Here is a 67,245-nt window from a genome sequence, read left to right on the forward strand (position 1 = left end):
CCAGAGCATTTGAGATCTTGCTCCCTGGCATATATCATCAGTTTGGCTCAAATAAACTCATAAAAATTCTCTACAGGTTTGGATGTTTCTTACGTTGACAATCATGTTTGGCTTCTGTGTCCTTTTAATGTGTTCCTGTCATTCTTTGGGTACTTGTTACTTTGTGCCATAACAAGGTGTTCCAGGCTCACCGGGGAATTTCTCTGTAAAGTCGTCGAATCAGTCATCTCCTCTGGTTCATCTCTGCAGAGAAAGGAATGACACTTCAGGTTTTGGAAGGCTCCTGTCCTTTCCCTCCGTACCCTCCTTAGGGGACACAGATTCCTCCAGAAGGCAGCCGATGGGAGGGTGAGGGGACCCACTGAGCCCAATAACTGGGTTGGAATCGTACAGGCTGTGGTGCTCTGGACAACTCCTTTTGGCTTGCCTATCTGAAATGTGGTTGCAGTAGGAGGGGAAAATGGCCCCCAGGGATATACACATTCTAATTCCTGAAACCTGGTAGTATTACCTTATAAGGATAAAGGATCTTAGCAATTGTACTTAAAGATCTGGAAATGGGGAAATTACCCGTGAATTATTTGAATTCACATACATCCTTATTGGAGGAGCAAGGCAGAGGGAAACTTGACAACTGCCTTAGTCTGCCAGGCTGCCATAACCAAATACCATAGACTGGGTGACATAAACCACTGAAAATTTACTTCTGATGGCTCTGGAGGCCGGGAAGTCCACGATCAAGGTGCTGCCATGAGAGGTTTCATTCTGAGGCCTCTTCTCTGGGCTTGTAGGAGGCTACTATATTGCTGTGTGCTCACATGACCTCTGATGGTGACCACAGCAAACTTGCCCTCTGGTGTCTCTTCTTAATAGGACACCAATCCCATCATGAGGGCCCCACCCTCTTGACCCCCACCTAACATTAATTACATCACCAAGTCCTCATCTCCAAATACTGTCACATTGTTAGAGCTTCAATATGTGTATTTTGGAGCAGACACAATTCAGTCCACAGCAAGGGCACACAGAAGAAAAGGCAATAGGAAGGTGTTGATCTCGAAGACTAACATGGTCCAAGGGACCCCTGGAGCCACCAGAAACTAGAAGAGGCTGTCGACAAAAAAAAAATCCAGCCTAAGAGAAAGTATGTAAGTTTATCTGAGACAAACTGATGAGAATTGCTGGGAAGTAAAGTCTCAATAGATTGAGAAAATGCTCCGGAAAATGGCCAACTTATTTTATACGTTAGAATCAAGGGAGGAGGGTTACATGAAATCCATTGGTTATAGATTAAGGGGGTGGGAGAAAGCAAAGCAGGGAAATCTCTGGGATTGGCTAAAAAGTAAAATGGAGAGACACACACTTTTTTTTTACATTGGTGGGTACAGGATAGTTAATAGCATTTTACAGCACATAGAGATAATATTTGGGGAACAAGATAACAATGAGGGATTTTGTAGTTTACTGCTCTGGTGTGGTGGGTTGTGCCCCCTGGGGGGTCTGGAAAGGAATTACTCTGACATTCCAAAGCTATATTATCTTGGATGCAAAAAGACAACAGATAGGCTCACTTAAGGTAAAGATTGACCTTTGTTAAGGAAGCTACAGGCCAAGCATATGACTTCCCTGCCATGGCCCACCTTAGTTAGGAATTTTTATGTTCACACTGTCCTATGTGGTCATTTTCAGTCTCCTGAGCTTGTCAGGTTTAACATGTGGTCCCTTTTCTGTCCACAAGGCAAAGAAGGATTCTTTCTCCCCTAGAATCTTCGGAGGGATTGTGACCTGGCCCTCCCTGTATCTGAACCTCAGAATTCTGGCCTCTAGGACTGTGAATTAAATTTTTGTTTTAAGCCATCAAGTTTGTGGTAATGTGTTACAGTAGCCACAGGAAACTAATGGAGGAACAATCATGATTTTAAAGGGTGATTTAGAGGGTCTAGTGCCTTCTCTGCCTTACCTGCATGAGTGTTTTTATCTCTTGTTTTCTGTCTCCAACCCATCTACTCCCCACCTGGAACCCTTAAAATGGGAATCAGATCATGTCATTCCTAACAATTAAAGAACAGCCCAATCAGAAACCATATGTGGGACAGCGGTTGTGTGCATTACAGCACAAGCAGGAGGGAGGCCCAAATGCGATCAAGAGGAGGATGCACAAACTAACTAGGGTATTTGTGTGATGAGGCCCACATACAGTCACACGGATGTACACTCAGGGAAGGAAACCAGACAGACGTGCAAACTCGGCGTGTTTCAATAAGCAGACCAGTGAAGCTTCTCTGTGTTGAGAGAAGTCAGGATGGCAGCGGCTATGAGGGTCATGGAGGGCTCCTGGGAGCCAGAGACGTTCCATTTTTTTTTTTGCTCTCAGAGCTGATTCTGTAGGGTGCTTGCTGTATGTAAGATGTGTGTGCTTTCCTCTACTTATTAAAGCCTCCATCAAAAAGTTAAAAAGTTCATAGAAACAGAAAGATGATCAGTGGTTGCCAGGGGCTGGTGGGAGAGGGAAAGGAGAGTGCTGATGGATACAGGGTTTCCTTTTGGGGTGTTGAGGTGGTGATTGCACAACATAGTGAATGTATAAATTGCCACTCACTGACTGCATGCTGTAAAATAGCTAACATGATGAATCTGATGTCATGTGAATTTTCACCACATTTTAAAAACAGCTTTAAAAGTAGTAGAATCCAAAACTCATCTTGTAGCCTACAAAATTGGCAGACTCCAGACAGTCATCATCTCCATGCGTCTGTTTGCCCTTTTATACATGTACTGAGTGCCTATGGTGGACTGGGCCCTGGGCTAGGCATGGCAGATACTGCAGTGAGCACAAACAACTTGGAGCGCCTGTCTTTGTGATTCTCTGTAGTTGAAATGTGTAGGAAGAGAGGAACCAGCCACGACCCCAAAGCTCTTATCAAAATCTGATTTTTATGTGTGTGGTAAAATATACACAACATGAACTGTCCAGTTTTACTATTGTAAAACATACAATTCAGTGGCATTAAGTATATTCATGTTGTCCTACAACTACAACTGTCTAGTTCCCAGATGAAATCTGTGCAGATGGAGTAAGAGATTGGAGTGATGCAGTCACTAGACCTCCCAGAGAAATAGCTTTGGGGGTGACACCTGAAGGTTGGAAGGAGAGCCAGGTGCAGGTGTGGAGTGTGGGGAAGGGAGAAGGTGGCTGCCCGCAGGCCTTGGCTGCCCTTGGTGCCGTATGAGTGATTCCTATAGTTTCCACCCTTGAGACCTGTCTGCAAAGCCAGGATGTAGACAATTTCTAATGAACAAGGACTGGAAAGGGTGAGATACTGTAAAGGGTGGACGGGGAGCACAGGGGATGAGAGCAGAAATGACACTGACTGCTCTGTCTGACCTAATGGCCGGGGGTGGGGGTGGGGGGCAGAGCCAAGATGTACCTGTCTTCTGGATCTCTGGATAGGCTGCATCTTCAGAGAGGACCTTTTTGCAAGGGTTCTGCCCTGGCCTTGCTTGCTTGTATGCCCACTCTAGCTCAGCTAGTCCTGGGATGCCCCTTTTGCCCGAGTCCGCCTGAACCTGGTTTCCAGTTGATCCCCCTGTCCCAATGCCATCTTGGCACTTCCAGAAGCCTTGGTTTCCCTATTTGGACAAGGGGGCTGGCAGTGGCCCAGCAGTGGGTGGTAAGGCCACTCTCCAAGGCCTGCTGCTGGCACCCTGCCTGTGTGGCCATGTACTGGGAAGGTCCAGGGCCCAGGAGGAAGGGGAGACTGTTTAGAGAGAACAGGATAGGCCTTGGCAGGCCGTTGAAACCACAGGACCAGTTACCAGAGTCTAGTGAAGGGCAGCTGTCTGGCAACTTCTAGGTATGATGCACCCTGCTCACTTCCCAGCTCCGTATGTGCCCAGTCAGCTTCAGGGCCTTTGCACTTGCTTCTGCCTTAACTGTCTTTCCTGCAGGTGTTTGGGGACAGCACCTACGGAAGCCCACTCCCACACTCTTTACCATCAACTACTTATTTTGACTCTCTGGTCCCTGACCCACGTGCCCCCCTCCCTCCTTCGTCTGCCCCAGGGGCCAGGGTAGGTATGGGTTACACCCCCTTTGGGGCCCAGCGCAGGACGGGGTCGCCCAAAGTATCCAGCAAATACTACTAAAGGACGTCACATCTCACCCTATGGGCGGCCAGCTACCAACTTTCCTTCCCAATTACCAGAGAAAGGAAAAAAGAAAACAAGGGCCCGCGGCCAGGGCCTCGGAGGGGGTGGGTGGGTGGGTAGGGGGGGGGTTGGGTGGGTAGGGGGCGTGGCCCCACCCGACGCAGCTGAGGGGGCAGCGTCAGGCTTGGAACAAAGGCAGGCGCCGAAACAAAGCCCCAAGGCCCCCAGTACCCTTCGGGAACAAAGGCTACGCCTATCTCTCCTGGACCAGGCACGCCTCCGCCGCCAAGGGTGGCGCCTGAGGAGCTAGGTGAGGGAGGCTGCAACTGCTCCCCCTGCAGCCTCGGCGTGTGCGAGCCAGGGAGACTCCGAGCAGTGTCTTGCGGCTCTGCATCCTCTCAAGAGCTGACCCCGGCAGACAGGATTCACTTCTCCAACCCTGCTTCCCTCCCTAGAAGTCCACCTCCGTTGAAGTTCGGTTCGGCCACCTGGAAAAGCATCCAAGTCAACACAGATGCTGGCTGGAGACGGGAAGGGGCGCTTGGTGGGCCAGGCGTGATCTCAAGACTCGCCGCTCTGTAGCCCCTTGGGACCTATTCGATTCGGGCAGGTTTCAGTGTTTCTCACGTTAAACAATGAAAAGGTTAAAACCGAAAAGTCAGCCTGCCAGATCAGAACGCAACTTCTTTCTGGGATGGGAACACTCTGCCCCTTTCTCGGGCCCGCCGTCTCCTCCAGGTCTTGGCCCCGCCCCCTCTCCCGAACGCCTATTGCAATGACTGGAGACGTCTCCCGGCCGCCAAAGGGGCGGGGATTGAGGTGGAGGCCTGGGCTGACAATCCGCGTGCGCAGCACAGCGGCCAGACTGTGGGGCCAGAGGGGAGGTGGAGCACTCTCTAAAAACCGTGAGCGCGTTCTACGTTGCGGCTATAACGTCAATGATGCTCCGCCCTGCCTCACAGGCGGCGCCGGGGTGGTGCCGGCGAAGGTAGGAGGATCCAACTCAGGCGCGTGCGTACTCGCTGCCTCTTCTATAGCGATCGGCCCGGGCCCCGCCCCCAAGCTCAAGGCGCCCAGCGCGCCTGCGCAACGGCGTCGGCGCCAGTTATTTCTGTCCCGCCCCCGAGCCGCGGCTCTTTCTGCGAGTGGGCGCACGGGCGAGCGGTTGTTCGCGTTGCGTGTCTTGGGTCTCCGAGGCCACCGAGAGGGAAGCGCGGGCGTCGGCGTCGGCGGGAGGCGAGCAGGCAGCGGCTGGCCGTGCCTCGGCAGCGCCCTGCGCGCAGCGGGCGGAGGCCCAGGCGGCGCGTGGCGGCGCTCGGCCTCGCGGCGGCGGCGGCATCGGCAGCTACCCAGCCGTTGGCGGCGAGTGCATCTGCGCCTGCGCGGCGGGCCCCGCGCCCCTCCTCCCCCTGGGCGCCCGCGGCGGCGTGTGAATGGCGGCCTCGGCAGCAGCGGCCTCGGCCTCGGCGGCGGCGGCGGCAGCCGCTTCGGGCAGTCCGGGCCCGGGTGAAGGCTCGGCGGGCGGCGAAAAACGTTCCCCTGCCGCGGCCGCGGCCTCGGCGTCGGCTTCCGCCTCGGCATCGTCGCCTGCGGGGGGCGGCGGCGAGGCGCTGGAGCTGCTGGAACACTGCGGCGTCTGCCGGGAGCGTCTGCGGCCTGAGAGGGAGCCGCGCTTGCTGCCCTGCCTGCACTCGGCCTGCAGCGCCTGCCTTGGGACCCCGGCGCCTTCCGTCGCCAACAGCTCGGGGGACAGCGGCGCGGCGGGGGACGGAGCCGGTGGGTACAGTCTGACCCCGCCCTCCACCCGGCAGCTTTCGATCCCGACCTGGCGCGCAGATGGGGAGTTTGTGCTTAGTGTGTGGCGGGTGAATCGGCTAGGCGAGAGGATAGGGTCCCGGAGAGTGCTCTGCCGGGCGCTGAGATGGGGCGTGTGCTTCAAGTTCGATGAAAGAAGGGTTTGTTTGGCTTCTGTTCTGGGAGGGCAGGTCCGGCCCAGCATGGGATGCCTGAGATGGAAACTGGGGTCCAGTGGGACGATGGGGTTATATATAGTCTGGATGTGATCATGGAATGGTTTCAATTCCTTTTATTCTCAGCAGTCGTGGATTGTCCTGTGTGCAAGCAGCAGTGCTTCTCCAAAGATATTGTGGAGAATTATTTTATGCGTGACAGTGGCAGCAAGGCTGCCGCTGACTCCCAGGATGCGAATCAGGTATGTTCCGTTCTAGCAACATTTAGGAGGCTTTGGGCCTTGGGGAGGGGTCATCAGCTCAGGGGCATGGTTATATTTCCAGTTTATTCTTCCTACACTGTGAGCATTTGGGCAAATTGTTCAGGCTAGGTAAAGGCACCACTTAACGTTTCTTGGATTGCAAATGCCAGCATTTCTGGTGGTTGTGTTTCCTGACTCTACCTTTGCCTGGCAGTGCTGCACTAGCTGTGAGGATAATGCCCCCGCCACCAGCTACTGTGTGGAGTGCTCTGAGCCACTGTGTGAGACATGTGTGGAGGCACACCAGCGGGTGAAGTACACCAAGGACCACACCGTGCGCTCCACTGGTACACAAGGCGGATGGAGGGGGGCCTGGGTTCCCCTTCTACATAAGTCTTCAGCTGCTTAAGTGGGTTGCAGATGGTGGATTTGTCCCAGGACCTTCACTAGGGGGCACTACCTGAAAGGCCTGGTGGCAGAACTCAAAATCAGAAGATTGGGGCTCTGGTATGCGGTCTTATGGTCCAGGTGGGGGAGGGGGAGAAAGGCCCCCGGTGCTGCGGAGGGCGGGGGGTGTGCACAGGAGACTGAAGAAGCTCACAGGGACCTACCTCATTGTGCCTCAGAGTGTACAGAGGGTTCAAGGAAGCTCATCAGGGGAGGCTCCCCGCTATCCCCCCTGTGCAGACAGGGAAATGCCTGTCTGTGGTGGAGGAACTGCCCTGTGCAGACAGGGAAATGCAGGGTATTTGGAGAGAGATGTGAGGGGCCTTCTTGACTTGGGGTTCCTTGGCACCTGCCTTAAGGCTCTGTAGGAGAAAGGCCCTCCAGCCACAGCGTCTTGACAAGCTGTGAGGGCTGGCCTTCGGGCCATTACTGCCAGTCGTTTTATCTTTGGGGTGTGGGTGTCTTAAAGCGCAGCTGGGTATTTCCAGACTTTCTGTGAATGCTGGCAGTGGTATGGCAACTGACTTGTTAGCTTTCTGAGTCTAGCCTGGTTTTTCATGTACAAGTTCTGAGTGGCCTTTTGGTAGTTACACTGGCAGCTTCAGCACAGAGGACAGTACTGGTGGGAAGATGAGGATGGCAGTGGTGGCTGTGCAGCATGAGGAGCGAGGAGGGACAGGCAGAGGATCCTGGATTTTAGGCAAAGGTCAGGGTGTAGGATGAAGTAACATTGAAGGAGCTGATGCCTGGTTTGTATCTCAGTATCGCATAACTCAGGCTGGGTTGGTATTGCCGGGATGTTTTTGGGATTGAGGAAGAAAGCGGAACAGACTCCCAAACAGCTTTCTAATGGTGACAGACACTGGGTGGGGAGGGGGTTGTAAATGTGGTATACTGGTCTTTGGGTGGTATAACAGTACCGGGACCTGTCGCCCCCAGGGGGCCTGACACCTTTTTGAGAGTCCTGGTCTGACACCTCATTTCTGCCAGCCTGAGGAGGCTCTGCAATGCCGCCTGAGGGCCTATGGCTTGTAAGGTACACGGCCTTCTCTGAGCAAAGAAGAGGGGAGGTCAGCAGGCATGGCTCCTGAGGAAGCTGCCTGAGTGGTGCCTCTAGGCCCTGATTCGCTTTCTGTCTGTGCCAGAAAGCAAATGTTCTTCGTGCCCGGGATGCCTCAGTAGCCAGAAAGCCCCCCTGCTGGACAGAGCCTGCTGTGAGTGGAAGAGAAAGGGAACCCAGTGGGGGGTTCGGAGGCGGAGGAACTCTTTTGAGTGTCCACCTGGAGAAGGTTCCAGTAGAGGGACCAGCAGCGGGGAGGTATCCTGTCAAAGGCCATCATCCTCACACTGCCAGAAGCTGGAGGGGGTGGTCTCTTGGTCAGGCTTGGGACAGGAAGCTTTGAGAGGAAGGGTCTGGGCTCTGGGGCCTGTGCTCTTCCTGGGCCCTGGTTGCAGGGCCCCTGGGTTTTCCCAGTAGGTAGCCCAGGGCTGCAGGACAGGCAGGAAGTTAGGCCCCGAGTTGGACATGCTGAGGTTGGGCTCCCTCCTTAAGATACCCATTTCCCAGGGCCAGCCAAGTCCCGAGATGGCGAGCGCACAGTGTACTGCAACGTTCACAAGCACGAGCCCCTCGTGTTGTTCTGTGAGAGCTGTGACACCCTCACCTGCCGGGACTGCCAGCTCAACGCCCACAAGGACCACCAGTGAGTCCTGCGATAGGGCCGGGGTGGGGGCTCTTCTGTGTCCAGCACCCAAGCCCATCTCTGTCTGCCCTTAGGTACCAATTCCTGGAGGACGCAGTGAGGAACCAGCGCAAGCTCCTGGCCTCTCTGGTGAAGCGGCTTGGGGATAAGCATGCCACCCTGCAGAAGAACACCAAGGAGGTTCGCAGCTCGTAAGTGGATACCAGGGCCAGGGGGTGTCCCCAGGTGAGGCCTGCCCAGCTCGTCCTGACCCAAACTGCCCCCCAGGATTCGCCAGGTGTCTGACGTGCAGAAGCGTGTGCAGGTAGATGTCAAGATGGCCATCCTGCAGATCATGAAGGAGCTGAACAAGCGGGGCCGTGTGCTGGTCAACGATGCCCAGGTGATCTGTGTGGGGGCAAGGGTCCTGGGCACTGGTCCCCTCTGCTGGTCACTGGCCCCATGTTTGGCGGGAGGGTCCTGTGGACTGGCTGCTGATATTCCCCTTTCCCCCTGCCCCTGCAGAAGGTGACTGAGGGGCAGCAGGAGCGCCTGGAGCGGCAGCACTGGACCATGACTAAGATCCAGAAGCACCAGGAACACATCCTGCGCTTCGCCTCCTGGGCCCTGGAGAGTGACAACAACACAGCCTTGTTGCTCTCCAAGAAGCTGGTGTGTGCTGGGGCAGCAGGCGGGGTGCAGGCAGGTGCCCCTAGTCCCCTGTGGTGGCCTCTCACTGCTGTGCTTACATGCGCCCCGCCCCCAGATTTACTTCCAGCTGCACCGTGCCCTCAAAATGATCGTGGACCCTGTGGAGCCACATGGCGAGATGAAGTTCCAGTGGGACCTCAATGCCTGGACCAAGAGCGCGGAGGCCTTTGGTTGGTCCTTGTCTGTCCCCGCGCTGCTCCTTGCCAGCACCTAGGCACTGTGCCTCATGTCTTTTCCTCCTTGCAGGCAAGATTGTGGCAGAGCGTCCTGGCCCCAACTCCACAGGCCCTACGCCCATGGCCCCCCCACGGGCTCCAGGGCCCCTGAGCAAGCAGGGCTCTGGCAGCAGCCAGGTGAGCAAGGGAGGGTCCTGGGTGGTGGGGGGATGGTGTGGTCCTCTGGGATGCCTGCCCACTGAGGCCCAACCTGCTTTGTCCACAGCCCATGGAAGTACAAGAAGGCTATGGCTTTGGGTCAGGTGAGTGGGTGTGCTGGTAGGTGGGAGACCCCAGAGCACTGGACCACCCCAGCCCACTGTCCCTTTTCTGTCTTTGAGCAGATGATCCCTATTCAAGTGCAGAACCCCACGTGTCAGGCGTGAAGCGGTGAGTGTGGCTGTTCTGGGACAGCGGGTGGATGTAGGGATAGGGGTGTTGACACCAAGCTGTATCCACAGGTCCCGCTCAGGTGAGGGTGAGGTGAGTGGCCTCATGCGCAAGGTGCCACGGGTGAGCCTGGAGCGCTTGGATCTTGACCTCACGGCTGACAGCCAGCCACCAGTCTTCAAGGTCTTCCCAGGCAGCACCACAGAGGACTACAACCTGATCGTCATTGAGCGCGGGGCTGCGGCCGCTGCTGCCGGACAGCCAGGGACTGCGGCCCCTGGGGCCGCTGGTACCCAGCCTCTGCCTGGCATGGCCATTGTCAAGGTAAGCTTGCCCCCAAGGGATCACAGCTGGGAAATGACTACTGTTTAGGCCTGCACCATGCTGAACACCTATCATTTTTCTTTTAGGAGGAAGAGACAGAGGCTGCTATTGGAGCCCCATCTGCTGCCACTGAGGGCCCCGAGACCAAGCCTGTGCTGATGGCCTTGGCGGAGGGCCCTGGTGCTGAGGGCCCACGCCTGGCCTCACCCAGTGGCAGCACCAGCTCAGGCCTGGAGGTGGTGGCTCCAGAGGGCACCTCAGCCCCGGCTGGTGGCCCAGGTGCCCTGGATGACAGTGCCACCATCTGCCGCGTCTGTCAGAAGCCAGGCGACCTGGTCATGTGCAACCAGTGCGAATTCTGCTTCCACCTGGACTGCCACCTGCCCACTCTGCAAGATGTGCCAGGGTGCGGGGCTGTGGGCACTGGGGTAATGGGCTGGCCAGGGTGGGGGCAGCTCCTTATTCTTTGTCCCATCTAGGGAGGAGTGGAGCTGCTCACTCTGCCATGTGCTACCTGATCTGAAGGAGGAGGATGGCAACCCGAGCCTGGACACTGGTGACAGCACTGGAGTGGTGGCCAAGCTGTCACCAGCCAACCAGCAGGTGAGGGTGGGACTTTTCCCTTGATGGTTCAGCAGCTCTATGCCCCATCCCCACTAACGTTCTCCATACTGCGTTCCTCTATAGAAGTGTGAGCGTGTCCTGCTGGCCTTGTTCTGCCATGAGCCTTGCCGGCCCCTGCACCAGCTGGCCACCGACTCGAGCTTCTCCCTGGTGAGTCCTCGGACTTGTGGGGAGTTCCGGGCAGGACTGGGCACCCTGCCTCACCTTCTACCTGTGGCCTTTTACTGTAGGATCAGCCTGGTGGCACCTTGGACCTTACCCTGATCCGGGCCCGCCTCCAGGAGAAGTTGTCACCCCCCTACAGCTCCCCCCAGGAGTTTGCCCAGGATGTGGGCCGAATGTTCAAGCAGTTCAACAAGCTGACAGAGGTGAGCCTCTGGAGAAGGGCAAGGTGGGGGATGGCTGGGGGGAGGGGAGGGGAAGGGGAAGGGCTGGGAGGGCCGGAACCCACCCTGCCATGCCATCCATCTTTCTCAGGACAAGGCGGACGTGCAGTCCATTATTGGCCTGCAGCGCTTCTTCGAGACGCGCATGAACGAGGCCTTCGGGGACACAAAGTTCTCTGCTGTGCTGGTGGAGCCCCCGCCCCTGAGCCTGCCTGGTTCTGGCCTGAGTGCCCAGGAGTTGTCCAGTGGCTCTGGTGATGGCCCCTGAAGCTGGTCCCCCTGCGCCAGCTCAGCCTATCGGTCCTGCAGCCCTGCCCATCCCCCTCCGGTGGCCTGGCTCCCACTCCTTGGTACCCCATTCCCCAGCCCTTCACAATATGGTTTTTACTTCTGTGGATTTAATAAAAACTTCACAAGTTCCTCAGCCTTGGTTGGTGGGGGCAGTGTTCTGGGGCTTGGTGTCTTTCTGCAGCTATCTCACCAAGCCCTGGGGGGCCCTGCAGGGGTAGGGCGTCCCTCCTGGACTCCCTGATGGCGTGAGTCTCAGCTGAATGGGAGGGGTGCTCTGTGGGTAGGCAGGGGGAAGCCTGTTACCTGCTTAGTGGTGGCCCCTTTTCCCGAACACCTCCTGGACTTGGCACGACTAGATGATGCACTAGTGAGCTGGGTGGGCTGAGGCTGCAGAATTCTACCCTAGTATTGGGAGCCTGCTGTCCTGGGAGTGATAGTGCAGTGTTGAGGCAGGGTGCTGGAGCCCGGGAAGGGCTGCTGCAACTGGACCCAGAGCCCCAAGTGTGAACATGGGTGGGCTTGGCCTGTGTACCCGCCACACCCCAAGTAATCTGGCACTTGTCCTCTTGACAGCCATGCCCTGAGTGATTCAGGCCCCAAGAGACCTATGTGTGAGGCCAGTCACAGGCCCAGGAATAAGTGTCCAATATCTTTTATTACAGACAGGGTAAAGTGAAAGTGGGTGTCACTGGCCTGGGGTGGCATGGGGCAGTCAGTCCCTCCGCAGGTTCTTGAGCCGTTCCTCCAGGTCCGCATCTGCGTCCACAAGGGCTGAGGCCGAGGCTGCAGCCTCTGCCTTCTTCCCACTGGCAGCCACACTCAGTGAGCCTCCAGTGGATGGGAGGTCTGTAGAGAGGGGGGGGTTAGAGCCCCTTGTGGGAGACAGTGTTGGGAGGGAAAACCGAGCCCAAGCTGTGGACACTCACTTGACAGCTCGTCCGTCAGGCTCAGTCCCAGCTCATCCAGGACCTGGGACACAACTGCGTCACTAGAGGAGAAAAGACAGAAACTGAGGGTTAAGCACAAGTGGGGCAGTACCCACTCCCACCCCTACTGGTGTCCGTACCTCTCCTCTTCATCTTCTTCGTCGCCCATGGCATCGTCAATGGCATCATTCATCATCTCCTCTTTCATGTCCATTATCTCTGCCTGCCGCTCAAACTCCATCATGATTTTCTGGATCTGGGGCAGCTTGAGCTATGGGAGGAGGGGTGTGTGTGTGTGCGTGCGCGCGAGAGAGCCTGGTGCCTGAAGGGTATTGGGAGGAGGGGCCCAGGGCAGGAACAGGCTTACCTACCTGTCTGTTCATGGTGCCCATGGCCTTGGTGACACCCTTCATGGCTTGTGCCATGGAGTTGTTGGACTTGAGCGTCTGAATCTTGAGGGACACAGCCTGGATGTTGGCCCGCATCAACACAAACTTGCGCACGTAGCGCCGTGTGCGCACCAGATCCTTGGCCATGATGCGCACGGCATCCTGAGGAGACGGGACAGGTGGCAGGCAGAGGCCCTGTGGCTAACTAACCCCAGCAGCCACTGCTCCCTCCTTCCAGCCTGGTCCACAGGCTCCTCTGTGAGCTCACATGCTGGGAGGGAGGCTGGGCCACTCAGTCACTGTTCACTGTCTTGGCCATCTCGCCTGGCAGTTGCAAGCCTGCCCAAAGCCAGCTTTTTACTTCTTCCCCAAACCTCTTCCTTGCCTTGCCCATCCCAGAAAACGCACCTCCTCAACCCAGCTGCTCAGGCCCAAACTGTCACCCATCAGGCTTTGCTCACTCCTGGTTCAAGCAGGCTGTCTCCTCATGGCCCAAAGGTCCGAGTACCCCAGGCCCTTTGGCTCAGCTTCTACTGTGGCCCGTGCTTCTGAGTGGTCTGAGCTCACCCATCACTTCATCTCACACTTGCTGCCTGGATCTTCACAGGCACGCTGCATTACTCATGGTTCAGCTCTGATCACTTCCTGGGAAGCCCTTTTTCTCAAAGCACCTATCTGTTGGTGTCCTGTCCCACTTGCTGCAGTCACAGCAGTGCCTGGCCCTGTGTCCCAGCTCATGCCCAAACGAACTCACCATCTGGCCCTGCTTGGCCATCTTCTTGATGTCTGCAATGATTTTCTTCTCCTGGGTCTCCAGCTTCTGTCGTTCACGGTCTAACTCTCTCATGGCCCGGTTCAGGGCCCGTTGGTTCTGCCGCAGTAGCTCCTCCGGTGTCTTCCGGCGCCCAAACAACAGGTCCATGGTAGCAGGACCCCGCTGGGGGGCCTGGGACAAGGGCAATCCCTAGCTGCAGGATGGCAAGAGGCCCAGAAAGGTGGCCAGAGGCAGAGTCAGGGTCACAGGGTGTATTGGGGAGGGATAAGGGAGCCAGCAGGGAGAGGAGTTGGGGATGGAAGACCAAAACAGTGCGGCCTGAAATATCCGGGTAGCCCCAGGAACAGGAATGGTAACAGGCAAACCTGAAAGTCATCCACCACAGCGTACCCACACCAGCCCCATCTCCATCACAGAGCCCCAACAGAGGCTCGAGGTTTCAGTCTCCCTCTCCAGACAGGGAGGTGAGGTCCTGTTGTCTCTGATGTAATGAGACTGGAGGTGGATGTGTGTGGGTGCACTGGGGGCATTTGGGACCCTGAGAGACAAGGGTAAGGCAGTTGTGGGGGCTTGTGATGGCAGGGCAGGGTAAGTGGAGGCCCTCGGTGCCAAGTTGACAGCATATGGATGTTATTCGTACCGGGAGGTCCTTGAATGCTGAGGGAACCTGGTTTTGGAGAATACGGTTGGGGGCGGTCGGAGACCCCTGTATCCCAGAGGATGGTATGGATGTTGGGGCGCCCTGTAAACCCAGGCCAGGTCCTGGAGTCTTCGGGGACCCCTGAACATCGAGGACGGGATGGTGGGCATTGGGGCGCTCTGCACATCCAGGACAGAGTCTCGCGGTGTTAGGGGTCCTGCGCTCCAAAAGCAAGGCGGCGTAGGGCGCCCCGATGGTGAGGCCAGGGTCCTCGACGCCTGGGCGAAGAGGCCCTCGTACTTGGCCGCCCACGAGCCGCCCTCGGACCCAAGGCCCAGCAGGGGCCACTCACCGGAGCTGGGACAGGGACCCGCTTCCGCTTCCGGGCCTCTCGTTCGGATCTCGGGCGCGCCCACCGACAGCCCCTCCGTTCTATCGCCTCCGCCGTCGCCGTTTCCGGATTAAACGACCTGACGTCACACACCCCGCCCGCACCCGGAATGCTGGGAGGCGGTAAGAACGCGCGTGCGCACGCGCCCTGGAGCAGGCCGGCGTGCACGCGCATGCGCACTACCTCCCGTTTCTCCGTGTCAGGCCTGAGGGTGTGTCACACGTTTGTGTCCCGCCTCAGGAAGCCGGGCCACACCCGAAGTCCCGGTGCCCGCGGGGTTGGTGCACCTTCCGACACCTTCCCCCAAGCCACCCCAGAGGTCTTGCATTCCATCACGTCACACACTAGAGGGCTCAGCTCATCCGAGGGCCCCTGAAGTCTCCCTGATGTTTTTGGACCTCAGGCACCTGGTAGCACCAGGCAGGGTCCTCCCCTGTGGGTCCACCACGGCAGGAGGGGTCTGAGGTGGACATGGCGCACTTTCCCCTAAGCTAATCTGCCGGCCAGATAGCCTGTGGTTACTGGATCCCACCCCTGCCTCATCCCAAAGTGGGAATCGTCCCACACAGCCCAAGGCTTGGGGCTTGATCGCCCCACTGCCCCCGGTAATGGACATCCTGCTGAGCGGTACCCCAATGCCACCTGAGACCACACACCTCCCAGCACTCTTGTCCAAGGAGCCCTGCTGGACATCAGCTGCCCCTCCCAGTCCACAGAAGGAAGAGGCGGAGACCATGCAGTAACATTCCCCTTTAATAGCCTGGAGGAACCTCCAGTGGTGGAGGGATGGGGTGGCAGGGCCCAGGCCACCCAGTCCCCTTGGCTACCCACCCCAGAGCCCAGAGTGGGGGGTTGGACGGCACCCAGCGGGGGGCTAGACAAGCCAATTCATTTCCCATCGCTGAGCAGGTCGGGGGAAGACAGAACCGACCTTAATCACACGGTGGTTAAAAAAAAAAAATAATAACTAGGAGTGGGTGGTAGAGAGAGGAGGCAAGGCCAGGGCACAGGATCTCCCCCCACTTGCTGCCCCATGCTCCCCACCTGTGGGCCCCAATAAATATTTGCAGGGGATGCCGGGGCTGTTGGCCCTGGCAGGGGTGGGTACGCGCCAACCCTATTTCAGGCAGCGCTCGAAGTAGGTGGAGCCGATGTAACCACCTCGCATGGAGCGCTGCACATTCTGCTCAAACAGCCGCCGGTTGTTCTGCAGGACCTCAGCGGCCTCCTTGTTCAGTGGGTCTTCGGGGTTGGGCTCCTGTGGCCAGTATGGGCAGGGGTCAACATGCCCAAGGGGCAGACAACCAACCTCCCCAAAGCCTACCCATCCAGCCCTACTCACCAAGAAGAGATACTGCAGGCCATAAATTATGGAGTTTATCGTAAGGACTGGCTTCCAGTCCTCTCTGTGGACAGAGAGCATCAGGTTCAGGGACTGGTGAGTGTGTGGCTGCCACACGCCCTGCTGGAACTGGTCATGTCAGGCCCATGGTGTGGGACAGTGCGGATGTGAGAGGCTAGGGGGAGGGTGCAGAGTAGGCCAGGCCAGGGAGAAAGCCAAGGTCTAGCCATGAGGAAGAAAACATGGAGATGAAGAGATAGAGGGACACAGACCACAGGAGGAGGGAAGGGCCACTGGTTCAGTGCAAAGCAATGAGGGGGGCCTGATAGGGCTGGGTAGAGCAGTGGAGGGCCAGCGCCCTCACCTGAGGATGTTGAGGCAGACGTTGCCCTCGAGGTCAATGTTGGGATGATAGACCATCGTCTCACACTTCACCTTGGGGGGGTCATGCGGGTAACCCTGGCCCACCTGGCTCCAGGAAAAGAGAGGGGGAAGTGGATAGGTACCCAGGCAGTGCTTGGTTGGGGCTTCATCTGTTGCCTCCTCAGCCCAGGGAGCCATCCCTACCCACCTGGAACTCACCTTAAAACTGAACACAAACTTCCCACTCTTGTAGAAGCCCTGTGAGGAAAGAGAAAAAGGTGTTAGGGCCCCATCCTGCAGGGCCTGACAGGTGAACCAGGTCTCCCTACTTGGGAACCAGCCCCTGGACTGTGCCTGGGTGTCCAGCTGAGTGTATCCTCACCTCATCAGGACAGATAACCAGCTTGAAGTTGAGGAGATCGTCGGGATCTGAAAAGCTGATGTCACACGTTTTGGGCAGGTTTAGCTCGTTTATGTCTGGATTTGCACAGCAGAGAAAGGGAACAAAGAGGGAAGAGTGAGAGAGGAGCGTGCTCAGAACAGGTACAGGTGCCAGCAGAGCCCCTATGGCTTCATCCAAGACTCCCAGGGCTGTCCTGGGCTGTGCCCCACATCCCCAACTCTCTCCTTGCTCTTTCTGCTCCCCAGTCTCCAAGCAGGATCTTCTGGGTCCAAAACAACACCCCAAATATGCATCTTCAGTTGTGGCTGTGCCCTAGCTCTCGGCCCAGAATAAACTCTAGACTCTTCTGAATACACCGCTCCCAAGTGGCCCCCAAGAGTCTCTGATAACCCCAAACCCCAGGATACCCAGCCATGACCTCCAACTTTCTAGTGGACCCTGCTTGTCCCCACCTGTCCACCCAAACTCAAGCACCCTGGCACCTCCATACTCTAAATCATCCCCTCACCAGTCCCAGGTCTCCAGCATCTCTCCTCTGCCTGTCATCCCAAACCCATGTTCCTATCTGACCCCCAGACCTGTGAGTCCCCAGCCTCACTCTCCCTGGCACCCACTATCCCTCCCTCCTCTACCTGTCACCCCAAACCCCAAATTGCCATATGATGACCCCCAGTCCGTCTCTACCCCATCTGACTCCCAGATTCCCAGTGACTCCAGCATAATATACGAAATCCTCTCCCACTCTTATCCCCAATCGGTGGCTCCCACTATCCCCATCTCCTTTGCTTGTCATTCAGGTTCCTGTTTGACCCCCCCCCGACTCTCAGTCCCCCGCCCCCTACCACCCCCCCCCACCGCCTGACCCTCAGATTCCCGGTCCCCAATACCAGACGCCTGCCTGGCTTTCCAACTATCCTAACTGCCCCATCCTGTGCCCCGCTTCTCTGATCCCTTTTACCCCGGTGACTGCATTACCCCACGCGATTCCCCCATCACCCCACCTCAGGGCCTGACCACCGACCCCCCACATCCATGGCCTCCAATCTGACATCGCTGACCCTGGGGGGAACATTATCCAACTCCTCGTTCCCTCATAACCCGACCCCAGGCTCTGACCCCCGACCCCTACCCTTCTGGATCCGCAGCTGCGCCGCCGACGCCTTCTTGCTGCTGCCCTTGGTGCCGCCCGCCGACTCCTCCTCCTTCTTCTGCTGCTTCAGCGAGAACAGCTTGATCATCCTGCCGCCGCCGCCGCCGCCGCCGCCGCCGCCGCGGGGCCCGGGACCCCGGCCACACGGCCGCCCGCCGCTGCCCGCGCCACTCGGACCCGCCGCCGCGGCCTTCTCCGCTGCTGCCGCGGCCCGTCCGGCCTGCCGCGCCGCTCCGCGCCCACCGCGCGTCCCGCGTCGGCTCCCGTAGTCCAGCTCCGGCCTGCCCCGGCGCCTCGGGCTCGCTCGGCGGTGCTCGAGCAGACTCGGCTCTCCTCCGAACTGTTCGGCCCCGCCCCCACCCGGCCGCTCCCTCCGCCTCCTCGCCCGCTCAGGTCTCGGGCCCAGCTGCGTCTGCGGCTGCGGGCTGTCTGGGACGCGCCGCCGGCTCGCTCACTCGCTCCTTCGCGAAGGGGTTGCGGCAAGGGGTGGAAGGAGGCGGAGGCGGTGTATAGGAGTCTCGGCAGCAGCGGCTTTGGCGCGGAAGTCCGCAACTGCCTCGGGCGCCCTACCACTTCGGCTATTTCCGCCGCCTTCCCGCTTCGGCTCTTCGAGCCCGGCCTGCCCTGTGCGCCTGCGCAACCACCGCCGCCGTCCCCGCCTCACGTTGCTCAGCGATGGGGCATAGGGTTCGGGCTTTTTCGGCTGGGCTCGAGTATTTTCGCTTGTCTAGGCGTCTCGTGGTCACTTCCGGAGACGCTCGCGGATACAGGCCAGGGGCGGTGTCGCCGCCATCTTTAAGTGGGGCAGATGCGGGCTGCTTCGCTCGCTCTCGGCCCATTCCCACTTGCACTAGTGCGGACCGCGGCGGGGGTGGGTCAAATGGGGTTTTTTCCCGGAGGTCACAGACAGGGGCATGGTGATCGCTGCGGGCCAGATCCCAGGGCGAGGCCAGGGGAGTTTCCCAGCGAGTGCGGAGTCTAGTACCCTCGTGTTCTATCTTAAATCCAATCAAAGAACCCGCTCGGGGAGATTCTAGTCGAGGTAAACTAACAAAATGTATTGTGCCAGAGTGGTCAGCACCCTGGAGGGTAATGCGGGTGGACACTCGGGTGGGGGTCGTTCTCGGCGCCTGTCATGAGCTCCGGCGGGGGCGCAGGAGGAACTTAAGCCGCCTGCAGGGGCGCTGTGGGCGGGGCCAGCCTCCCCTCAATCACAGCTCAGCCTGTCCCAAGGGTTCTGCAACTTCCGGCTGTCACCGCGGAAACCGTGAGGTGGGTCAGGATTGGCGTCACGAGGGTTGGCCAGCACCCGGGTGGACCAGTGGGGGCAGCCAGGGCTCTGCAGCTCAGCCCTTCCGGGTCCGAAGGCGGCTTCCGCGGCACGTTCCCGTCTGTCTCTGAAACAACTTGCCGTCCCCTCCCGGAGTATTGTGGGAGACATGGTCCCGGCGGTCCAGTTGGGGCCACGCTACGGTCGGCCAAGTTCCTCTCGGCCGCCTGCCCTGGCCCAGGCCCGTGGCCCTCACCTTGGCCCCATCCCCCATCCTCACCTCAAGGAGTCGCCTCCACCTCATCGCACCTTGGTCTGACGTCTATCCCGGTCCCAGCCTCCGCGGAGGCTCTGCCGTGAGTGTCGGTCACCCTTAGCGTCCTTGGTCTCCGTGGACTGATCCCAGCTGTATTTCTGTAATCGCTCCCCCTTTCGGCCCTTCCATTCTCAATGCCACCAACCCAGATGCCCCCTTCAACCCCCTGGTTGTACCAGCCTCACACTCCCAGCATCGTTTCTTGACTCCCGTGACAACTGAGTGCTGGAGGGGAGCCAGGGGCTAAGGATGGGGGCTCAAACCTCAAACAGCTCAGGTTTGGGGCTAATTGCAACCGTCCCAGCGTTCTCAAGGTTCAGACATAGTTGGTCCTGAGACTCAGAGGTCCCCTCCAGACTCGAGCTCTCCCTTTAACCCTTCCTCTCTGTTGTTCTTAGCTGTTCTGCTCTTGATTATTTTCATAAACGCTATTTCCACATTAGGGTTGATGACCATCACGCTGTTTCCAGCCAAAGTTTCAAGGGGGAAGTTTCTATTGGCCAACCTGACCCAGGTGTTCATCCTCAGGCCAGTTGCTGAGGCCCATCAGCTGATGGCCCATCTGGGGATAGGATATTGGTTCCCTGGAGAAGTGACACTGGACTAGGCAAAGCTAGACTTCTGTGGTCTCTAACATCGTGGCTTCCCCACGGTGCAGTGGGACTCAACCATGCCAGCTATGCGAGGCCCTTGGGTCGGGCATGGCCAGACTGAAGTAGAGGGGCGGGTTGGAAGTGGTGCATCTGTGTGTTCCTTCTCACCCTCATAGCCACCCAAGTGGTCGCGGGGCACAGGTGGTTTGGGTGTCAAGAATTCCTGTAGGCCATGGGCCTGCAGCCTTTTGGGAGGCACAGGGCTTGCCACGTGTAAAGGCCCTGAGGGAAGCTGGCGTCAGAGCCCTGCAGGGAGGAGGCAAAACGTGACGGGCAAGGAGTGAGGTGTTAGGCTAGCCTCTGGGAACTGACGCTGGGAAGATAGTGTCCATTTTTTAAAGGAGGGGCAGGAACCGGCAGGGAGGCTGAGTGCTGTGGACCTCCAGGCTGGAGATGGGTGGCTGGGATCAGAGCAGTGCTTCGGAGTGGACAGAAGTGGACAGATTTGGAAAGCTGGGGTTGGGGTGAGAATAACTGGGTTTATATTGCATGGGGAGGCTGGGCTTGGGAGAATGAGGTAAAGTCCTGAAAGAATGTGGATTTCCAGATAAATCCTTCCAGCCTTTACACCTAAGAAATGTCTTCCTAGGTTTCAAGTTTTACAAACACACATCCTAGGCCGGCTGTGGCCTGCTGTGCACGTTTGCTACTTATACTGCATGTGATAATCTTGGCTGGCTGGGGAGAACTGGGCCAGTCCAGGTCCACGCCTGGCAGCTGGCTTGATGTGGATGTGTGAGTCGAAGGCATCTTGGGCAAACAGTACAAGAGCCATGGTATAGGGGGCACCCCGCTAGGACAGACAAGGACAGCTGCTGCTAGGAGCCACCTCTGCAGGGGGACATGGCTCTCCTAGGGTTGCAGTGGAAGTGGTGGATGGGTGGGGTGGCAGGGGGACCCACGCAGGTGGGGAGGCACTGTGTGTGTGAAGACCCAGACCCAGGGTTCCTTCTACTGTTTATTGAGCACCTACTGGGGGGGTCAGGCCCTAGGTGGACCTGCTTCTATGTATGCGATCGCAGGCACAGCAACCCTGTGAGGTAGGTGTTCTGTCCTGCTAATCCCACGCACAGCATGGAGGTGGATGCAGACGGGGTGCACTGACCACTGGCTACTCCATGCTGTGGACGCGCTGGTGCTGGATGAGCTTGGTGCTCTGGTGGAAGCGACGGCCACAGTCCTGGCAAGCGAAAGGCTTCTCACGCCGGTGGGTGCGCAGGTGTTGCGTGAGCGTGGGTCGCTGGCGGAAGGCCTTGCCGCACTCGGGGCACGCGTAGGGGCGCTCGCCTGTGTGGATGCGCCGGTGCTGCGTGAGGTTGGCGTGCTGCCGGAAACTCTGGCCGCACTCCGGGCAGGTGAAGGGCCGCTCGCCGGTGTGGATGCGCTGGTGCTCCGTGAGCCGCGAGACCTGTGTAAAGCCCAGCCCACACTCGCTGCAGTGGTAGGGCTTCTCCCCGGTGTGTGTCCGCTGGTGGCGCGTGAGCTTGAGACGCTGGCTGAAGCGCTGGCCGCAGTCGGGGCAGGCAAAGGGCTTCTCGCCCGTGTGCACGCGCAGGTGCTGCGTGAGCGTAGGCCGCTGGCGGAAGGCCTTGCCGCACTCCGCGCAGGCGAAGGGCCGCTCGCCCGTATGGATGCGCCGGTGCTGTGTAAGGTTGGAGCGCTGACGGAAGCTCTGGCCGCACTCGTTGCAGGCGAAGGGCCGCTCGCCGCTGTGCACGCGCCGGTGCTGCAGCAGCACCGAGCGGCGGCCGAAGCGCTCACCACATTCCACGCAGCCGAAGGATTTGTCCCCCGTGTGCACGGCCTGGTGCTCCAGCAGCACGGCGCGCCGCGCGAAGCTCTCGCGGCACTCACTGCACGGGAAGGGGCCTGGTGGCTCGGGCACACTGGGAGGCGCGGGGGGCCCAGCACCTGGGCCAGGAGGGTCGCCGTGGACGCGCTGGTGCTGCAGCAAGTTGGAGCGCTGCCGGAAGCTCTGGCCGCATTCAGCGCAGTGGAAAGGCTGCTCGCCCGTGTGCACGCGCCTGTGCTCCTCCAGGCGCGCGCTGCGCACGAAGCCCTGGCCGCATTCGTCGCACACAAAGGGCCGCTCCTCTGTGTGAGTGAGCTGGTGGCGCAGCAGGTGCGAGCTGCGGCTGAAGCTGCGGCCGCACTCGCCACACACGAACGGTCGTTCTCCCGTGTGTATTTTCTGGTGCCGCAGCAGGTTACTACGTTGGCTGAACACCTTCCCACACACGTCGCAACGGCCACCTCGCACTGCCCCGGCGCCTGTGCTCGGGCGGCCCCGGCCCCGGCCCCGTCCCCGGCTCCTACCCCTGGGGGTGTGCCAGCGGGCAGTGGCCAGTATGTGGCCCATGCCTTGGCAGGGATCCTCGTCCATGGGGTCCTGCTCACCTCCCGGGTCGCTGGGGAGCACGAGCGCATGTGAGAAGCCACCTTCTCGGGAGGGTGACCGGAGTTGACCCGTGAGGCTGGACACACCGAGGTTCCAGGGGATGTGTAGGTGGGGGTTCATAGTGCCTGAGCCAGCAGAGACACTGTCCATCTGGAGCGCAAAGCCTGCATTGCACAAGGGGATCCACTCCTTCATGACAGAATCCACTGTGCCCAGACCACTCCAGCCCTGGGAGAAGTGAGAACTAGAGGGACCTGAAACTGACCAAGGAGGTGACAGAGCATGAAGAGGGAGACTGAGAAGCTGGGGACAAGCTTTCCAAGTCTGACTTAAGTTTGCAAAAATCGCCATCCTGGAAGGGCTGTAGTGCAAAGGTGGGGCAGGTGGCCCTTGTACTATCCAGGTGGGTGAGGATGGTTTCCACAAATGCAAGGAAGTGGGTGGGTTTGATGTGCCTTGCTTGATGCCCATGAAACCAAGGGACATGAATCCATGAATCCAAGGGACAGAGGGTGCAGGCAGGCTGTGGGATGTGGGAGTAGGGCCCAGCATTCAAGGAAACATGGACATGGGTGCCGTGGCACATCCATGGCACGTGGATCCCTCAGCCTGCATGAGAGCAAATGTATAGGTGTCTGTGGAGAAGAAGAGCGGGCCCCAGCCGTGCCCTGAGCACTCCAGCATGAGATGCTGGGTGACAGATGAGGAGTGAGCAAGGGCAAGTGAGAAGCAGGGACCAGAGAATGGAAAGCCCAGGGGGAAGTTAAATCAAGGAGACTGAGAGAGTAGCAAGGGCTTTTCTGGGTGACAGAAAATCCCCACCGTCCAAAGTCAGATATATGATACTGCATCAAAGGAAATAACTTGTGCTCAGCAGAAACAACTTGCGAGTCAGAAAATGAACTGAGAAACTCTCCAGAGGCAAAGAGCTAATGAACTTTTTAAGAGTTCAATTAACCAACAAGACCAACAACCTGACAAATGTGGACAAAGGATGCGAACAGGAGAAAAAAAGTCACTAACACGTAAATCCCATAAAACATCCTTCACTCCCTCCAAATAAGAAAACTGCATTAGAGGTGTAGTCATCTACCATTTTCACACCCGCTGTAGGAACCCAAGCATTTGTGTGCATTGCTGGTGAACAGAAATGGGAAGCCAGTGTGGCAAAAGACATCAAAATGGGAGTTTCCCACACTTTGATCCAGCAATTCTTTTAGGTACTTCTTGAACGGTTGTGTTCCCGTCTGTATGAAATGACCTGTGTTCGAGGTTTCTCACTTCAGCACTGAAAAGTAACTCAAATGTACGTCAGTGGGAGCCTGAATGTACACAGTGGGGCTCTACGCAGCTGTCCAAAGACGAGGTCACTTGCATAAAAAATGTCAGGTGTGGAGTAGGGTGAAGAGTAAGCACCCATTTATGTTCTAAAGAAGGGAAATAAGTATGCATCTGAATTTGTGTTTGCTGTTCTATGCACAGAATCTTTCTGGAAGGACACATGAGCCGGTCATGTTGGTTGTTGGGGAGCAGGACCATGTGACCCAGGCAGGGGAGGGGCATTTCACTGTGTACTCCCTCGTGCACTCTGAATTTTCTAACGTGAGTGCATTAGCTATTCAAAATAGTCTCATGATGAAAACACAGAAAGTGTTCAGTTCAGGGGTAAGGGGAGGAGGCAGGAGCCCTGTGGGGGGGGGCTACAGTGCCAGAGGGGAACCTGTGTTTGAAGATACAGCAGTGCAGCCTGAGGAAGGAGTGGGGCTGCAAAGGAACCCAGCAGAGAGCCTTGCAGTGGTAGTATGATGGGTGGCGGTGTGGCTGAAGAAAGCCGAGACGGGCTGTGAACTGAGAGAAGCAGCTCCAAACTTGAGGGGGTGACCAGCCAAATGGGAGGAGGGGCACATGCCAGATCCTACTCTCTGCTCTGACACAGAGCATAAGAAGGGACAGCTGATGAAGTTCGGGGGTGAGCTGTGGAGGCCCAGGGACTGAAGCGGGAGGTTGAGGGTATAGGCTGGGTCGGCCCAGGGCACCCACAGACCTGAATACAAATAAGCTGTCTGCTTTCGGTGGGGCTGCAGAGGCATTCCCACTGAATGGCCTGGGGCCCAGGTGATCCTTCCACTTTAGGGTTTTGATGGGCCCTGTGGCAGCCCCTCACTTAGGATAATGCTTAGGGTGGGGACAAACAGGCTCCTAGAGCTGTGATGGGCAGTGCCTCCAGTAGGAGAACGCACAGCCGAGCTCACCACCCAGTCTGGGAAGGACACAACTATTTCCAAGGCCTCAAAGGAGGGACCAGCATCCAGGAATAAAGGACATTATGAAAAAAGAATGGTAACAACCATGGCATGTATTTAAATTTGTTCCATCCTGAAACAACAGTAAACACCACAATAAACTTCCTTTTTCTTTTTAAAGCCATAAAATCCACAAAGATGAAGAGAAGAGGAAAGGGAACAAACCCCTGACCTTTTCTACTCTAGAAAGCAGATGGGTAAGTGGTGACTGTAGCAGACTGGAGAAGGGGAATACTAAATCAGCAGTGGGGAAAATTGAAAAAAAAAAAAATCAACCTGTTTTATTCCAAAGAAGACTAGAAAAGTTTAGGAGTTGGAGGCACCAGGTACCGCTGGCTGTGCAGGGCAGGGCTCCTGTACACGACAGCCCTGGGCTCTGTCTGCACAGGATTCTGGGCAAGTGGTGAGCTCTGCTGTAGACCTGATTCCTGGCAAATGGCTGGGTTGTAAGTGGGAGACAATACTGAAGAAGTTGAAGAATTAAGTGAAGTCATACTGTGTGCTGAGACACCAGTCTCTCTTCTGGGATGCTGGCAAGAGGCTGCAAGTATCTTCTTGGAGGACTCAAGAAAGCCCTGAAGATGCTCAGAGCAAGGGGTGCCCCCAAACGGCCCAGCCAGATTGCCCTACAGACCCTTCAGTGGCATCCACTAACACTCCACCCTTCCCCTCACATCACTCAAGATACGGGTCTCCTTGGGGAATGGCCCCCCCATATCCTTCCCAGCCCCACACCCACCTGCTCAGAGCCACCAGATTTGTGGTCCCCTTTCTTACACATAAGCAGACAGCTTGGAACAGAGACCACATTACAAAACAAGTTACTGCTGTTCCCAGAGAAATAAGAAAAGGTGTTATAACAGTAAGAACAATAAGAAGCGGCCATAAAAACATGAATGTTCAAGGAATGAACACTCTTGGAAATCAAAACTATGCTAGCAGCTATGGCAATCTCAACGGAAGGTCTGGAAGATATAACTGGAGAAATTTTCTGGAAAACACGAAAGGGATGGAAGACGGGAGTGAAAAGATAAGAACATTAGAGGACCTGCTCCAGAGGCCGACAGCCAAGGAACAGGCATTCCAGAAACAAGAACAAAACAATGGAAAAGGAAGCCCAAGAATCAGTTCTAGCCAGTTTCCCACAACTGAGATGTGGTTTTCAAATGGAAAGGGCTCTCCAATAACGAGATAAAAAAGATCGAGACTGCCACGTTAATAAAAATAATTCTTCATCCAGCTAAACTTCAGTCTAATGTTGAGTGTTAGACACATGCATTATGCCCCACACCCGAGTTTATGGGAAGGTCAACCAGAACAAGGGAATAAACCAAGAAAGGGGTCCAGGGAGCAGGGAGTCCAGGAGCCTGGATGATGGCTGACCTAGGGCCGAGTGGCTGAAGTAGACAGCACGGGCCTCTGGCCTGAGATGCTGCATGACTGGGCAGAATCCTATTGTCCTGCCCACCCTCTCTCTCTACTAACTTGCTCTCCCTGCAATTCCCAACCCTCCCTGCCCCGCCACCCTGTCAGTGGGATGTGAGCCGTGTCTCAGGATCAGCCGGGATACCAGGGCTGGGAGACATGGGTATGGGGAACAGAGGTCCCTCTCTTAGGAGATTTTACTATGTGGGAAGCCGCAGTGGGAGGAGTATGAGGCCAGTGGAGGGCTTGGCTTTTGAGGGCAGGACAGTGAAGCAGGTTGATGTTGCAGGGAACACTCCAGGTAATAGGGCAGCAGGGCTACATAGGAGTGGGGCACGTGGATGTGCTACTGCCCACACGGAGGGCACAGCCCTACTGTGCCCCGTCTTACTCACCTGGGGAGAAGATGCCCCCAGCCTCCTCTTGCCACAGGGCCTCAGGGTGTTCTCTCCATGAAGGCCCCTCAGGTTCAGTCTCGCTGCGGGGAGAGGCCTGATCCAGTGCCATCCCACAACCCTGAAACCACAGTGGTCACGGCTCGTCTGTGCCCTACTAGGCCCAGGGGGGTACCTACCCGATCCCCACCCATGGTGGCTCCTGGGGCTGGGAGCGAGACACAACCTGTGCAGGGCTCACCTGGGCCTTCTTAGGCAGGAGAGTGGAAGTGGCCTCCTGGGGGTTGGCTAGAGGCCCAGAATCCAGAAACTCTGGAGAGGAAGGGTGGGGTCAGTCGGCCCAAGGCCATCTCCACCCCTCTGCCCTCCTCAGTGGTGTGCCGATGCTGGGATCAGGTGGGGTGAGAGTTGGGGGCAGGCTTGGGGCTGGGCACAGCAGGGTAGCTCTAAGGGCCCAGCTCAGGGGTGGAGTAAAGCAGGATTAGGGAGGCTCAGGTCTGTACCCTGTACTCTTGCATAAAACGGGGGCTGATAGCCAGGGAGGGCAGGAGAGGGGCACTGCACAACGGTCCACATAGGGATGGTGGAGAGTGTGGGCGGTCAGCTGTGGCACCTGCCTGACGTGTATGAGTGGGGTGTGCCCCACCAGCACTTTGGGGTCCTCCCTCAGCTGCACCCACCCATGCTCCTCAGTGACTGGCAGATAACCCCCCCCGATCTTCTCAGGGAGTGAACCCCACATGCCTCTCACACATGGAAACCCAGTCCACACATGGGAACAGTCTGGTCCATGTCAGGGGGGTGTGGGAACACAGCTGTGACAGTCAGGCTCGGCATGGGAGGGACAGTGACAGCCACTGGCTGGGTGGGATGTGGGGGCCACCAGTACATGGGAATGGTTCCATCTAGCAAGTGACTGGCCCTGTGAGCTTCAGGCCAGGCTTCTATGGTCCATCCAGTTAGGCCTTGGGTCCTGCCCACTTTGCCTGCCCTCACCTGGGTCCTCTGTAACCTCGGGCTCCTCTTTCACCTGAAGGCTCAGCAGTGACTTCTGTGTGTCCCCAAGAGGTGTCTCAGGCCCAGGTTCTGTAGTCCGAGGCTTGGTTTGAGGGTGGGGCTGGAAGTTGAGGGGCTCCATCTTCTCTGATAGCACCTCCTGACCCTGCACCTGGACTGTGACCTGGGGAGGTACCCCATCTCGATCAGTGGCCCAGGCAGGGCACTGGGCCAGGCATTCACCCCACTGTGGAACTCCAGGGGTCCTGACTGACTAGGTCCTCCAAGGACCCACTTCCCCTGGGGACTGAGCAGGTAGTGAGGGACCACATGTGGCTGCTCTCCTGCGGTTGACACCCACGGCTGCCCAGTAACCTCCCTCTCTCCCCACTGCATCCCTTCCATGACTCCAGGTGATGTAGGAATGGGCCAGCATTGCTGGAGCCATCTACTTTTGTGACCACTTCCAAACTACAAGAGACAGGCGTCTAGCAGAACATGGCACCCCCGAGGGTAAGGCAGAGCTGGGCATGTTCCAGCCCTGACCCTGGCCCAGGGCCCCTGACTCACCCATCTGCGGGGACCTCCCGGCTCCCGACGCAGCCCCTCGACCAGGGCTGCAGCCTCCTCAGGGCTGCCTGGCCGCTGCCCCCGCACGCGGGCTTGGATCTCTGGGGGCAGGGTGCCCAGGAACTGCTCCAGCACCAGCAGCTCCAGCATCTGCTCCTTGGTGTGCACCTCAGGCTGCAGCCACTGGCGGCACAGCTCGCGCAGCCGGGCCAGGGCCTCATGGGGACCTGCCACCTCCTCGTAGCGGAAGTGCCAGAAACACTGGCGTGCAGCCTCCGGGCCAGGATCCCACAGGGTGGCCTCCTCCTCCTCAGAGTCCTCCAGCTTCACCACGACAGGCCTCTTGTCCTCTGGGGGTACGTGTCCTGGGGAGCCCAATGCTGCAGGCCTCATTGGAACTACGGGGGCTGGGCTCTGAGGCTAGTGTCTACCTCTGGGGGAGGAACAGGTTGCTGCAGTGAGGACAGTGGCACGGAATGGTTATTGAGTGCCTACTGTGTGCTGTGCTGTTCTATCCTCAGACCTGCCCCGAGTGGAGGGCAAATGAGAGGCAGTCACATGCCAGGGACCTGTGGGGCTGGTACACCCTCCATGAGCCACCTGTTCCTGATTGCTCTAGCTCAGCCTGCAGAGTCTCTGGTAGCTCCCGCTCCAAAAACTTCTTAGGGCCAGAAGTCTCTTCCTCTCCCCTGAATCCTGCCCTTCTACACGCACGTCATCCCTGCCCTGCAGCTCTCCCCGACAAGTAAAGAGCATCCACAACAGCCACCACTACTATCCCCCCCATGTTAGCCCATCATTGCACCATCCACTCTCCCACCCAGTCTCAAACCATCCCCTGCCATCTTGGTTCCTTCCACAGGGAAGCCTACCGTCACCTCCCCACCCCCCGACTGTGCAAGCCCCCAGTAGCATCCCCCCCAAATTCAGCCCTATCCTGAGCCCAACTTGTCACACCGTGCAATGCCCCATCGTATCCTGTTTCCTGATTTAGGTGGAGCTAGGAGGTGACGGGGGAGTTCCCAGAGGACCTACAAAGGTCCTGAGACCAAGGGAGCGGGAGTCTGTGAGCTAGGTCGAAGATTCTGATCTCGCCTATTTGCCACGAATCCCTGGCAGGTCGCTGTGCCTCTGTGAACCTTAGTTTCATCATCTGCAAATGGGGACGCCCCTCCGGAGGTTGCTTCTGCAGCTGCGGGTAAGGCACGGGCTTTGTGAGGGAATCTGAGTTTATTAAGGGGATGCATTCGATTTTGAGGGCCGCCTGGTCCCGTGAGCCAAACCTCTGATCCTCAAGGTTCCAGTTCGACCTGCAACTGGCAGAAAGTCAGGCTATCGCCCAGCTGGCCGGCCCCTGCGGAGGTTCCTGAATTACATTTACCAAAAGTCTTAGAGGGGAATTTCCGCTTTAGGGAGTTCCCCCCGCAGGTCCTGGTGCCGCCATGGCAACCGGGGGCGGGGCTCCCAAAGCCTGTCGCCAGGCAATGCTCAGTGACTGATGGGCCTCAGGCGACAGGGCCAAGCCCGCCTGGAGGGAGTGCCCAGGTCCCAGCTCCACACTCCCAGTCCCGCAAGGCAGCCGGAATCCACGAGTCGGCAGCCGCCACCCGGGTCCCCGCCCAAACCTTTCCAGGAGAGGTCCCCGCCCTCACCTCCGCGCTCAGCGGGCCGCTCCCCCGCACTCCTGCGCATGCGCACTCGCCGACTTCCCCTCCCCGGCCGGACTGTGTCTCCCAGAATGCTTTACGCACCAGCGCAAGCGCCTCCTTGCCCTTCCCCCACCCTCGCCTCTGTTCCACCCTCCTCCCCGTTCCCCGGGGGTTGCGTTGTTCCCAACGATCGAGTCACACTCCCGGACGCCTCTTCCCGCGGTCCCCGCCTCAGATCCAGGCGTCCGGGCCCCCGTAGACGTACGCAAGCTTCTCAGGGGACAACGGACAGCAGCACCTCCTTCCCAACGGCGCATGCCTCCCACCACCTTTCCCTCAATTCTCTCGGGGCTTTCCAGGGATTAGCAGGGTTCTGCACCAATCACGGACCTCGCTAGGACGCTGTCAGCCTGGGTCTCCATGGCAACCCCCTGGCGAAGAGGACGCACCTTCTCCACCGCCTGTCCAGACCGCACAATGAAGCGGCTCCGCCGGGTGCTTTCTGGGAGGTGTAGTTAGCCGGGTCCCCAGTGCGCGCGCGTGCGGCACGACGACGTTCCTCTGTGCTGGCAGGAGGTAGGCGGACCTGTGTGTCTCCATGGTAACCGTTTAGGCCGACCTGGAGGTCTCCAAGGCAACCCGGGGACTCAGCGGGTGTCAATGAGGAAGCAAGGTGAGAACGTGGGGAAGAGACTGGGGTTGAGACGCCCAGAGGGAGAAAGGGTGGGCGAGAGGGAGGGGTGGCGAGAGAAAGAAACAGACAGGAGAGAGACACTCGGGCAGGCAGAGATCCAGAGCTTGCGAGGGTAGAGACTCAAGTAACTGAACAGACTTAAGAAAGACATGGAGAGGGATTTCTACTCTGAGACCTAGAGAGTGTGATACGAAGCCAGTGCGTCAGGGAGTCAGGCCCGGGGAGACAGGTGTGTGAGAATAGTTAGCAAACAGGGATGGAAGTTAGGAAGGGATGGAAGTAAAAGGAGAGACAAGTGGAGAGGAAGATTAGATTCACAGAGAAAAGAAGTACAGACATGGAGAAATCAAGGGACAGACAAGGATACAGGAGTACAGAGACAAGAGGGGAAAAAGGGACAGAAGTCAGATACAGTAAGATGGATTGAGCGTTTTCAAAGATTAAGACAAGGTGACAAGACAGCAAGAAGAGACAGAGTTGGAGGGAAAACCTTGTTAGGAAAACGTATCTAAAACTTGACAGTAAGACAAAAACGATGACTGGGAACCCTGTCTGATTCACTAAGGAAAACAATTCTTTTTAAAAGTACTTTGGAATCCGGATACTGTGAAGTTAGATGCTAACTTGTAAAAGGTTGGTAGATTGCAAATGCTTTCTGCCCAGTAGAAAAGAGTACCTCAACGGTTAGAGTGGTCACCTGGTAGGATTCCAGGCAGGACACTGAAATGCCGGGCTGCCCACTGCCCTCTAGGACATTAATGCGACTTTGCGTTTTTATTTTAATGTTCGTTTCATCCTTTCAATTGTTCCTTCTCTCTCATCTTACCGGAACCACCAATGTCATCCTAGTTCCCTTCATGAGGTAAATCAATCTTTGAGACATGCTCACTGGGTTTTGTTTTTAAATTTTTTGAAAATCGTATGTTGACAGCCTGAAGGGAGCCAGTTCTCCAGGATGGGGGGACAGACAGGAAAAAAAGAGCCAGGAAAGGAAGGAAGTAGGGAGCATGATGAAAAGACAGAAAATAGGCTGTGGGAAAGATGCACAAGGGAAACCGTGTTTCCCGGAAAATAAGACCAAGCCGGACAATCAGCTCTAATGCGTCTTTTGGAGCAAAAATTAACATAAGACCCGGTCTTATAAGACCCCATATTATATTATACTGTTATATTTATATTATATAAGACCGGGTCTTATATTATGGTGAAATAGGACTGGGTATTATATTAATTTTTGCTCCAAAAGACATATTAGAACTGATTGTCCGGCTAGGTCTTACTTTCAGGGAAACGGAATTAAGCGGCGAGAAAGCCAGCTTTAGGTAGAGACAGCCTCCAGGCGCCCCTCCCTGGACTTGGCGGGTATCGGCTTCGTGACCGAACTACAGTTCCCGGCAGCCCCGATCGCCAAGAGCGCAGCCGGAGGCGCGTCCCACGCGGCCGCCTTCAATTCCGGCTTCGCCAAGATGGAGGCTGGGCTCGGCCGTCGCAGGGAAGCGGCGCTGTGAAGCAGGACATGGGGAAGGGCCGCAGCCCTACCGGCCCAGCTGAAACAGCCGACCCGCGTCGCGGTCCAGAGGTGAGGGCAGTCGACCGCGCCTAGGCCGGGCTCTGGGGCCCTCCTTTCTCATGGCTCGGACCAGCGCAGGGGGAAACCGAGAGGCCGCTGCGCGCCCAGCCCGGGCACGTGCTAATGGGCCAATCGGAGCTTTCGGCGGCCCCCGCGGCCTTCTGGGAAATGTAATTTCGAGAGACGAGCCCTGTTTTCCACAGAGACGTGGGGACGGCGAGTCTACCCCGGCGGCGAGACTGGGGACTTTCTTTCAAGACAGGGAAGGAGAGAATAAACGAATGAATGGATGAACTTAAAATTTTGGTTGAGCAGGCGAGGGCATGGTTGTCGGAGAGAGAAAGATGGGCGCGAGTCGTCGGGAATTCGGGGCCTCCCAGGCAGGAGCCCTCCCATGCCCACCTGCCTCCCTGGCTCGAGGGCCTTGTGGGCTTTGCCACCTGGTTTCTACCCAGGTACAACGAGACCCTGAGGTTACTCGTCCCAGGTGCCATATCCTTTCCAGAAGTCCCCTGCGTTTCACACGCACTCATTCAAAAAAATGTTTTTACTGTTTTGATCAGATGCTATTTTGACCTGGACAGGCAAGAAACCTGTCCCACCACTGTACTTCATTTAATAATGTACTCAGCAAGCGACTACTGGATGCTTGCAAAGTGCCAGGCACTGTTCTGGACCTGAGTACTCACCAGAATGCTCAACAGACACAGCTCCTGCCCTCAGATAGTGTATGAGAGATGCACAATAAAACATAGGCGGGGAGGGCCTCTCTGATTTGAGCAGAGACCTGCAGAAGGAGAGGGAACAAGCCATGCAGACCAGAGGGAAGACCCTCCAGCTCTGGACCAAAGGAACCATGGGAGCAAAGACCCCGAGTCAGGAGCCCCCTTAATCTGCTCCAAGGATGTGGTCAGGAACTAGCAAAGGAGAGAAGGAGGCTTTGATGCCTTCGAGGAAGTTGGTGGCGACTGTGGCTTTTACTCAGAGGTGGGTGGCAGGAAGGGCTCTTACCTGACTTAGTTCTTCAGACTCGTTCTGGCTGCCATGTGGAGAAGCACCCTTGTCATCCCCAGGTACTCCCAGGTATTAATTATGGAGGTTCCCTTGAGTTTCCTATGACTGCCGTTAAGTATTATTACAAACTTAGTGGTTTAAAACAACACGGATTTATTATCTTAGAGTCTTGAAGCTCAGAAATCTGAAATGGGTCTCACTGGGCTAAAATCAAGGTTTTGGCAGGGCTGGTTCCTTCTGGAGGCTCTAGGCTTCAGTGGTCACATTGCCTTCTTCTGAGTAAAATCTTCTGCCTTCTTTTACAAGGACTCCTGTAATTACATTTAGGGCCCATTTGGGTAATCTCCCCCTCCCAGGACTCATTCACACGCAGTCACATGCAGTGTCTCTTTAGCCATGTAAGGTAATTTATTCATAGGTCCCTGGGATTAGAATGTGGACAGCTTTAGGAGACATCCTCATTCAGTCTCCTACACTGACGATTGATGTCTCTGAGTGAGAAGCACGGAGAAGGGTAGCTCATCTGCTCATCAGTGTCTGGGAGTTGGGGGCGGTCAGGGTTTCTAGATGCTCTTGGCTCCCCCTTGTGGTTGCAGGTGTGGTTTGCTGGGGAAAGAGTGAAGCCTGATCTCATGATTTTATGAGCTAAAACTAAGTGACACGCTCTTCTAGATGCAAAGAATGCTTGGAAGTGAGTGTGCAGTACCTTTAGCATAGGGAGAAAAGGGTCGGGGTGTGTCTCTGAGCAGGGCTCGGTGCTCTGTGTCAGCATGGGAAGGCTGGGCAGTGGTTGGGAGTTCCATGTGCTCACACATTAATGCCTGTATGTTCCTCTCTTACAGCGAGGCCAAGAGGCTGCCATCGTGGGCTACTGTGGAGAGGCAGGGGGTAGAGAGCTCGTTGAGTTGTGTAGCGCAAGAAGGTGGAATGAAGACAGCCCCCCACCTGCATGTGTCAGGGAAGGCACCCCTTGGTGGGATTGGCCTCCGCCATGGTGGCAAGCGGGACCGGAAGTCCATCACCCTGCACGTGAAGTTGGAGGTGCTTCGGAGGTTTGAGAAGGGTGAAAAGCTGACACAGATTGCCCGTGCTCTGGGACTGGCCACGTCCACTGTCGCCTCGATCCGTGTCAACAGGGACAAGATCTGGGCCAGTTCCCAGGCAGCCACGCCCGTCATTGCCAAGCAGCTGACCCGCTGCCGCGGTGTGGTGATGGGCCACATGGAACGCTTGCTGAGCCTGTGGATCGAGGAGCAGAAGCGACAGGACCTGCCTGTCAGCACGCTGCTCATCCAGGACAAGGCACGCCAGCTCTTTGCACAGCTGCAGCACGAGCAGGGTGCCAGTGCCCAGGCTGAGACCTTCGGGGCCAGCAATGGCTGGTTTGCCCGTTTTAAGGCACGCCACAATGTGCTGTTGACGGATGAGCCAGCTGTGGCTGATGCCCAGGCTGCCGCCTGCTACCTCCCAGTGCTGCACACCATTCTGGAAGAGGGCCGCTACTCACCTCACCAAGTCTTCAACGTGGATGAGACGGGCCTGTTCTGGAAGCGGCTGCCCGAGCGCATGCTGCTGGTGCTGGAGGGGGTGGCCAGCCCCGGGCCCAAAGCCCCTAAAGACCACCTGACCCTGCTGCTCGGAGGCAACGCAGCTGGTGACTTCAAGCTGAAGCCCCTGCTGGTGTACCCCTCAGAGAACCCGCGTGCACTCAAGGGCTGCTCCAAGGCCAGCCTGCCTGTGATCTGGCGCTCCAACCGCAACGACTGGCTGACACCCAGCATCTTCCAGGAGTGGTTTACTGGCTGCTTCTGCCCCGCCGTGGAGAGCTACTACACCAGCCACGGCCTCCCCCACCGTGTCCTGTTGCTCCTGGACGGTGCGCCCTGCCACCCTGCCGACCTGGGAAGCCTCTCAACCCACGTGCGCGTCGAGTTCCTCCCAAAGAACACATCAGCCCTGATCCAGCCCATGAACCAGGGCGTCATTGCGGCCTTCAAGGCCTGTTACCTGCGCCACACCCTTAGCCAGCTGGTCCAGGACACAGCTGGTGGAGACCGGCCCTCCGTGCAGGAGTTCTGGCGCAGCTATACTGTCATGACTGCAGTGGATAACATCGCCCAGGCCTGGGCAGACCTGCAGCCTGCTACCATGAACAGTGCCTGGAGAAAGCTCTGGCCCCAGGGTGTGCCCGCCGGCCCTTCGGAACCTGATGCCGTGCCCCAGCTCCACTGCAGCATTATAGCACTGGCCAGCCACGTGGGCCTTGGGGACATGGCTGAGGCTGATGTTGCTAGCCTGCTGCAGGCCCATGTGGAGGCCCCACCCTGCAGGGTCCCCCAGGATGCAGAGAATGGGGATCCAAATGGCTCTCGGCTGCCCTGGGAGGCAGTGCAAGACCTGGCCCCCAAAAGACCAGAACTGGATCTCACTGAGGCCATGGTGGGTATGGAGATTGAGAAAGCTGGGCCGGGTGCTCTGAGCCCTGAGCACCTGGCTCAGGCCCTGTCCCACTTCACTGCTGGCCTACGGGTCCTCACAGAGAACGATCCCAACCGGGAGCGCAGCCTGAGGGTGTCCCGGAGCATCCACTGTGCCCTCACCCACCTCTGGGAGGTGCACCGGGAAGGGAGGCGACAGGCTCAGGCAGCTGCATCCTCAGGAGCCCCTGTGGTGGCGGCAAGGGCATTGGCAGGAAGCCCGCCCTTGCCCCAGGTGGGGCCTCCAGCGGGTGGGCGTTGCTAAGGGGTAGCTAAGGGCACCGACCCGGAAGGACAGACCTCTGTAGCTGTCTTGCATGATTTGGGGCTTGGGCCTGACCTCAGATGAGCCCAGTCTGATGACATTTTGTTTCTGGAGGGCAAACACTGCCATTTCTCCCCCATGGTTCTCATATTTCATGTCCTGCAGTTTTTGTACAGTGACAGACACACCGCCAGGCTTGGAGAACAGGATGGTGATGTTCTCTGACTGGTAGGTGAGCTACAGGGCCCAGGCATGCCCATCCATGACAGAGACACGCTGTAGCACTGTGGTGGCCCAGCACAACCCACCAGTGAGGTCTCCCTTGTGGTGAGCAGCCGGGGTCGAGACCAGCCCTTCCCATTTGCCAACCCTGACCTGTCACTCCCTACACCATTGTGTTGGCCAGTCCGACCCAATTTTAGATGAGGGTTTCCTGATCTCGGCATTTTCTTGTGTACTTTCCATGCCATCCTCACCCCCTCTGGCTTCCATGGCCTCTGTTGTCCTAGGTCTCTCATACCTTCCCTGCCCAGAGCCCATGGGCACGTGGTTTTGATACTAGGGGTCACTTCTTTGGTTTGAAGATGTTTTCCTCCCTGGGTTTCTGTGGTATGGTCGTCTTGGTTTCCCTCCAGCCTCTGAGGCTGCGACTTTTGTGACCCTGATGGTCTTCTGGGTTTGGCGCCCTTTGGGAAATCTCATCCACTCCTAAGGGCTCAGTGGCCACCTCAGGATTGGCTTTTGGTGCACTGGCTGCAGCCCAGACTCTGTGAGGTTAGACCCACAGCTCTGATTGTGCTGGATGGCCCCCTTGGACAGTTTCGGTCTCTCCCCTCATTCCAGCTTGCTGTCCTGTCTCCCACACAGTAACAACAGGCACTCCGGGGTGTCCATTCTGCATACACAGCACATGGGCCACCAAAACACAAGATGGTCAGCAAGGGAAGGTATTCCTGTGCTCCAGCTGGGTGAGCCACAGGGAGTGAGACAGGGATGTTTGGCCTTGACTCCATTCAATACCTGTACCTGCATGTGTACACACACACACCAAGAAATAAAGATGGGAGAAAGGACTTCTGCCACCTCTGTCCCAGCTAACACCTGCAGATGGGCCTGCTGTCAACACATGAAAGGGGCTGGAGGCCAGGAAGAGGGAAGGCCCAGCCTTACTGGGAGAAAGGTTCAATGAGGCCCCTTGCTTTCCTGGAGAGAGCAGCAAGAGGGATGGCAAGAAGGGAAGTAGCGCTTCTTAGGACCCTGGTGATAGTCTGGGTTAGTTCACTGCACAGATTAGGAGCACTTGAAACGTGTTAGGTACTGGGGAGGTCAGGGTGCCTGAGATGGCCTCAGGAGCTGCCAGTGCAGAGGTTATATTCTATGTGACAAGGGCTATGACGGGCGACTTAGGAGCCACCCCAACGTAGCCAGGGCACAGGACTGGACATGATAGGGAAGGCTTTCCGGGGAGGTGGTGTCCCAGCCTTCAGGGACGTCGCTGACAATCAGGAGGCAAGTGACCAGGCAGGATTTGTTGAGGCCAAATCCCAACGGGTAGATCCAGCTCAGCCGTCTTGTGCCAACCGAGCGCTTGGGAGGCACCTGGACTTAAAGTCACGCGGGCAGTGCGTGGCGGCTCCAGGACGCGCGTCTTCGGAGCCAGGGACGGCGCCTGGCCATCCACAAACGCCCAGCGGGGCTCTCAACCAGCACCCTGTCGTAGGCCCCTGAAGAACTACATTTCCGAGCGCTGGTGCCCGCTCCTCCCGGGAAAAGGGGTCTCTAAGGGCTGGTTCTCTCCTTCTCCCAGAGAGCCTCGCCTACAGAGCCTGCCTCTCTCGCCTTTAACTTCCGGGCGTAGGCACAGAGGCCGCCCCTTCATCCCTTCGCGCACCTGCGCTGAATGTCGGGGTGGGGCGGAGCGGCCGGAAGGTCCCGCACCTCAGGCCCCAGGGTGGCTGGTCGGTCACTGTTCCTGTGCGGTGCGGCTGCTCCGCCGTGGCTCCTGGGGTGGGTAAGTCAGGGCACGATGCGGCCAGAGGCGCCGGAAAGGCCCGGGTAGGGTGCGCAGCCGGCCAGAGGGCAGTGGGGGAGTGAGGCGGAGAAGGACCACCGGTTTCCTAGGAGCCCCGGCGAGTCGGCGGGGAACAGCGGCGCCGGGCCACTGGGACGGAGTCCGGCGGCGCTTGGCCTGCTCCGGAAGTAGTTCCGGGCAGAGCCTGGCGCTCTCCGTGGTCCCGGGGCCCTACCCACGGATGGGCGCTGGTAGCCTCCTCAGCCGAAGTTCCTGGGCCTACTTACGGCGATTGCTAGTGTTGTGCACACTGTCCGGTCGCTGTCCCACCCTGACCCCCCTAAACTGTCCGCACTTTCTCTGGGTACACTGGGTTTCCGCTGCCTAGTCCTGGGTCCCCTCTGCTCCCACTGCACCCGCGTGCGCGTCCCTCCCTCCATAAGGTGAGAGTGGGCAGGGAGGGCGCTTCCCGTGTACAGGGGATTAAAATCCGGACCCTTACCCAGCCGAGGCTCTTCAGGATCGCCCTAGCCATGCGGCCTTTGCCCAGAACGTCTTTTCCTCCATCTGTTACTTCTTCAGGGCACCTGAGGGTAAGGAGCCTGGGGGTTGAGGGAGTGTGGTATGGGGCCGCCCGGATCTGCGGAGCCCTGAGCAGCCTTTTTAAAAACATGCGTTGGCATTGAAAACATTATTATTTGAAGTTGCAGTGGTGGGAGTCTGTTGCAAAAAAACTCAGACCGTATGCAAACATTTATACAGGAAAAAGTGGATGTCCTGCAGTTCCTTTCCCTGGAATTGCCAGTTGAGGTTTTGTTTTTCAGGACCCTTTTCTGAACGTTTGTAACAGTAAGTAGCTGCTGTGTACACACAGTCATAGAAGCCTGCTGAGGTTTGTTGTTTTAAATTTTAGCAGTGGTGCATGTTGAGGAGGGCCACAGCTTTCTTTTCTTTTTTTTTAATTTTAATTTTTAAAAATTTTTATTGGGGAATACTGGGGAACAGTGTTTCTCCAGGGCCCGTCAGCTCCAAGTTGCTGTCCTTCAACCTAGTTGTGGAGGGCGCAGCTCACTGGCCCATGTGGGGATCAAGCCAGCAACAGTGTTGTTCAGTGCTCGCACTCTAACCACACGAACCATCCGGCTGCCCCACAACTTTCTTGTTTAGCATTGGAGAGTAGACATCTCCCTGTCCATGGTTGATCTCTAAGCTAGTTGAGTGGAGCCCAGCCTCCCAGGCTCCGAGTCTGCTGTGGCAGACGAAGGCCTTCCAGTGGAGGAGTCAGCCGTTGCTGTCCCTGCACCTGGCCCATGCTGGCTGCTCTGCAGCTGTCCCCAGCTTCCATCTTGCCCTTCCAGTCTGTCCCCCACATCACTCTTCCTAGTGCCCCTCAGACTGCATCCTTCACTCGTTCAGACCCTCCCTGGGCACCAACCCTCTGCTAATTCCTGCCAATACCTTTGTTTGGCTGCTTGTGGGGTTCTCTCAGTTCACAGAGACTGGGCATGTCCACCTTTCCTGTTCCCCAGAGCAACCCTCCTACCTTGTCCCAGTCTGGCTTGAGCTCCTGAAAGCTTCCCTGCGGGGGTGGGCTCACTCTCCCTTGAACTGGATCCCCAGTGCCAGGTGTCCTCCTAAGGGACAGATGGGGAGGCCAAAGTTGGAGGTATCCCCTGCCAGCTTGCCAATTACCCGGATTTGGGGACAAGTTTCCCCCACAGCAAGTGGCCTTGCAGGGTGTGGGTGGGTGGAGGGGCATGGGTGGTCCATGACCCTAACTAGGTGAGTATGTGTCCCAGCGAGGGCAGGGGAGGCCAGCTTCCTGAGGTCTCGCCATGGCAGCCGACCTAGCACCCCTCCATCAGGAAGACCTTGTGATCGTCAACATGGAGGAGGATGAGTCTGCCATATGGGATCCTGAACCTCCTTCCAACCCTCAGCCCACAGCCCTGACCCCTGGGCTCAGTAGAGATCCCCTCCAGTGCTTCCGCAGCTTTTGGTATGAGGACGCATCAGGTCCCCGTGAGGCCCTGGCCCAACTGTATGAGCTGTGCCGCCAGTGGCTGTGGCCTGAGGTGCACACCAAGGTGCTGGAGCTGCTGGTGCTGGAGCAGTTCCTGGGCGCGCTACTGCTGACACCTGGGTATGGGTGGAGTCCCAGGCCCCATGAGTGGCGAGGAGGCCGTGGTGTTGGTGGAGGACGTCGCCCATGTGTTGAGGCAGAATGGTAAGCCAGGGCCCCAGGGCAGGGCAGCAGGCCTGGGTGTGGGGGCTGCAAAGGGACACAACCTGTGGTCCTAGGCCCTGAGTGCCTGCTGGCTCTGCCCAGACCCTCAGTGATCTTGTCACCGGGAAGCCGACTCGGAAGCTGCAACTTGTTTGGGGCCTTTTGAAGCCGCTGAGCTTACCAGTTAGGTCGGCATGACATCTCATCCTCTCAGGGTGCACTGGACCTCCTTTATCTTCCTTTTCTCCTTCCTCACAAGGTCCCTAAGTGTATGCCATGAGATAGGCCCTGTGGGTCCAGCAGGATAGGGGACAGGCAATGTCCCTGCCCCATTGGAGCCTAGTCTGGTTGGAGACTTGGACAGTGAGACCGCTAGTCACAAGTAGGGTGTTTTGCTTTCTCTGGAGGGGTTGGGGACAAGAGGAGATGAGCACAGAGGTCGGCCTAGCCAGGGGTGGCTTTGCAGTTCCTGCGTTGTGATGTCGTCATCTTGGACTCCACATGTACACCTGTGAGGAAGTGACAGCCATCCTTCACCCTGGCGTCTGTGTACTCACTGCTCACACATGCCTATGGCATGCCTCTTGCCTGCTGGGCCCTCTGTATCAAGGCCCTCTATAGCACTTGAACAGAAAACACATTACTAAGCGATAATTCACATAACCAAAAAGGGTACAATTTGTGTTTTTTTTTAAAATGTACACATTTCCCCCCCACATTGGGGAATATTGGGGAACAGTGTGTTTTTCCAGGATCCATCAGCTCTATGTCAAGCCGCTGTTTTTCAATCTAGTTGTGGAGGGCGCAGGTCACTGGCCCTAGTGGGAATCCAACCGGCGACCTTGGTGTTATGAGCACCGCGCTCTAACCACTGAGCCAACTGGCCACCGCTGTGGGTTTTAATATTCAGTATTCACAAAGTTGTACAGCCAACACCACTGTCTTAACGCTATAATTTAATCACCCCCAAAGAAACTCCATGCCCGTCAGTGGTCACTCTGTTCTTCCCTCTTTTAATGTCCTGTCGGCCACTAATTGGTTTGTGTCTCTGGATTTGCTTATTCTGGGCATTTCGATAAATGGAATCATATATTATGTGGCCTTTTATGACTGGCTTTCATTGAATACAGTAAGTTCTCAATGTTTTTTTCTTTTGTAATAGAAACAGGACTTTATTATAATATTGAATCTGGCCTTTCCTATTGCCAACTGATGGTGGTTGGGGCTAATTCACTGCCAACAGAAATCCCCTGTTAGGGTTGCGGTGAAGAAGGAACTTTATTCAGTGCAAACTGCTCAATTGTGATAGAGCTCGGCTGTGAGAGCTTCACGGCTATGGAACAGCTCCCTAGTGTTACAGCTCAATTATGAAGCAGCACAGCATAGCTGTGAGGCGGCCCTGGGGTCACCTGCTCAGGTCCGGTTCGGTCCACTCCACTCTGCCCTGCACTGGTCTGCTCCGCCCTGCTCCGTGGGACATCTTCGGTGTTTCATCTTTGGTGATTCAGCTCCAGTGGGAAACAGTTTTCAGTGGGCAACTAGGAGAGTTACCCACGGTTCCGTCATGCGTATGGCGGAGGTGGAGGCCTGTGAGGAGACTGGGCCCCTTCATTCTTCATCGGTGCCAAGGATCCGCAGGAGGGAAAGATTAGTTCCATCTGCTGGTGCCGTGGCAGGCGTGGTGTTTGGCCGGGGCCGGGAAGTGGATGTTCCTGAGCCTTGAGGGGCTTGAGCGCAATCCGACGTCCAGTGGCCACCATGGCTGAGTCATCCATCAAAGGTAGATGAAGGCGGCGCCCTGAACAGCCCACCAGATTGTTAGGCACGGCTGAAGGAATGAGTTGTGGGAGACCAAAATTGGTCTATTAGAATTTATTTGGCATGTTAAAGCAGCGGGAGGTCAGGTTAGAGCATAGGGAAAATATAACCTAGTAGGTCCTCAATGTTGTTGGTAGGTCCTGCTACTTTAGGGGAAGTGATGTGTAACAGAAGCAACTTTCCCACAAGCTAATTGATACGAACGTGAGTTAAGTTCCTATGGCATCTCCTCACGTTCTAGTGAAACACGCTGGAGGAAACGATGTTATTGGAGGACCTCCTCGATGGAGTTTTCGGTGTTCATCCACGCTGTAGCACATCAGCACCTTCCCATTTTTGTGGGTACGTAACATTCTGTTGTGTGGATATACATACACCACACTGTGTAGTCACTGTTAATGGGTATTTGGGTGGTTTGCACCTTTTGGTTACTCTGAATACTGCTGCTGTAAACGTATCTGTGTTTCTTTGTGGACAAACCTTTCCTTTTCCTTTCTCTCGGTTTTAAACCTAGGGGTGGAATTGGTGGGTCATGTAGTCACTCTGTTTGACCTTGTGAGGAACTGCTGTCACACCACTTGTTTTCACAACACGGAATTTAACGTCAGGAACTTGACCTAGGTGTTGGAATCTAAAAGAACAGAAAGAGCCCTAAGGAGTCATGGCTGTTAGAGCCACAGGGAATAGGATGCACTCCTAAGAGCTGGGGTTAAAGGGAAGAGGTTAGATGAAATAAGAATCTCAGGAGGCGCTGGAACCCAGACCCCTGCTGGATGGCGTTGGGGTCTCTGGGGTACATGAAGCCGGTTCTGCACATGTTGGAAAAGCTGCAAATTGAACTCAGCTCCTGCTAAGGAAGCCCTTGGTCACACAGGACTGGCTTTTGTCTAAGCACAAATGTGAGGTGCAGGTTGGATGCATGTGGCTGTGGTCCTTGTGGGGTGTTTGGCTGTAGTGCTGGGCTTCTTTCTAAGCCCACTGCCAGCATTTTGAGATGGCTGTCTCCTGAACAGTGGCTTGCGTTTGCCTTTTCCTTAGAGATCTGTCCCCTGATTCCAGTGCCGTTTCCCACTGAATGGATGCTTAGGTGACACACACCATAAAAAGAGACTTTGCATCGTAACAGTGTGGATGTTGGCCCAGCCACCTGATGGTCACTGAATGGACAGGTCTGGCACTCACAGGATCCTGTGGGGCCTGCATGGTTGTGTTCACTCAGCCTGGAAATGACGTGGTTTCAAGTTCACCACAGTTCACATGTACGTGATTGACTTCTGCCTTTGCTCCATACCGTTATCTGATCTTGGCTCCTGTATGACAGGGTAGAGGGGCTGGCCCTGGCTTTCTCTGGGTGGCCTTGGATGCTGGCAGGGAGTCCAGAAGTCAGATGTACCAGGCTCTTCCTTGGCTGTCACTGTTGTGGTATGTTTGGGGGTTCCCAAGACCACCCCTAGGCTCACTGATTTGCTAGGAGTCACAGAATTCAGTAAGGTTGTTAATATTCACAATGATGGTTTATTGCAGTGAAAGAATGCAGATTAAAATCAATGGGAAAAGGTGCCTAGTCTGGGGGTATTGGGCACCAGCTCCCACTTGTCCTTTCCCAGGAGACTCTTGTGGACAGTGCTTTAATTCTGCCAGCAGTGATGTGTGACAACACACACAGGGTACTGTCAGCCAGGGAGGCTCACCTGAGCTGTGGCGTCCAGGCTTTTACTGGGAGTCAGTCACAGGTATGGAGCATGACTGACTTTACTTAGTCTCCATTGCCCCCAGAGGTCAAACTGATATGGTATGTCCAAGGTCCCTGCTCTTAAGTCACAAAGTCAACATAAATTATCTGTGATGTGGCCCAAGGCCTTAGGTAAACAGAGACAGTCTTAACAGGCAGAATATTCCAAGGGCTTAGAGGTGACCTCCAAGGAACAGGTCAGGGGCCAGACCTTTGTTTAGAATGTGCGGCGTTTGGACACCGAGGCCCGCTGAGCCCACCCTTTACTGCACACCCCACTGCAGCAGAAGAAAGCTTCCAGTGACTGTTTCCTTGGCGTTTCAGGGGCCTTGGGTTTACTTCTGAGGTGTGTATGTATATGTGGACCAGAGAGGGTGGCATGCCAGGCAGGGCAGGGTGTTGTGTGACGTTCTTGTCCAGTTCACGCTGGTGCAAAGAACACGTGGGGGCACTCTCCACATGTTGACTGCCTGATTGGTTGATTGATTGGCCTGGGTGCCCAACCCCAGTGTCCTGGGTGGGCTGAGGACACTGACCCTCCCCTCTTCCCTCAGTACTGGTACAGGCCCCGCCCAAGGACCAGCGGTCTGGAGACCAGGCAGAGCCAGCCAAGCGCCTCATGGATGGAGCTCAGGTGAGCTGTGAGAACTTCAAAGTCAGAGATGCTACATCCTGCTGCCCCCAACCCCTCTCCAACTTCCTCACCCCAGACCATGGAGGGTCACGTTCAACATGTGTGCCCAGCCTCCCCCCACCTTCAGGCTTCACCCAGGAGCCTGCCCTTCAGTCTTCCCCAGCTTCTGGGTGGAAGGATGGGGACTCCCCATGCTCACGCCATCTGAATAGCAGAGTAGGTGCTTGTCCCCAGGTCTCAGGGCCCAAACCCAAAGGCACAGGAGTGAGGCTAGGGCCCAGGTGACATTGCCTGGTCTTGGCTTCTTCTGGCTAGGGACAGACAATGCTACCATGAAAGCCAGAATCCATGTTTTTATTATTGGCACCCAGATGAAATGGAAAATGGCATTGTGTAGGCCCAGTGGACACATCTGTGGGTAGGACTGACCACACCGGCCTCAGCAGTGGCTGGGGCACCTCTCCTGTGTCTAGGGATCCATGGTGGTGCCTCCTTGACCTTGGCTTTGCTTCTGTCAGGCTCCATGCAGCCCCAGCCCAACCCCAGCAGGCTGCTACTCCCCGTCTCACTTTTATGTTCACTTAGTTGCAGTTTCTGTTGCACAGAGATAGAAAGAAATATGCTGTCCTCCCATTTTTAAATTAAGAATGTGCTGAATGTGCATTATGTAGCAATTCAAACCTTAACACAAGTGTATAAAGTTCAAGCCTCACACCCATCTGCCTCTCTGGAGAGGGCAACGTTAACCATTGTATGTCCTTCCATCCTTTGTGCACACGTGTGGTACACACATGCATGTGTGAACGAACATGGTTACATAGACTTTCCAAAGGAAAACCCGCACCCCACTGTTCTCCGTCTTGGGTCGGGGGGCCCTTCCTCTGGCAGCCCCACCCTTCTCTTCAGTGGCCCCATCGGAGTCATTTGCCCAGCCCAGCTGGGGCATGTGGGCTACTGTCTGTTTTCATCTCAGAACACATGCTCCTGTCCTGGCTGTTGCCCTTTCTCATCTCCTCTGCCCGCCAGGCCTGCCTGTCCTCTGCATTGCCCCCAGCCTCCAGCACCTGGATGTCCCGGGACCCCGCTTTGGTGCTAAGCACTGTGGAGGCCAGTTCACCTGCAGTCCTCACGGTAGCTCCATGTGCTTGTTCTTTCTGGCCAGAGGACAGAGCCTAGGTGGGTCACAGCTGAGGGCTCTCCTCCCATTCCCCTCAGGGTTTCCTTGATACAGGTGCCTCTTGGGCCTTGGGCACATGCAGCCTCCCGAGGGATGGCTTTGCCCGTGAGACAGGGACCAAAGCTTGTCTCTGTCACAGGGCACTTTTGTGTGTGTGGTCCTGGCAGGTAACCCAGGGGCTTCCCCAGGAGGAGACGGTTACTGAGCCTCCATGGGGAGGAGGACAGATCAGTCGAGGAGCATGGCTGGGGTTTTCCTGCTTGGTGAGTGGGGAGGCTGGGTCACACCCCAGCAATCTCTACCCTGACTGATGATCCTGGACCTTCCTCAGACACCGCAAGACCTGGGAACCCCTATGGTGGCCCTGTCCAGACCTATCCAAGCTGGACTCAGTGAGTCACGGGCATGCTGTCAAGCCTTGAAGAACAGCCAGGGCTGCTTTACTGTAAAACTGATCACAAATCAAGAGCACAGAGCCGAGCTCAGACAGGTGCTCTTCCTGGAAGAAGCTTGATCTGTCCCGTTGAGGAAGGACATGGGAAGTGGGTGTCCTTGGCTGCCTCTGGGCCTTGAGGTAGGAGGGAGACCTGTCCCTTGTCAGTAGCCTGTCTAGGTTATTTTACCACGTGTCTGTATTGCCTCCAGTAAAAAAGCAAAACCATGAAAATCATGAGTCCTGACATACTTAACCACATTCAGGACCATGAAAATGTGTTTCCTATAGTTGGACAGCTTCTCCTCCTTTACTTGGCTGCCTGGAAGCTCAGAGGTCGCTTCTATGTCCAGTTGCTGTAAGTCCCTGTGCCCAGCCTGATTGTGCTGTTTCCTCTCCCTCCTTTCCCCTAACCTGGTAATTTCTGATTTTTGCATTGAGTCTCAATGCTCGTGTATGGACCCACCCTGGATGTTTCAGGAGGCCGGTGACTGGTGACTTGGGACCAGTAGCCATTGGGGGGAATCATTATAAAGTGGTAGTGGTTTTTCAGAGGCTTGCTGCTTTCCTGGGGCTGAAGCACATTTACTCCCCTGACCAGAATTCATCCATTGAGAAGTGAGCTCTGGCCAAGTGTGGCCCTGAACCCCCTACTTAGAGACTGGTCATAAGTCTTTCGCAGGTTTTACATGAGCCTGTGGACACTTCCAACCAGTAAACATTTCCCATTTTACAGCAGGTCAGGGCCGTGGCTGCTGCAGATGCGCTGAAATCAGCTGGCACAGGGTGGGAACCGCAAATATTCTTTTGCGATGTCCAGAGAGAACGATGCGGAAGAGCTGCCTTCTCCCCGGCCTCCCACCTGATAGAGGTCTCGGAGTGCCAGCCAGTGTGGAGGCGCCAAGCGGGACTGCAAGGCCATCAGACTGCAGGTGAAGCTGGAGGTGCTGCGGCGATCCGAGGCTGGAGAGAAGCTCAGCAGAATCGGACAGGCACGGGCTGTCCACGTCTACCATGGCTACCATTCATGACAACAAAGACAAGATTTGAGCGAGTTCGCAGGTGACCACCAGGTGGATGCGCAGCCGCAGACTGGTGATGGAGAACATGGAGGGGCTGCTGAGCGTGTGGATCGAGGACCAGAACCAGCAAAACGTGCCGATCAGCGTGGTGCTCATCCAGGAGAAGGCCCGCAGCCTGTCCCAGGACCTTAAACGTGAGCAGGGTGAGGGCGCCGAGTCCGATTCCTTTGGGGGCCAGTCGCAGGTGGTTCGGCCGCTTCACGGCACGCCACAACCTGCCCCTCCTGGGTGCGAGCAGCGAGGCCCCAGGGCCTGGCGTGGAGGAGGCGCACAAGTACCCGGCGCTACTGCGCAGGGTGATCCAGGAGGGCGGCTACACGGCCCGGCAGGTGTTCAACCTGGATGAGACTGGGCTTTTCTGGAAGCGACTGCCCTACAGGACATACAGGTACCTGTCCATGGAAGACAAGTTGGCCCCCGGATTCAAAGCGGCCCGAGATCTACTGATACTGCTGCTCGGTGGCAATGCGGCCGGCAACTTCGAGCTGAAACCCCTGCTGGTGTACCCCTCGGAGAACCCGCGTGCACTCAAGGGCTGCTCCAAGCCCAACCTACCTGTGCTCTGGCACTCCCACAGGATGGCCTGAGTGACTATGAGCCTCTTCCAGGAGTGGTTCGTGCACTTCTTCTGCCCGGCTGTGGAGAGGTACTGTGCTCAGCACGGCCCCCAGCACAAAGCACTGCTTATCCTTGACAGTGCACCCGGCCACCCCGATAACCTGGATGACCTCTCAGACCACATGCGTGTGGAGTACCTGCCCCAAAACACCACAGCCCTCATCCAGCCCATGAACCAGGACGTCATCGCCACCTTCAAGGCGGCGCGGACAGGAGGCACCCACGCGCAGTCGCGGTCCTGGACTTCTGGCGGGACTACAGCATCCTTGACGCCGTGTACGACGTCTCTCAGTGCGGCGAGGAGGTCCCAGCCGCCACACTGAACCGCGGGGGTGGAGGAAGCTGTGGCCGGAGTGTGTCCAGCACCACGCAGGTGGCGTGCACGTGGAAACCGTCCCACAAATGCCGCGGAATATCGTGGCGCATGGCGCAGGTTTTAGAGAGGTGACGCGAGCAGATGTGGCGGACTTGCTGCAGAACCACGGGGCAGACCTATCCAATCAGGAGCTGATGGCGTTGGAGCAGGAGCAGGCGGCCGGGGAGGAGGACGAGGAGAGCTGTCCAGCCCCACCCCACGCCAGCTCACGGCCAGGCACCTAGTCAAGGTCCTGGTACCCTTGGACGCCGGCCTGCAGGTCGTCAGTGATGACGACCCCAACTTGGAGCGCAGCCTCAAAGTCTGCGGGGCGTCCACAACCTGATCAGCTGTTATCCGGAGCTTCTCAAGGTGAAGGGGGTACCCAAGTAGAGGGGGTGGAGTGGGGGTGGGGTGGGGTGGCTTGGGAGTCCTGAGGCTGCAGAATTGTGTCAGGGGTGGGGCTTCCAGGCTGCATCCTTCATGTGGAAATCACACTGGTCTGAATGTGTCCATTTCATTGTATTCCCAAATGTTTTTTCAATCAAATAATTTATTATCTCAAGTGAACTTCTGAAATACTTGGTTTTAAAAGCCTGATGAATCCTCAAGTGTGATTTTATTGCATCCTGGGCCCTTTGGAGCAAAGCAAACCTAGTTTCCCAGTGGAAGCCCGTGAGAAAGCCAGGCTTACAGTGCACCACCCTGGCCCCTGTTCCTGGCATCTGTGCTTACTGTACTGCACTGTCCCTGTGTCCAGACATGAAGCTCTTGGAGCTGGGTGGACCAACAGTCAGGAGAGGGGCTGTGCTTGTCTTCTGGTCCTGTCAGCCTTCAGCGGGGTTTTAGGCTCCCAGAGACTCAGGGGTACAGGGGGGGCCCGGGTGCAGGAGTGCTTGGCCACGTATCTCCCAGCTCTGTTCCTCTGGGGCTCTGGGTCCTTCTTGTCACCCTGCCCTGGCCTCTGAAGTGAGGCTGTGTGTGCCCTGGCTGCCTGGCTGGGGAGAGGGAGAACTTCAGCCTGTGGTGGGTGAGCTAGTGAGGCAGGCAGCACACTCACCAGGCCTCTAGCCCCCAGCTGCAGTCCCCTGGTCAAACCTGGTGCTAATTCTCCCTCTTTTCTTGTCTCCTCCTCTCTCCCTGCTCCTTCTGCCCCGTGCCCCTCTCCCCACCGGTTTATATTTGACTCCTGCCCATGCCCCTTTGCCTCTTCCTGCGGACATGGGGCTCATTCCAGGCAGTGGTGGCATTTTGAAACAAGGTCCCAGATCCCACGCAGAAAGATGTGGCCACCCAATGCCCCACAGAAGAAGGCCTAAGGGGACATGACGTGGGTAAGGATGTGGGTTTTGGGGTGTAGGTTGGCCCTTACATGAGTGGGTGCCTGCTAGAGAAGGCCCTTGCCTGAATCTGCCTGCCTTCCACAGGAGGTGGGGGCAGTGAGCCCAGGCGATTGTTCAGGAGCTAAACTTGGCCTGACAGTTTTGCTGGGGAGCCCAGATGCCTGCACATCTTCCATCTGCCCTACATACACACCCGTGCACACCTGGCTGAGGTTTGCCCAGACCTGGCCTCAGGTGTGCGATGGGCCCTCCCTGCTAGCTGAACCTCTGGCACCTGAGCAGACACTTCGGTGTCGTAGGGACCCGCAGCTCCGGGGTCTCCTTGAAGTGGTCACCTTAGGTGTATGGGGATTGCAGGGGTGTGTCAGCTCCTCCTGTTCAGGTGTCCACACCATTCAGTGTAGAATCAGAGTCGGATGAGACACCACCTTTAGGCCTATTCATCAGATCAGGGAAGTCAATACAGTGTTGCTCATGGGGCATGTAACCATCTCCATTGGGCGTCCCAGCCCACTGGTCAGTGAGTGCCCAGCTGCCCTGGCCAGGAGACTTGGCTGAGTGTTTTCAGTAAACTGAAATATTTTTTGCACCTGCATTAGTTTCCAGCAGGTACTTCTCACAGCTCCCACATCTAGGGGGGACCTCATGTGTGACACCATGTGACAGTTTTATCACCATTTCTACCGTTTATGGTCCAAAAAGAGAGCAGACAATTCCACATGTTTCACAAGGGACAAGTACAGTGAGATGGCCAAGTGAAACACCAAGCTGGGGAAATGGCAGTTCTCCCTGTCACTCTGCTGACTGAAGTGGTTTCATGTCTGTCTTCGTGGAGAGGACATGCTCACTGAGCCCCTGTTGGAAGGCAGCGCGAGCTTTTGCTACGACACGGAAACGACGTGTATGACAAGACGCATGAGGCCCACATTAGCACTGGGCATGGCGGGAAGCACAGGTGCTGGGGGTGCTGGAGAAGTACCAGATATCACGCAGGGGGGCTGTCCTGCTATACCTGAAGCCATGCAAGCCAGTCCTGCCAGCAGAAGGTGCACCCGTGAAAGATGGTTTGGTGAATTCCATGACATTTGGGAGCCCAGGAGATGACGGACAGTTAGATTCATCTTGTTTTTTTTTTTTTTTTTTAAGATTTTATTGGGGAAGGGGAACAGGACTTTATTGGGGAACAGGGTGTACTTCCAGGACTTTTTTCCAAGTTAAGTTGTTGTCCTTTCAATCTTAGTTGTGGAGGGCGCAGCTCAGCTCCAGGTCCAGTTGCCGTTGCTAGTTGCAGGGGGCGCAGCCCACCATCTCTTGCGGGAGTCGAACTGGCATGGCAACCTTGTGGTTGAGAGGATGCACTCCAACCAACTGAGCCATCCGGGAGGCAGCTCAGCTCAAGGTGCCGGGTTCAATCTTAGTTGCACGGGGCGGAGCCCACCATCCCTTGCGGGACTCGAGGAATTGAACTGGCAACCTTGTGGCTGAGAGCCCACAGGCCCATGTGGGAATTGAACCGGCAGCCTTCGGAGTTAGGAGCATGGAGCTCTAACCACCTGAGCCACCTGGCCGGCCCAGATTCATCTTGTTTTAGTAGGGTCATACCACCCTGCTTGTCCAGCTGTGGCCTCTGACCAGAAGCACTGCGGATGTGGCCAGGTGTCTGGTAGACATCTGCATCTTTGGGGTCCCAGTCTGGCAACAGCAGTGACTTTGCAAAGGAGGCGATTGGTGCACTGAAACGCATGTGGAGTGGCCTCATGATTGTGAGCGGGCAGCACTGTCTGAGCTAGAGCCCAGGCAGCACGGAATGGGCCCAGCAGGACATACAGAACAGGCTTCTCACCTATATGCAGGCTGAGGGAATCCACATGTTGGCCCAGGGGCTGCATTTTGTCCAAGATAAAGAGCAGAGTGTTTCATGAGGCTATCCAGAGCTCACTGGCCGAGGCCATGTTTGGCCATTATATCAAGTGGGCCTGTTGACATCCTCACTGTGCAATGGGGTGGTCAGCGGGCTGGAGATGGGGGAGGAGAGCCTGGAGGAGCTCCTGCAGAGTGAGAGGACGGACAGGTCTGAGAATGGAAGTGACAGCCCCCTGCCTGGTGGCTGGAGGTGCCAGGAGCTGGTGGGTCTGTGTTCTGTGTGCCCCTCGGGCTGTGCGGAAGGCCATGTGCATGAGTTGCACCCCACACATGTGCACCTGTTCTGTGGGCATAGGTGCTTGGGTCCTGGGGATGGGCAGCCTCACCGTTTACCCCAGGATGCTGCCACCTCCATTTAAAAAGGCGAAGCTGGGAGACGTCATCAAAATGGCGGCGTGAGGTGAGCCTCTGGAGATCTCCCCTGGAATTTACAACAAATTGAAAAACTATAACTCCACAAAGGACTCCCTGCACAGCAGACAGGCAAGATGAAGAGTCTCACTACGAATTCACCTAAAGGTGGGCAAATTGCATGAGCAGGGGAGGAGGGAAGGAAGAAGTGTGGAGACGGAACCGCATGGGCGCAGGACGCAGACCTAGCTCAGTGCTCCGAGCTCGCTACATCCCGGAACTACTGCACCTGCGGGAAAGGGAAGAACTCGGACTGCTAGGGTTCTGTTTATGGCCCATAGGGCTAAGGGGACAACATATAATACGGCTGAACCCAACGCTCACTGCAGAGACCTCGGAGCAAAGACTGAGGGAAGAAGGCTGAAAACGGTGGCTTAAGCCCTCACTGCCGAGCAAAGAATGGAAGCCTTAGGCACTGAGACTAGCCTCCCCCTCCCTACCCTCCCAGAGCACGCCCCGCCCCCACCTGCCCAGTGCTAGAAGCAGAACAGTAGCAGTGTCAGATCAAAAGAACAGAATATTTGCAGTTCTGAGAACTGTGGTATGCAGACAGAGATTCACAGCCCAACTAGTTCCGGCAAAGGGGAGGGAGCTGTGGAAGGAGGACTGGCTGTGGTGGTGGTCGCTGCCATTATTCTGGGCCACCTCTCACAACTCACCCCACCCTTGACCCCTCCTATCTGGGCAGATCCTTGAAGGAGTAAACAGAACTGCTGAAACACATGGGCTCTGAATCTGGTTCAGGAAGAGCTTTGAAACTTCAAAAGCTCTCCGCATCCCCACAGGGACACAGCGCCCTATGACCCAGGTGAACTGTTAACAGAGGAGAAGCCCGCCTTCCAGGGTATCCCCCCATTGTGTGAGAAGCTGGAATAGTGCAGAGAAAACATAACACTACAGTGTGAGAAAGAAAAAAGGACTGCAGTTGGAGAGAAAGTAAAACATTCTACCAACACGTACTGGAAAACAAAAGAAAGACCTCTTCCTAGCGACCTGTTTGCAGAACCCACTCCTGCAGATGTCTAGGAAGAGAAATAATAAATCATTAATTGCCATGAATAACCAAGGCAATAAGACAGCTCAGAAAGAAAGTGAAAAGTCTCCAGAAAGTGAAGTTAAAGATATGGAAATATGTGACTTAAATGACAGAGAATTCAAGATTGCAGTTCTGAAAAAACTCAACGAGATGCAAGAAGATACAGAAAGGTAGTATAGTGAACTCAGAAACACAATCAAAGAACAAAATGAGCATTTTACCAAAGAGATTGAAATTTTAAAAAAGAACCAAATAGAATTTCTGGAGATTAAGAACTCAATAGAAGAAATTAAGGATGAAATAGCCAGCTTAGGTAGTAGAGTTGACCAGATGGAGGAAAGAATCAGTGACATCGAAGATAGAAACCTGGAAATGACACGGATGGAATAAGAGACTTGAGACTTAAATGAAAGATTGCTACAAGAACTTTTTGACTCCATCAGAAAGAGCAATATAAGAATAATGGGCATACCAGAAGGAGAAGAAAGAGAGAAGGGAACAGAGAGTATATTCAAACAAATAGTCGACGAGAACTTTCCAAACTTGTGGAAAGAACTGGATCCTCGAATCCAAGAAGCAAATAGAACACCTAATTACCTCAACTCCAACAGGCCTTCTCCAAGGCACATTGTATTGAAGCTGTCAAAAATCAACGACAAAGAAAGAATCCTCAAGGCAGCCAGGGAAGAGAAGATGGTAACCTACAAAGGAAAGCCCATTAGATTATCATCAGATTTTTCAGCAGAAACTCTACAAGCCAGGAGGGAGTGGAACCAAATATTCAAACTATTGAAAGAGAGAAATTATGAGCCAAGAACAATATATCCAGCAAAGATATCCTTTAGATATGAAGGAGGAATAAAGACCTTTCCAGGCATACAGAAGCTGAGGGAATTTTCTAATACACGACCTACGCTACAAGAAATACTAAAGGAGGCTATTCGACCACCATCAACAGGGACAATTTGTGGCAACCAAAACAAAAAAAGGGGGAGAGTAAAGGCCTGAACCTGAATATGGGAATGGAGAAAGTAAGCATGCTGAAGAAAATGGAATATCCTAAATATCAAACATTCTTTTACATAAACTTAATGGTAACCACTAAAAACAAATCCAGAACTGAAATATATACTGTAATAAAAGAAGAAACAGAGGGAAAAATCATAGAATAGCACCACACAGAAATGATAGACAGCAACAAAAAGGCAAAGAAACAATGGAGACACAGTCTTACCAGAAAGCTAAAGATAGAATGATAGGAAATCTTCACATATCAATAGTCACCCTAAATGTAAATGGACTGAACTCACCAATAAAAAGACACAGAGTAGCAGATTGGATCAAAAAACTAAACCCAACCATTGCTGTCTCCAAGACACACATCTCAGCTACAAGGACAAGCATAGACTCAAAGTGAAAGGGTGGAAATTGACACTGCAAGCGAATGGTACCCAGAGAAAATCAGGTGTAGCCATAATGATATCAGATGAAACAGACTTCAGATGAAAAAGATAACAAGAGACAAAGATGGACATTTCATAATGGTAAAGGGGACTATACAACAAGAAGACATAACAGTCATCAATATTTATGCCCCCAATGAGGGAGCACCGAAATATACCAAGCAACTACTAACAGAACTAAAGGGAGAAATTGAGCAAAACACAATTATACTAGGGGACCTAAATACACCATTGACAGGTAGGGATAGATCATCCAAACAGAAAATAAATAACTAAATAGCAGCCCTAAATGACACATTAGGTGAAATGGACATAATTGACATATATAGAGCACTTCATCCTAAAATATCAGACTATACATTTTTTTCTAGTGTACATGGAACATTCTCAAGGATAGACCATGAATTGGGACATAAAATCAGCCTCAGCAAATTTAAGAAGACTGAAATCATACCAAGCATATTCTCTGATCACAAGGCTTTGAAATTCGGTATCAACTGCAAAAAGAAAGCAGGAAAAAACACAAATACATGGAGATTAAACAACATACTTTTAAAGAACGACTGGGTCAAAGAAGAAATTAGAAGAGAGATCAAAAGATACACAGAAACAAATGACAATGAAAATACATCCTACCAAAATTTTTGCGATGCAGCAAAGCAGTTTTAAGAGGGAGATTTATATCATTACAGGCCTATCTCAAGAAACAAGAAAAAAAGACTCCACCAAAAAGCTATTAGAAACAATCAACGAATACAGTCAATTTGCTGGCTACAAAATCAATGTACAAAAGTCCATTGCATTCCTATATAGTTATGGAAGGCAGTGTGGCGGTTCCTCAAAAAATTACGAATAGAATTACCATGTGACCCAGCAATCCTTCTCCTGTGTATCTACCCAAAAAATCTGAAAACATCTACACATAAAGACACGTGTGCTCCAATGTTCATTGCAGCTTTGTTTACGGTAGCCAAGGCATGGAAACAACCAAAATGTCCTTCGATGGATAAAGAAGTTGTGGTATATACACACAATGGAATACTATTCGGTGGTAAGAAAAGATGATACAGGACCATTTCTGACAACATGGATGGATCTTGAGAGTATAATGCTAAGCGAAATAAGTCAGACAGAAAAAGCAGAGAACCATATGATTTCACTGATATGTGGTATATAAACCAAAAACAATAAAAGAATAAGACAAACAAATGAGAAACAAGAACTCAAGACACAGACAATAGTTTAGTGGTTACCAGAGGGTAAGGGGGGTGGGGAGTGGGAGATGAGGGTAAAGGGGATCAAATATATGGTGATGGAAGGAGAACTGACTCCGGGTGGTGAACACACAATGGGATTTATAGATGATGTAATACAGAATTGTACACCTGAAATCTATGTAATTGTACTAACAATTGTCACCCCAATAAACTTTTAAAAAAAGTTTTCTACCTGAAAAACAAGATTACATATGTCATCACAATAATGTCTATATTTTAGGACTACTGGTTTTCATGTGTCCTTTTCATGTCAGATATAAATAACTACAAAAAAAAATAATTTAACTGTTTTTACGAAAAACCTCGGTAAGTTAGGGTAAATTCATTAAGCTTGGTCTAATATTTCCTCTCACCTGACACCAAATTATAGTAATTCTGAACCCATTTTTAAATCTCAATGAAAAGCCACATAATCTACAAAAGGCCAGGAAATTTATTTAAATATCTTTAACAACCAAGGCAGGAAAAACAAGTAATAAAAGAACAGTGATACCAGAGACAAGGCCAGACACAAGCCACCTCAGGGCACCCCAGAAACCCCAGAAGAGGAGATGCCAGATCCCAGGAGTAAGAAATGTCCTAATCCTCCAAACCAGCAGTGCCCCCTGTGCAAACTAAAAGGGCACGAGGAGGGATTGCCCCCTATTCAGCCTCATCACAAATGGCTGTAATCACTTTTGGGCCTTATGTTACCACTGGCTTGCAAGTTGTTCTCCTCACAGGGGTGGAACTGTGGGTGACCTTTCATGTGACAGGTAAGACTGTTAATTTCCTGATTAATATAGAAGCCATTTATTCTTTCTTTTTTTCTTTTATTAGTTTCAGTTGCACAAAACAAAGTAATAGTTAGACATTTATCATTTATATCCCTCACACAGTGACAACCCCCCATCTACTACCCCTCTGACCGTCTGACATCACCCACAGCCATTACATTTCCACTGTCTCTATTCCTAATGCTGTACTCCACTTCTTGTAAGTATACACACACACACACACACACACAAACTTGTAGTTGACATTTATTATTGTTCACCTTCAGCTCCATGTGTACAGTGCAGTGATCAAGCATCTACATCATCCCTGAGGTGGTCTCCCTAACGAGACAAGTGTCCATGAGATACCCTACAAAATCTTTACATTATTCATTACATTCCCCAAATTAACTTTCGTAATCCCGTGGCAATCTTGTGGTTACTGAGTGTGCTTTCTAATCCCCTCACCTTCCCCCTTATCATTTATTCTTTCTTGGCTGCTCACTCTGGACCTATTTATTTCCTCTAAAACCTACTCAGTTGTAAAGATAAAATCCCTAAATTTGGGCTCATTTTACTCAGCCTATTCCCTACCATTGGCCTTAGGAAAAATATAAAATAAACAAATCAGACTTAAAAAGGACTCTAAATAAAGTTTTGTCAGGAGACCTCTAAGCCCTAGCTCTAATTGCTGCCCATTGCTTTGGATTCTGACCTCAATTCTGTCATTTTCTATATTATTCACTTGGGAAAAGGACAATAGGCACTCAAAATGTAAAGAGTAGCACCTCCCCCAGGCCAACTCCTCTACACATCACAGCCTCTTAAAGTCCTAAAGTTGTAGGTGGGAACAAGCACTCTTAAAGCCTAGAAGGGGAGGGGTCTCTAACAGCCCTGTTAACTCCTAAATGGAAGGGACCCTTTGCAGTTCTCCGAAGCACCCCAACTACTATCAGGCTGCAAAAGGTCAGCAGTTAGGCCCCCTTTCCCTTTGAATCAAACCTGTTTTATTAGTGGCCACAGGCCAGAGAAAAGACTATTGCTTCGGTTCCTGTGAGTCAATTGAAGACCTTAAGCTTCTTTTCGAACAGACAGGCAAGTCACTCCCCCAGGACTAATAACAACTAACAACTAACCCCAGACTCCTGGAGCTCCTCTTAATACCTTTATCGTAAGAGCTCCAAGTTTCCTCTTTACTTACAACCCCCTGGGATGCCCTTCTCACTCTTAGGGACCCCAGTTATAGTCCTTTTCTCACCTTTACTCCTTCCTCTTCTAATCATCCTTGGGCTGCTCCTATTTGGACCTTGCCTGTTTAACCTTCTTGTCAAGTTTATCTCTTCCAGAATCGAGTCATTAAGCTACTGGTGACTCTTGTGCAAAGCTTTCAGCCAATCCCCGTGAGGGACTCTATAACCACCTTCAGCCCCTTGCATCAGAGCTTCAACTTCCAGAACAACGCCCCAAACTTAGTTCAGTCCACAGACAAGGCCGCCTAATTTTTGGGACCCAGTCGTTCCACCATCCCCCATTCCTCGGGAGGATCTGACCTCAACCTTCCTAACCATTCTGGCTTAGCCACAGAGGATAGACGGAGCCCAGGGCGCCCAGCTCCCTCCTGCATAAAAATGGTGAAGAACAGGGTCATCCCTCACGTGGCAAGTACGCCAATCTCTTTCTTCATAGACATGGGGTTCCACCTACTCTGCCCTCCCAGAATGTTCAGGGCCTCCTCATCCCTCCCATATTTCCATTGTTGGCATTGACGGCTTATCCCACAATCTCTAACTTCCCCAGTCCTAACTTGCTCATTTCACAACTTGGTTTTGACCACTTATTTCTAGTACTCCCCAGGTGACCCACTCCAAATTCAGTCTCCTTTCAATTTTGTCTGCCCAACCCTGAACCCATCCTTCTCCTTGTACTCTCCCCCTCCAACACTTCAATACAGATCCCCTGACCTCGGTCTCTCATCGATCCTATTGTTTGGGACACCTCCAGCCCTTCTATAGCTACACACCACTGTCCTGTCAAAATCAGGCTGTATGATCCACCCTCGTTTCCAAACCATCTCCTATATCCTTCTTTCTCACATCCCCACCCCACCCCCAATGCTACTGACTTCACTGTCCTACACCTCAAAGACAACAGTCCTTCCCCAAGGGTTTAGGGACAGCCCCCGTTTTTGGCCAGACCCTAGTGGCTGACCTAGCCTCTCTAAACCTTGCTGCCAACATGCCTCTACAGTATGTGGATAATCTCCTTTTGGGCAGTCCATCTCACTCTCTCTGCCATAATGCTACTCTTCTTAAGTCACTCAGTCACAAGGGCTGCCAGCTATCCCCACACAAGACACAATTCTCTTCCTTCTCGGTTGTCTACTTGGGCGTCCAACTCACCCCACCCACACGGCCATCATGGCTGATGGTATCTCCCTTATTAAATCCATACCACTCCTTTGGCCTCCACTTTCCTCAGTCCTTTCGAGCTCATGTAAGGCAGACCCTTCCTTTTGGACAACCTCCCTCCTAATAGCTCACCAATGAGAGACTACCTCCCAGCCCTTATCCTCATTCAGGAGATCTTTAGAGAACATGCAGAACACATTGTTCCGTGACCCCAAGACATTTCCTCTCTTTCTCTTTTCCTAAGCCCCAGGAGACTGGGTCCCTCTCAAAGACCTCAACTCCTCAGACTTACGACAGTAGGGGAGAAGGCCCTCCAGTTCCTTCTGACCACCCCCACCGCAGTCAAGCTGCTGGGTCAGCCCTCCTGGTTTTACTTCTCTAGGCTGAAAAAACCGCTGAACTGCCTGTCCTGCCCCTCCACAGGACCGGCCAGGCCCCATGACATGACAGCTCAGTACTGAGCCCCACCTGACTTCAATGTCACAAGAACCCCGAGCAAAAACCAGGAGACTTATGAACGGTGACGCCTACTCCCTCCCTTGTCCTCGCTGCATGAACCAAACACCTGTAATCTCACTCCCGGCCCCTTCCTCCCCCTCCACATCCTCTCGGTTATCTCCACCTTCCCCTTAACCTTCACAGGTCCATTTTAGAGCTCCTTTTCAATGATTCCATCACCTGTCTTCTCAACCCCAGAGAAGACATAAGCCCCCTATGGTTGTATTCATATTACTCTTCCCTCTCATAACACTTTCCTTACCATTACCCTTTATTTCCTCCGGACCCTCAACCTAATTCATTATCTTCCACATATGCCTGTCTCCCCACCAACTGGACAGGCACATACACCCTTGTTTTACTTTCTTCAGATATTCAAATCACTCCCAATAATCCATCTCTACCTGTCCCCACATACACTCTCGTGCCAAAAAGGGCCATTTCCCTTATTCCACTCCTAGTGTCACTGAACATCTCCTGGGGGTAGCAACAGGAACAGCAGGGCTAGTAGTCTGCATACACCACTTTAAAACCCTATTACAGGACCGCATCCAGGCCCCGGAAAACAGAGACCTTCGCAAGAACCAGTAGAGCACCTAGTTTATAGGTAACCAGGGCCCCTGACTCTCCCCCTCATCGGGACTCTAATCATTATCATTTTTGGTCCTGTCCTTTGGTGCCCGCCTCCTCCGCCTACTCTCCCTATTCCTGCAGAGCCAACTCCAGGTGTTCACAAAGGGAGCTGTCCATGAAATGCTTCACCTACAACATTACCAGCCCCTTCCACAATGTCCTCCTCCTCTTGCCACACCCGTTCAGCCTGAAGCAGCTACAGAAGAGAGACATGACAGCCCCTCTCCTTTTTAATAACAAACAAGGCTCAAATGTTAGGTCTCTGAATGTTAGGTCTCAGAGACCTTGACTTACAGACAGAGCCATGTCCATTGGCCTGCACCTGCAGACAGAGGCAAACTTGTGATAACAGAAAACGCCACAAAAGAGCAACTGGTTTGCAGGCAGTCAACATTTTCCGTTCTAACAATGCTACCCTGTCAGCACAGCCCCTATAAACCCTGCTCACCCCCTCCTTTGGGGCTGCAAGTCTCCTTTATACATGGAGCCCTGGCTGTAGTCATCTTTTGCTCAGCCCGATAAACTCTTGCTATCTTACAATAAAAACTTTCTTAACTTGCCTGACCATGCACGTTCCTTTACAGGCCGACCTGTCAAATAAGACAAGCGACTGTCATGGGACTTCTAAATAAATAATCTTGTTAATAATAGTTATGTTGAAATAAGCTCTAGACATGGGAGTTGAGTGTTTTTCAATATAAGGAAATGTGCCATCAAATTTTTTCCTTCAATTTAGTAAAATGTCAGTCTAAATAATTAGCTTAAGAAATTTGCTATTTCACTCTCTGAATCTATTGCTAAAAATCATTCTTGGTGATTTAGCTTTACATCTGATAACTTATAACATGGACTGTATAAGATTCTCTTTCATATATATGTGTATGTGTATGTGTGTGTGTGTGTGTGTATCATATATATATATATATATGTACAGATATCCACACATACATGTGTGTATATACACATAAACACACAAAAGAAAGTAAAGACTAATATATGCACACATATTTGTCATGATCATAGTTTTATGACTCTATTATTTCCTATATTGATAATTCAGTTCAAACAAAATATCTCCAAATATGTGGCAAAACATCATAGGTTTACAATAAGGAACTAACTAGGGTTTCCGGGCAGGAATTCCCACCCATTATGGTGAATCTTTTTAGCTTTCCTGTTCCTGAATCCCGAGAAAAGTTGGTCGGGAAATCGGGAAAATCGGCTCCTTGAACCCAGGTGGTTGGTAGTATCGGCTGTCACTTCGTGGAAACGATTCATCGTGGAGAAGAGAAAATAGTTTACATCTTGGGATTTGAGAATGGAAAAGCGAAAAAAATTCCTGAGAATGGGTGGGAATTCCCGCCTGGAAACCCTAGAACTAACTATAAGCCTCTGTTTCAAACTTGTCCTTCCTCTACGAGTCCAACCCATTCCCTCCATCAGTTTTTTTTCACACTTTTTCTTTTTTAGTTTCTTGGGTGACTAATTTTTATTCTCCAAATACTGTTGCTGTATCTAAATTTTATAGTACAATCGACTTTATATTTTAGCTACTGCCTTCTATTCTAATATGATAGATAAGGATGATGTCCCTTACATTCCCTATCTACTCCTTCTTCTATTGTTATTTAATCACTACTCTGATTGGTGAACCATGCACATTCAAACAAGATACATACGTACATCTGCATTTCTTATCCCACAAATCAGAGCCAAAGTCTCTTGACTTCACACTTCGTTAAGACGAGGACACCTGAGAGGCTCAGGAGGAGGCTGATGGGCGGTAATTACCTGAGTTCTCTCCCTCCCCAAGAAGGGGGCTAGAATTCCATTCCCTACTCTGTGGGTCTGTCGCTGTGACTCCTCTGCCCCACTAAAAGGAAGTTCTGTCATGAAACTTAAATGAGTTATCTGTTTTTTATGATTTTACCACATCTGGAATATTTTTCTAAGCTCTCAATTTTTATATATTCTATTGAATCTGATTTTTATCTCTGGACAACACTTTCCAAAAATCTTCTGATCTTCTACTGGTTTTTTTGGTACTTATATTAACTCATTTTATTATTTCCTAGGTTCCTCAGAGTCCTTCTCAAATCCTTACATTTTGACATACAATTATACTTGTAATTAGCTTCTAATTTTTAAATATTTTAGATTTAGAGAAGAGCTATAAGAATAGTACAGAGTGCCCCTATATCTGTTAGTTAAAATCTCCTAATGTTAGCACGATCAAAATTAAGAAACAAACATTGGTACAATACTATTTTCTAAACTGGAGACTTCATTTGGGCTTCACCAGTTTTCCCTAAAGTGTTGTCTTTCTGTTTCAAGATGCAATCCAATCCAAAGAAACAAATGTTTATAGCAAGCTCGATCTGTGGAGAAGGGGCTTGTGGCTTGCAGGCCCTGCTTCACCATGTGCATACGGGGTGCCCGACCATACTTTACATTGATGTAATGTTACAGAGACAAAACAAAATGGGTTTTGTCCCCCGTTTGCTAGACCGAGAGTTGGGATGATGAAAGATCTTCATATAGACTTTAGTCTCCCTGTTTTCCACCTCCACTGTATCACCTCTAGAATTCAGAGTTACTCCGAGATTCTGCCAGGCAGATCAGCACTTGTTTAATCAACATACCCCTGAACGTATACTAGGCTGTGGGTTTCTTGGTAGTGTTTCATCTGTCAGCACTCTTCAATCCATTTTTTCGTTTCAGAAATGTATTTCAATCTATTATCTGTTGATTGCTCCATGTACATTTTTTGTAGATTGTATGTCTTCTTCAATATCTTTTATCATTTTTATGATTTCTTAGGAAAGTATTAAATATGAGCAATCAGTCAGTCATCTTCAATAAAAGCTAAAATTTTCATTTCTGATTTAATTAAAAAATTGTATTTCCAAGGATACATTTTTATCATAAATGTAGTGATTTGTGGTTATTACTCTTCATCAAGTAATAGATTTCAGAAGTTCTTTACCCATTTTTTGTTTGCCTTACCATACATATAGTTATCTAGAAACTGATATATGATATAGAGGACTTTGAAATATGAAGCCAAGGCATAAAGTTTCCTTGGAAACTGTTATGTTACAAATACTTTTTTTCCTGTCATAAGTTTGCTAAGTAGGTAGGGGGATAGAATGAAAAGAGCAATGGACTTGGAGTCAGTAGGTGTACAGTCTAATGTCTACCACAATGTACATCTCAGTCTGCACAAACTGGATATGTTTCCATGATAATCATTAAGGTCATTTTCAGTTCTAAAATGTATTATTCTAAGACTTTGATCTCTTTATTTTGTTATCTGCATTGGTGCTCTTGATGCATGAAGCCATTAATTCAGCTTCATTAGTCAATGCTTTGATTTTTGGTCACCTAACTTATCTAGCAAACACAACGTTACCTTTTTGAGCATTATATATTTCCTCCTGTATTGGCCTATTTAACCATAATGGCTTTCACCTCCAGTCTTTTTCTAAGAAAATTTTCCATGCACATAAGAGTTTAAAGCACAGTGAGGCAGCAACTTCAAGTAGTTCATTACCTCTAGGATACCACGTTTTGTACTAGAGGATCGTGCCACTTCAGAAATGGACCAGGGAATAGCAATGACAAAAGGAAAGCAAATCTGTAGGTTGGTCAGCACTAAAGCTCTAACCAAATATTCATGACAATAATTAGATAATTTATTCAAATTCCTCTCTCAGGAATCTAAACATGAGCTATAGAGGGAATGAAGAGTTGGTAGCAGGAGGTGAAAATGTACATATGAGGGGAGGTCATGAAACATCAGGGGTCAGAGTGGGCCACAAGTTAAAAGATGATTATGCGTATGTTAAAAAAAAGTAGAATCTGAGATAGATAAATGATGTTCAGAATAGAAAGTGAAGCAAATGATGACATTAGAAGCAGAGAAATGGGAGAGTTTATATTTCAGTGGTAGGTGATAGAGAACCTCCGACTCATAAGGGCTAAATTTAACGTGATTTTCCTAAATCCCAAACTACTTTTTTTTTTTTTAAATTTATTGGGGTGACAATTGTTAGTAAACTTACATAGATTTCAGGTGTACAATTCTGTATTACATCATCTATAAATCCCATTGTTTGTTCACCACCCGGAGTCAGTTCTCCTTCCATCACCATATATTTGATCCCTTTCACCCTCATCTCCCACCTCCCCCCCCCTTACCCTCTGGTAACCACTAAACTATTGTCCGTGTCTATGAGTTTTTGTTTCTCATTTGTTTGTCTTGTTCTTTTGTTGTTTTTGGTTTATATACCACATATCAGTGAAATCATATGGTTCTGTGCTTTTTCTGTCTGACTTATTTTACTTAGCATCATACTCTCAAGATCCATCCATGTTGTCACAAATGGTCCTATATCATCTTTTCTTACCGCCGAATAATATTCCATTGTGTATATATATCACAACTTCTTTATCCATTCATCTATCGAAGGACATTTTGGTTGTTTCCATGTCTTGGCCACCGTAAACAAAGCTGCAACGAACATTGGAGCACACGTGTCTTTATGTATAAATGTTTTCAGATTTTTTGGGTAGATACCCAGGACAGGGATTGCTGGGTCATATGGTAATTCTATTCATAATTTTTTGAGGAACCTCCACACTGCCTTCCATAACTGCTGCACCAGTCTGCATTCCCACCAACAGTGTATGAGGGTTCCTTTTTCTCCACAGCCTCTCCAACACTGGTTACTATTTGTCTTGTCTTGTAGCCATTCTGACTGGGGTGAGGTGATATCTCATTGTGGTTTTTATTTGTATTTCTCTGATGATTAGTGATGTTGAGCATTTTTTCATGTGTCTATTTGCCATTTGTATGTCCTCTTCGGAGAAATGTCTCTTCAGGTCCTCTGCCCATTTTTCAATTGGGTTGTTTGTTAGTTTTTTGTTGTTGAGTTTCATGAGTTCCTTGTATATTTTGGATATTAGCCCTGTATTGGAGGCACTGTTTGCAAAAATCTTCTCCCATTCAGTTGGTTGCCTCTTTATTTTGTCGATGGTTTCTTTCACTGTGCAGAAGCTTTAAGTTTCATATAGTCCCATTCGTTTATTTTAGCTTTTACTTCCCTTGCCTTTGGAGTCAAATTCATAAAATGCTCTTTGAACCCAAGGTCCGTAAGTTTAATACCTATGTTTTTTTCTATGCAGTTTATTGTGTCAAGTCTTATGCTTAAATCTTTGATCCATTTTGAATGAATTTTGGTACATGGTGACAGATAGCAGTCCAGTTTCATTCTTTTGCATGTGGCTTTCCAATTCTGCCAGCACCATTTATTGAAGAGGCTGTCTTTTCTCCATTGTATGTTTTTTGCTTCTTTGTCAAAAATTATCTGTCCATATTTATGTGGTTTTATTTCTGGGTTCTCAATTCTATTCCATTGGTCTATGTGTCTGTTCTTCTGCCAATACCATGCTGTTTTGATTATTGTAGCCCTGTAGTACAAGCTAAAGTCAGGGAGTGTGATACCTCTAGCATTGTTCTTTTTTCTTAAGATTGCTTTGGCTATTCGGGGTCTTTTGTGGTTCCAAACAAACCTGATGATTTTTGGTTCTACTTTTTAAAAAATGCCATTGGGATTTTGGTAGGTATTGCATTAAATCTGTATTTTGCTTTGGGTAATATGGCCATTTTAACTATGTTGATTCTTCCAATCCATGAGCACGGAATGTTTTCCCATTTCTTTGTGTCTTCTTCAATTTCCTTTAAAAATGTCTTGTAGTTTTCAGCATATAGGTCTTTCACATCCTTGGTTAAGAGTATTCCTAGGTATTTTATTCTTTTTGCTGCAATTGCAAAAGGAATTGTTTTTGTATTTATTTTTCTGAGATTTCATTGTTAGTATATAGGAATGCAATGGACTTCTGCACGTTGATTTTGTAGCCAGCAACTTTACCGTATTCGTTGATTGTTACTAATAGCCTTTTGGTGGAGTCTTTAGGCTTTTCTATATATAGCATCATGTCATCCGCAAAGAGTGATAAATTTAACTTCTTCATTCCCAATTTGGATGCCTTTTATTTCTTTTTCTTGCCTGATTGCTCTGGCAAGGACTTCCAACACTATGTTGAAAAGCAGAGGTGATAGGGGACAGCCGTGTTGTGTTTCTGAACGTAAAGGGCTTCAGCTTTTCACCATTAATTATGAGATTAGCTGAGGGTTTGTTATATATGGCCTTTATTATGTTAAGGTATTTTCCTTCTATACCTATTTTATTAAGTGTTTTAGTCATAAATGGCTGTTGTATCTTGTCAAATGCTTTCTCTGCATCGATTGATATAATCATATGATTTTTGTCCTTTATTTTGTTTATGTGGTGTATCACATTGATGGATTTGTGTATGTTGAACCATCCTTGTGCCCCGCGGATGAACCCCACTTGGTCGTGATGAATAATCTTTTTAATGCATTGTTGTATTCGATTTGCTAGAATTTTGTTTAGGATTTTTGCATCTGTATTCATCAGAGATATTGGTCTGTAGTTTTCTTTTTTTGTATTGTCCTTACCAAGTTTTGGTATCGGGGTAATGTTGGCCTCATAAAATAAGTTAGGGAGTATTGTCTCTTCTTCAATTTTTTGGAAGAGTTTGAGCAGGATTGGTATTATATCCTCTTTGAAGGTTTAGTAGAATTCACTAGTGAAGCCATCTGGTCCCGGACTTTTGCTTTGGGAAGGTTTTGGATGACTGATTCAATTTCGTTACTGGTGATCGGTGTGTTTAGATTTTCCAGTTCTTCATGGTTCAGCCTTGGAAGGCTATGTTTCTAGGAACTTGTCCATTTCTTCTAGGTTTTTGAATTTGGTGGCATATAGTCCTTCATAGTATTCTTGGATGATCCTTTGTATTTCTATGGTGTCCGTGATAACTTCCCCTTTTTCATTTCTGATTTTGTTAATTAGTGTCTTCTCTCTTTTTATCTTAGTGAGTCTAGCCAATGGTTTGTCAATTTTGTTAATCTTTTCAAAGAACCAGCTCTTTTTCACATTAATTTTTTTCTATTGTCTTTTTGTTCTCTATTTCATTTAGTTCTGCTCTGATTTTTGTTATTTGCTTTCCTCTGCTGACCTTGGGTTTCACTTGTTCTTCTTTTCCTAGTTCTTTAAGGTGTAACTTGAGGTTATTTATTTGGGATTTTTCTTGTTTCATGAGATAGGCCTGTAATGATGTAAATTTCCCTCTTAAAACTGCTTTCGCTGAATCCCAAAAATTTTGGTAGGATGTATTTTCATTGTCATTTGTTTCTATGTATCTTTTGATCTCTCCTCTAATTTCTTCTTTGACCTAGTCGTTCTTTAAAAGTATGTTGTTTAATCTCCATGTATTTGTGTTTTTTCCTGCTTTCTTTTTGCAGTTGATATCCAATTTCAAAGCCTTGTGATCAGAGAATATGCTTGGTATGATTTCAATCTTCTTAAATTTGCTGAGGCTGATTTTATGTCCCAATATATGGTCTATCTTTGAGAATGTTCCATGTACACTAGAAAAGAATGTATAGTCTGATGTTTTAGGATGAAGTGCTCTATACATGTCATTTATGTCCATTTCATCTAATGTGTCATTTAGGGCT

At 52.9% G+C, this 67,245-nt stretch overlaps 5 protein-coding genes and 1 pseudogene across 21 annotated transcripts; 3 read left to right on the forward strand and 3 right to left on the reverse strand.

Annotated features, from left to right (window-relative positions):
- Positions 1 to 5,533: 5,533 nt before the first annotated feature.
- Positions 5,534 to 11,566, forward strand: TRIM28 (tripartite motif containing 28). Of its 4 annotated transcripts, none has more exons than XM_033127655.1 (18): positions 5,534 to 5,925; positions 6,246 to 6,361; positions 6,576 to 6,708; positions 7,954 to 8,022; positions 8,376 to 8,511; positions 8,586 to 8,702; positions 8,779 to 8,893; positions 9,016 to 9,162; positions 9,257 to 9,371; positions 9,448 to 9,554; positions 9,643 to 9,679; positions 9,761 to 9,806; positions 9,878 to 10,130; positions 10,217 to 10,536; positions 10,610 to 10,733; positions 10,818 to 10,904; positions 10,985 to 11,122; positions 11,232 to 11,566. In XM_033127655.1, exons 1-18 carry the CDS (start codon positions 5,583 to 5,585, stop codon positions 11,406 to 11,408), a joined length of 2,580 nt encoding a protein of 859 aa, XP_032983546.1. In that variant the 5' UTR covers positions 5,534 to 5,582; the 3' UTR covers positions 11,409 to 11,566. The 4 variants fall into 4 exon arrangements, with proteins under 4 accessions (XP_032983546.1, XP_032983547.1, XP_032983549.1 ...); XM_033127656.1 differs by having other exon boundaries at positions 6,249 to 6,361; XM_033127658.1 differs by lacking the exon at positions 7,954 to 8,022 and having other exon boundaries at positions 5,537 to 5,925.
- A 500-nt stretch (positions 11,567 to 12,066) lies between these two features.
- On the reverse strand, positions 12,067 to 14,652 carry CHMP2A (charged multivesicular body protein 2A). Of its 2 annotated transcripts, none has more exons than XM_033127798.1 (6): positions 14,514 to 14,652; positions 13,501 to 13,692; positions 12,729 to 12,908; positions 12,498 to 12,628; positions 12,358 to 12,419; positions 12,067 to 12,277 (listed from the first exon to the last, which is right to left on the reverse strand). In XM_033127798.1, exons 2-6 carry the CDS (start codon positions 13,666 to 13,668, stop codon positions 12,144 to 12,146), a joined length of 675 nt encoding a protein of 224 aa, XP_032983689.1. In that variant the 5' UTR covers positions 13,669 to 13,692; positions 14,514 to 14,652; the 3' UTR covers positions 12,067 to 12,143. The 2 variants fall into 2 exon arrangements, with proteins under 2 accessions (XP_032983689.1, XP_032983691.1); XM_033127800.1 differs by having other exon boundaries at positions 12,070 to 12,277; positions 13,501 to 13,714.
- A 635-nt stretch (positions 14,653 to 15,287) lies between these two features.
- UBE2M (ubiquitin conjugating enzyme E2 M) lies at positions 15,288 to 18,405 on the reverse strand. Its single transcript, XM_033127806.1, has 6 exons — positions 17,790 to 18,405; positions 16,640 to 16,734; positions 16,477 to 16,515; positions 16,259 to 16,362; positions 15,895 to 15,958; positions 15,288 to 15,810 (listed from the first exon to the last, which is right to left on the reverse strand). The coding sequence occupies exons 1-6, from the start codon at positions 17,896 to 17,898 to the stop codon at positions 15,670 to 15,672; spliced, it is 552 nt and encodes a 183-aa protein (XP_032983697.1). The 5' UTR covers positions 17,899 to 18,405; the 3' UTR covers positions 15,288 to 15,669.
- Positions 18,406 to 18,590: 185 nt separating this feature from the next.
- On the reverse strand, positions 18,591 to 30,306 carry MZF1 (myeloid zinc finger 1). 10 transcript variants are annotated; one of them, XM_033127668.1, is made up of 6 exons: positions 30,176 to 30,306; positions 28,137 to 28,569; positions 27,567 to 27,750; positions 26,812 to 26,882; positions 26,571 to 26,691; positions 18,591 to 22,707 (listed from the first exon to the last, which is right to left on the reverse strand). In XM_033127668.1, exons 2-6 carry the CDS (start codon positions 28,527 to 28,529, stop codon positions 21,161 to 21,163), a joined length of 2,316 nt encoding a protein of 771 aa, XP_032983559.1. In that variant the 5' UTR covers positions 28,530 to 28,569; positions 30,176 to 30,306; the 3' UTR covers positions 18,591 to 21,160. The 10 variants fall into 10 exon arrangements, with proteins under 10 accessions (XP_032983559.1, XP_032983555.1, XP_032983563.1 ...); XM_033127664.1 differs by having other exon boundaries at positions 28,137 to 29,446; XM_033127672.1 differs by having other exon boundaries at positions 28,137 to 28,588; positions 30,176 to 30,270.
- A 15-nt stretch (positions 30,307 to 30,321) lies between these two features.
- Positions 30,322 to 46,746, forward strand: LOC117034593 (tigger transposable element-derived protein 1). Of its 4 annotated transcripts, none has more exons than XR_004425114.1 (5): positions 30,322 to 30,458; positions 33,906 to 35,502; positions 42,103 to 42,203; positions 44,148 to 44,227; positions 46,574 to 46,618. XR_004425114.1 is itself a non-coding variant. In XM_033127744.1 (4 exons), the coding sequence occupies exons 2-4, from the start codon at positions 33,991 to 33,993 to the stop codon at positions 46,605 to 46,607; spliced, it is 1,626 nt and encodes a 541-aa protein (XP_032983635.1). In that variant the 5' UTR covers positions 30,322 to 30,458; positions 33,906 to 33,990; the 3' UTR covers positions 46,608 to 46,746. The 4 variants fall into 4 exon arrangements, 2 of the variants coding, with proteins under 2 accessions (XP_032983635.1, XP_032983636.1); XR_004425115.1 differs by having other exon boundaries at positions 46,577 to 46,603; XM_033127744.1 differs by lacking the exon at positions 42,103 to 42,203 and having other exon boundaries at positions 46,574 to 46,746.
- Positions 46,650 to 50,425, forward strand: LOC117035463 (CENPB DNA-binding domain-containing protein 1-like; annotated as a pseudogene).
- Positions 50,426 to 67,245: the final 16,820 nt, after the last annotated feature.

The sequence above is a fragment of the Rhinolophus ferrumequinum genome, chromosome 15 (genome assembly GCF_004115265.2).
Source record: "Rhinolophus ferrumequinum isolate MPI-CBG mRhiFer1 chromosome 15, mRhiFer1_v1.p, whole genome shotgun sequence".
Lineage (NCBI taxonomy): Eukaryota > Metazoa > Chordata > Mammalia > Chiroptera > Rhinolophidae > Rhinolophus > Rhinolophus ferrumequinum.

Excerpts from the sequence above, each read along its gene's own strand:
- TRIM28 (XM_033127655.1), top strand. The coding sequence starts at position 5,583 with ATGGCGGCCTCGGCAGCAGCGGCCTCGGCCTCGGCGGCGGCGGCGGCA. Across the intron at positions 8,512-8,585 it reads AACGCCCACAAGGACCACCA|GTACCAATTCCTGGAGGACG; the intron begins GTGAGTCCTGCG and ends GTCTGCCCTTAG. Across the intron at positions 9,163-9,256 it reads TGTTGCTCTCCAAGAAGCTG|ATTTACTTCCAGCTGCACCG; the intron begins GTGTGTGCTGGG and ends CCCCGCCCCCAG.
- CHMP2A (XM_033127798.1), bottom strand. The coding sequence starts at position 13,668 with ATGGACCTGTTGTTTGGGCGCCGGAAGACACCGGAGGAGCTACTGCGG. Across the intron at positions 12,909-13,500 it reads TGGCCAAGCAGGGCCAGATG|GATGCCGTGCGCATCATGGC; the intron begins GTGAGTTCGTTT and ends CCGTCTCCTCAG. Across the intron at positions 12,278-12,357 it reads CCTGACGGACGAGCTGTCAA|ACCTCCCATCCACTGGAGGC; the intron begins GTGAGTGTCCAC and ends CCCTCTCTACAG.
- UBE2M (XM_033127806.1), bottom strand. The coding sequence starts at position 17,898 with ATGATCAAGCTGTTCTCGCTGAAGCAGCAGAAGAAGGAGGAGGAGTCG. Across the intron at positions 16,735-17,789 it reads GCAGCTGCGGATCCAGAAGG|ACATAAACGAGCTAAACCTG; the intron begins GTAGGGGTCGGG and ends GTGCAAATCCAG. Across the intron at positions 15,811-15,894 it reads GCCTGCAGTATCTCTTCTTG|GAGCCCAACCCCGAAGACCC; the intron begins GTGAGTAGGGCT and ends TACTGGCCACAG.
- MZF1 (XM_033127668.1), bottom strand. The coding sequence starts at position 28,529 with ATGAGGCCTGCAGCATTGGGCTCCCCAGGACACGTACCCCCAGAGGAC. Across the intron at positions 27,751-28,136 it reads CGGGAGGTCCCCGCAGATGG|GTCACAGTCCAGGTGCAGGG; the intron begins GTGAGTCAGGGG and ends GTACCTCCCCAG. Across the intron at positions 22,708-26,570 it reads TGGGGGCATCTTCTCCCCAG|TTTCAGGTCCCTCTAGTTCT; the intron begins GTGAGTAAGACG and ends CTCCTTGGTCAG.
- LOC117034593 (XM_033127744.1), top strand. The coding sequence starts at position 33,991 with ATGAAGACAGCCCCCCACCTGCATGTGTCAGGGAAGGCACCCCTTGGT. Across the intron at positions 35,503-44,147 it reads TGGATCTCACTGAGGCCATG|TACTGGTACAGGCCCCGCCC; the intron begins GTGGGTATGGAG and ends CTCTTCCCTCAG. Across the intron at positions 44,228-46,573 it reads GCCTCATGGATGGAGCTCAG|CAGGTCAGGGCCGTGGCTGC; the intron begins GTGAGCTGTGAG and ends CCCATTTTACAG.